The 61,210-nt window shown below is 38.3% G+C and overlaps 3 protein-coding genes across 3 annotated transcripts; all 3 read left to right on the top strand.

Annotated features, from left to right (window-relative positions):
• The first annotated feature begins 17,152 nt into the window (after positions 1 to 17,152).
• On the top strand, positions 17,153 to 19,731 carry LOC125315972 (putative disease resistance protein RGA4). The gene is made up of 2 exons (XM_048282600.1): positions 17,153 to 17,794; positions 17,839 to 19,731. The coding sequence occupies exons 1-2, from the start codon at positions 17,153 to 17,155 to the stop codon at positions 19,729 to 19,731; spliced, it is 2,535 nt and encodes an 844-aa protein (XP_048138557.1).
• A 7,686-nt stretch (positions 19,732 to 27,417) lies between these two features.
• LOC125315971 (putative disease resistance protein RGA4) lies at positions 27,418 to 29,026 on the top strand. The gene is made up of 2 exons (XM_048282599.1): positions 27,418 to 27,723; positions 28,448 to 29,026. The coding sequence occupies exons 1-2, from the start codon at positions 27,418 to 27,420 to the stop codon at positions 29,024 to 29,026; spliced, it is 885 nt and encodes a 294-aa protein (XP_048138556.1).
• Positions 29,027 to 47,549: 18,523 nt separating this feature from the next.
• Positions 47,550 to 49,187, top strand: LOC125315970 (putative disease resistance protein RGA3). The gene has a single exon (XM_048282598.1). The coding sequence runs from the start codon at positions 47,550 to 47,552 to the stop codon at positions 49,185 to 49,187; it is 1,638 nt and encodes a 545-aa protein (XP_048138555.1).
• The last annotated feature ends 12,023 nt before the right edge of the window (positions 49,188 to 61,210 follow it).

The raw sequence follows: 61,210 nt of genomic DNA, 5'->3' as shown, positions 1-61,210 counted from the left end.
AAAAAAAAAAGAGAAACACTTATAAGAACTAAAATTTCCACATCTTTATACAAAACAAAAACTTCCGTTTTCAGCGAAACAAATATTACATCCATAAGTAAATTGATTTTTGCTAGCAATGAAAAATATATCGGTAAGTAGAATATAAAAGAATGACAAATTTGTTTGACATAATACTGTGTAACAGGTAATTTGAGCTCATTTCATTCTTTTTTTGTTTTGATCACAGATGAACTCTCATGATTTATTTGCTGTGCCATGTGGATCTCCGAGAAGATTTGGACTTGCGCCCAGCTAAATCTTCATTAGTCTCTTCTTCTTTTTGCAGAAATATACACAATACGTTGCTGATTTGTCTCCACCTCGTCACCTACGGTCAAAGCATAAGCAATATCCGTATAACCATAACGTACCGGTGGTTTAATTTGCCTTCTCTGTATGTCTGCGGCTATACTACGTTGCGGCCGTGCTGGTTGTTCACTATCACCGACTTCGGGAACCGCAGCATCATCTACGATCTCAAATCTATTACCTCCGAGGTCTCCGGAGTCTCCACCTGAAGCTCCACCTCACTACCGACACCATGATCCGTCTGCTCTGTTGATTATGTCTCAGAACTCCTCTGTCGAAGCATTGCGGTTTTGTCGAAGATCGCATCTCTGCTGATTAGAAAATCGGGTGATCTAGGATCGGTGCACCACAACCGGTAGTCTTTCACCTCATGTGCATAATCCAAAAATATGCACTTCTTCGACCCGGCTCAAGCTTACCATCACTCTCATGAGCATATGCGGGACATCCGAATATTCGTAATCCAAAGTAATCAACGGGTTTCCCTGACCATACTTCCTCTGGAGTCTTCTACTCGATAGCAGATGATGGAGATCGATTAATCGGGTAATAGGCCATGTTCACTGCTTTGGCCAAAATTCCTTGCCTATTCTAGCATAAGAAAGCATGCTCCGAGCCCGCTCAAGTAAAATTCTGTTCTTCCGTTCTGCTACGCCATTCAGTTGTGGTGTCCCGGGCACCGTGCGGTGTCTCACAATCCCTTCTCTCTCGCAGAACTCGATAAAATCTTTACCACAGAACTCCATGCCATTATCGGTTCTCGGGCACTTGATCTATTTATCTGATTGCTTCTCAATCAATGCCTTAAATGTCTTGAACCGATCAAACACGTCAAATTTGTGCTTCAGAAAGTATACCCATACCTTCCTGGAATAGTTATCGATAAACGTCAGCATATAACGAGCACCACCTTTCGAAGGAACCGGAGAAGGGCCCCAAACGTCCGAATGAATATATTCTACCGGTTGCTTGGTTGAATGAATACATGTAGCAAACTTAATCCCGCGCTGCTTCCCAAAGATGCAGTGCTCACATAAGTCTAATTTACTTGTCTTCCGACCCTTTAACAACCCTCTATCACTCGGTATTGTCATACATGCCTCACTTATGTGCCCTATACACATATGCCATAAAAGAGTTAAATCAGAATCTGACTCACCCGATGAAACTACAGCAGCTCCTGTCACGGTCTCTCCTAGTAGATGATAGAGAGAACTTACTTTCTTCCCTTTCATCTCTGTCATGGCACCTCGAGAGATCTTCAGCACTCCACCTTCAGCGGTGTACTTACACCCGATATCATCAAGTGTCCCTAGAGAAATATGATTCTTCTTGAGCTCCGGTACATGCCTCACGTCCGTCAATGTGCGCACTACACCATCGGGCATCCGAATTCGAACTGTCCCTATCCCCACAACCTTGCAAGCTGCGTTATTCCCCAACAGAACTCTACCACCATCTACATTCTGGAAAGTAGTAAACCAGTTCCTATGGGGCGTCATATGATAAGAACACCCCGAATTTAGCACCTATTCGTCTCTCGATGAACCCGTAATGACACATAAGACAGCCTTTACATCACTAGTGCTCTCCTCAGCAATGTTCGCCACATTGGTTGTGGCTTTCTGCTTATCACCTCTGTTTTTCAACTTAGGACAATCTCTTATGATGTGCCTCTTCTCGTGACACTCAAAGCACTTCAAGCGTCCCTTGGACTTTCTATGGTGTGACTCAGATTTGCTTTTACCTCTACTGTTACTAGACCCTCGCTGTTGCTCTTTACCCCAAATCACTAGTCCTTGCGCTACATCGTGCGCTAAACCGTCATCTCGCAATTTTCTTTGCCACTCTTTAGAAAATAAGGCGGACTTTACTTCTTCCGAGGTAATCGTAATATGCCCCCGCAACAATGAATCGGTAAAGTGCTCCCATGACTCTGGTAAGGAAGCTAACAACATCATGCCCTGCTCTTCATCATCAAATGTCTTATCGACATTCTTCAAATCCATCATCGGTTTATTAAATTCATCTATATAGGTTCTGATAGACGTACCTTCAGTATATTTGAACTGGAACATCATCTTCAACATATACAAGCGATTGTTCAAACCCTTCGTTACATAGAGCGCCCGAAGTTTTGCCCACAATGCTGTGGTATCCTTCTTCTTGCCTACATCTATTAACACTTCATCCGATAAATTCAACATGATTAAACTTCTACCTTTCCTCATTACCACATCTTTTTTAGCATCAGTCATCGTTTCGGGCAATTCAGCCTTGCCCTCCAGTGCTTTTACTAAACCTTGAGTTGTCAATAACGCCTCCATCTTGAGGCTCCATAATCCAAAGTTGTTCCTCCCCGTTAAACTTCTCAATTTCAGCTTTCACTCCGGATATAATTGCAATCACAGAATATCCAGATAATAATCAGACAAGCAAAAACCGCAAATCACAATCTAGAATATCCAAATTTGGCTCTAATACCAATTGTTGTAATACTAACGCGCGGAAACTAACAAAGATTTTGCAAATATGTCAATGCGAAAAACCCAGAGAAATAACAATGAACGATAAAAGGACACTAGAGATTACATGGTTCTGTCCGAATATCGGTACCTACATCCACGGGAGAGCCAGCACGAATAATTCACTATAATCGGAGAATAGAAATTACAATCGCTCAATACGTTCGTGTTTCTCGTACCTAAATTATACCCAAACCCTAAGTGTTTACAAATAAAACAACTCACAAGTGGATATAATAAAACTCACGCACAAATCTACTATGCTCAAGGCTCCTCGCGCGATCAAGAGAACTCACGGTGCGTTCATCCTTTTTTTCTTTCTTCGCTAGTCGTCCTTCTATGGAGTCCTTGTACGCGGCTTCTATTTGGCCGAAAAGCAAAGGGAAAAAAATTCTCTTTTTATCTATACACTGTTCGCTAGACCTCAAGGAGTCAAAGATTTCTTTTCTTCCTTTTTTTTGTTGACCAACCAATCCAAGATAAGTCAAAAAGGTTCACATGAATCTTTTTTTTCAACAGAAACAAATCCCCACATATAAGATATATCCTTGGAATTCTAATCCCAATTGGAATTCTCAGATTTATTCCTTAGTAGATTTGGATCAGCTCCGTAAACCGGTTTAAAACTCGAGACATATTTAACAACTCTATTGTTGGCCCGGATACTGCATAGATTTCAAAAGGAGTTCGCTTCGTTTCGTTCTCTAGCACTTCATTAGAGGGAATCTAAAATTTCGATGGAGTCCCACCTTTTTTGAGAAAGCAAAATTCAAAGAGGTTGCGTGTAATTAAATTTTACTCCTTAGCTAATGATGGAGTTATTTGTAAAGAGATTGCTAGAACATACATCTCCAAATGTACCCACTTACAGTATTTGGATTTGTCTTATGGTAGTTTTGAGGAGATGCCGAGTTCCATATGCAACTTGAAGCAATTGAGATCGTTACGCCTCTATGAGAACAATCGATTGAAGAAGCTTCCGGGTACCACTTGTGAGATGCAGAGTTTGCTAGAGTTATCCCTCAATGGTTGCATAAAGCTAGGCGAGTTACCCAAAAATATGTAAAGGCTAGTCAGCCTTAGATTTCTATACGTAACGACACAACAGAAGAGCTTGCAAGAAGGTGGAGTACAATGCTTGGAAAATTTGCAATTTTTGGGACTCGAGGGATGCGAAAATCTCCAAGTTTTGTTTGAAGGTACTTGCCGTCTGACTTGCCTTCGGGGATTGGAACTTGTAAATTGTGACAGACCAATATCTCTGCCTTTTAGGGAATTAATTTCCCTGGAGTACTTGTATATTTGTACTTGCAAGCTTGTGTTGACCTCAGAAAATAAGTCCAACTTTCCATTGAACCTTCGTGATCCGGTGATTTATAACTCCGAACAAGCGATGGAGCTGCTCCGATATCTTGAAGAATTGGCTTGCACTTTGGAGTCCTTTTCTGTCATCGATTGCCCGAGCTTAACAGTTGTACTTGAGTGGCGGCCCAATCATACATGTCTCGGATCAATTAGATTCATCGGATGTCCCAATTTAACGTCCATGCCGCAAGGAATCCAGTTTCTCACGGCCGTCACAGAATTATTTATCGAACATTGTGGTGAGCCAAGCATAAGATGTGAGCCTCAAATTGGTGAGGATTGGAATCAAATCGCCCACGTTCCTCGAATCCAATTTGACTTGATTTGATAAATGTACGATGGACGGATGGTTAGGTACGTACCAATCTGCCTCTCCCTTAGAGAGAGAGAGAGAGAGAGAGAGAGATTCCCTTCTTATATTTTTTTTCCCCGACTTCCTCACTCGATGAAAATTAGAAGAAGAGAATAATGCATTATGCACATTCATAATATTGGCGACTTCAACTATATGTTTGGACAACTTCTGAGAAATTGGGTATTGGCGACTTCAACTATATGTTTGGACAACTTCTGAGAAATCCCAATTTCTCAGTTGCATGTGGTGTGTTGAATGTAAAATTTGATTCTTTTTTCTATCGAAGATTATTATTGCAGAAGATTGCTGCTCTAGCTTGAGTTGATAGTTTGAATATAATTTATCAAATGAATCTGTCGCAAGTGTCCTCAGAGGACCGGTCAAGTTCACTTATCATTACAAAATAGGACGTCATTTTCTCACAAGCTTGAATAACGATAAAGATTGATTATCACTTGATTTGGCAATAACAAAAGGTTCAGTTGTAATTTGTGTCGCTCTAAATAAAGTGTCCATCCGTGAAGATACATGAAAAATGGCCCAAATGAGGGACAGGTTCGCCAGCTAGTGACGTAGGATAGTAATATGTAGGTCCCCAACTCATAATTTTTAGGGCTTGTTTAAGGAAACTAAAATTGTTTTTCTCTTTACTTTCTCGTTAAAATAGGAAATTTGTTTCAAAATTTCATATATATATATAATCTGCTTGTGAAAGTTTCAAATGTTTTGAATGAAAAGAAATGTCAAAGTACACACACAACATATAAAGGTATGGTTTCCACGTGTTATGTGGATATATGTTCTTTTGGGTAGGGGTGAGCAAATTGGACCGGACCGGCTGGGTTGGTCTGGTCATTGAGGGGGGTAGTCCGGTCCCCATTCCCAATTAATGGAAACGGTGATCGGGCGGTCCGGTCTTTGGTTCCATGGTGGACCGGATTGCCCAAAATATATATAATTATATATGTACAATTATAAAAAAAATAGAAATTTTTGAATAACTAGTTAACCTAATTTCCCTATCTTCTGCTCGACACTCACTCCTCTTCTCTCGCTTGATGCTCACGTCTCGCCTTCGCAACGCAACCTCCAATCATGTTTGTCGATATACAGTCTCCAATCGTGTTTTGTTTTGATTCAATTTGTGTTTTGTCTTGACTATATTATGCAAACCCATTGTTTTGTTAGCACTTGGATTCAGTGAAGTACAAATATAATCTCACTTTGAGCTTGATTCTTTCCACCTCGAGGAGAATGATGCAAGAGTATAATCCTGTTTTAGCTGTCTTAAGTGTTTTTCTTCCTAATTTAGGCTTTTCTCATTATTTGAGGATTATAAGTACTCTTGTGATGGTTGTGCGATAGTCATGTGTATATTTTATTAGGTTAAATGGTTGATATTGTAAGTTATTAGTTTAGATCCAATGATTAGATTTCTACAAGGAGTTGGTGTTAGCAATCGGACCGAGACTGGACTGGACCGGCTTGGATCATGCACAACCCTACTTTTGGAGTCTTGATACTATTATTGATTAGAATGAGAAACGCTAATAGAACAAAAAATTTTCCATCTTTATACAAAGCAAAAACTTCTACAGAAGTTTCTAGTGAAAGAAATTTTACATCCATATGAAAGTTAACTTTGCTAACAATGGTAAGTCGAATATCAAAGATTGACAAATTGCATGATACCACAATAAATGTCATAATACTGTGTAAAAGATTATTTGATCTCTTTTTTTTTTTTATGTCATTTTGAATGCAGATGAACTCCCATGATCTATGTGCCACGCCACGTGGATCTCCACAAAGATTTGGACTTGCACTAAGCTAATTCTTCGTCAATCTCTTTTATTTTCAGAGACAAAGATGGCTTCGATATTGTACTTTTTTGTTTGTTTCCTTGAATGAGTGTCGTTTTTAATTATTTGCTTGTGTTCGCGTTGCGAACTTCTCCTCGGAGAATATGCCTTATTCATAATACATGAAACCAATTGTAGCATTTCCACCGCTTGAATTTACTTAGAACGATCTTTATCTTTCGTTAATGGACACTAGATAAAATCACGCCTCGCAATCGAATCTTATTTTCGTAAATTAGTGTCAGCAACTCGTTCTTTTATACATATTCCAGTAGACTATTTATAGAGTTCCCTAGAGGTAATGCATTAATTTTCGTTTTTCTAATTTTTTTTAATTCACTTTTACATAGGAAGATAATGTTTTATTTTTCTTCTTTTTTGGCTCCTAAGACTATGTCCTATGAACACGAATCCACAAAGGCAAATTGCCTCGACAAAAGTTTTTGTTACGGGCTCAAAGCCTTCGTCCGTTTTAGTCTCCCAAGTACTTTTATCGGAACTCGTGATTGTGCATGCTGTAGTTCCCTAAAAATCCAGCACCACTTGGTCAATTTCATCAACAAAGTGTTTGGTGAAAAACTAGGGAAGAACCAATGATCGGCTGGCACAATTTATTAAAACCTTAATGTTGCATCTATTACTTATAAAACATTATGATCCTCTTAATTGGAATGCTTTCTAGTCACTATGACGACATGCCAAAGACGCGACCATGGCATTCATCGTTTTACCATTCATGAAGCTCAGTCGATTACCCTTGCTGAAGTCACAATCTCTCTCTCTCTCTCTCTCTCTCTCTCTCTCTCTCTCTCTCTCTCTCTCTCTCTCTCTCTCTCTCTCTCGGCTGTCATGTTCTGGCATATTTGGATAGATTCAGATACTTTCATGTGGGCAAGTCTTTGATGAGCTTGAATCCTTTTGATGATTTCATGTGAGGAGCTGCCACCTTTGGCAGGCTTTGAATTTGGATAGATCCAGCGGGCCTTATTGATATTTTTCTATCTCGAAGTGGACTAAGGCATCAATTTGAATTCCAAACCCCTATCACCTTGCGGGAGGAAACGAAGCCTTATAAATTGTAAATTCATCCCTCAAAGCAGGTAAATGCTTCAATCGATTCATCCGTCCTCTATTCTAGGAAAAGGTTATCCCAATTTCTTCGGGCATCGGCAGCTATTGATATCTCTCAAGTCTCAAGTACTTCCTAGTTCTTTTTCAGAATGCTTTTGCAGCAAATACTCTCAACTAATAGACGAGATTTAGATATAGACATTCGAAATTTGCTGTGCGAAGTTATAATCTGGTATCTGCGTACTCTAACCAAGAATGGAAGATTGCAGAAAGAATATGTACCATTTTTACAACGAGTGCTGTCGAGTCATTTCCTTCTTTATGACTTCTCCTGGCGTCTCCGGTCTGACCTACAAATGCTTCGGCATCGCACACAGTTAGTCCTAGACTACCAACATCGCAAGTATCAAGAAAATGAAGGAGGAAAGATGTTGGTCAGGCAGCAAATCTCAGCTCAGTTAAGAGATGGTCACCAAATCGCCCGACCCACAAATACTAGTTACGAACATGTTGATTTTGATTACTATCTCATATAGGAGCGTACGAGATGAGAAGTCTGCAAAGAGTCCCATCTTGTCCAAACCTCTTGGCCACGACGACCGTTCCTCATCCACGTCGGGCCAAGTTGTAACGGCGCAGTGCATTCTACGTGGGCTAAGCCTTTAAAAGATTCATTCAAATTGACTGTTTCACAGAAATTGGATGCTTTACCCAAATAATTAATAATCTTTGACTTTTTTTCGTGTTGCATCCGGCGTGTTAAATTTAATGGCTCTCTTGTTATCCATGAGAATAACTACAGCCAAAGTGTCGATTCCAACTCTTGACCGACCTATGATGCCATGCAAGATAAAAAGGTTGTTTAAGCTATTAGCAGGTATTAGTGGCGACTCTAGTATGGTAGTTAACCTCATGAGCACTTTTGTCTCTCGTAAATTACCTGAAAATAGTACTTGGGAAGATCCTAGGAACAGAGGCGTCACTAGCTGACGACTTCAAGATGCTACAAAGTCAAACCATTCAAATCGTAGCTTTCGGATATTTACGAGTCGTTTGTAATTAATTTGATAAGTCTTTTTAAAGCATTAGGATATATTTTAGGTAATTTGCAAAATCTTACGATTTCACGATCCGATTTTGTTTACTTTTTGTGTAATTCCAGTAGTAAATATGACCTTCAAATTGCTGGTTGATTTTGATTAGGTTTATTTATCCTTTAACTTTCGTGAGAATTGTTTTGTTCCACGTCATTTTTTTTAATTTCATTAGTTTTTTTTTTGTCGAACTAATATTTCATTCATTTCCTTCACTTCCTCGGGATACAAGAGAGGAACATGACAGATAAATTGCCAATCAAAACAAATTTGAGACAACTTCAAAATCAAACAAGCTCCGAAAAAAAATAGAAATCATCGGGACAAGGTTATGGGTCACACGGTCAAAGAGCACATATACGACTTCTTCTCACTAAAATTAGCGGCCAATCACCGAATCCGTCTTCAATAATGAACACATACCAAGATTTCCATTTGTTGTTACAGCTTTGCCTTTCACCTGTGTGCGCTTAGGTTTGACGTCGCCAACATCATCACCGAGTAGAGTAAAAAGGTTAAACGAGTATAAATCTGATACCTATGAGAGCGAAGCTTTCATGAAGCTTCTTTGATCTTCTTCGAAACTGGACTTGCTTACCAACGAAATTCGAGAAGAGCGAAACTCCAAAAATATACACGTGAAAAATCTCAAATCTAAACTAGATCGGGACAAAAATCTATCCAAAATGAGAGAAAAAATCTTTTAGATCTAAACTAAATCGAAAGAGAAAAGCTCTCAAACGGGAGGAAAGCAAGAAAAATGAAATGGAGAAGCAAAATAGCTCAAGAAAGTGGGAGAGGGGAGGGAGAAATCTGGGTCAAACCTTTCCCTTCATGAATATTGAAGAAGAAAGTGTGAAGATGGGAGAGAGGAGAAAACAAAGAGAGCCGGCTGGCAAGGTCTTTAATTTCATCAGTTGAAAGACTTGGGATTCGTTTTCCTCGAGTGTGTACTTTTTATCTTATTCCAAAGTGGAGAACAATTAATCGTTCAAAATCACATTTAAATAAAGATTTTTTTTTTCCACATCACTTTTCCTTATTTCATTACAATTCAATAGTAAGTTAATCGAAGGAATTTTTTTTTTTTGGGCAAGATCACCGATGGAGCAATCGTGGGTGTCCTCCGAGACTCAAGCAGGCTTCTGCAAGACGGATTCATCGGAAAGATCAAATCTTGCAAACCTCTAGTAGCTGAAGCGTACGCACTGGTGGCCGGTCTGGAGTTCCTCAAAGCCAAAAAGGAGGTGAAGGAAAACAACCTTATGGTGTCCGTGGAGTCTGACTCCCAAAGTTTTGTTCATGCGGTCAATAGTCAGTCGTAACAGTACCGGGAAGTTGAAAATCTTATCCGCTAAGCCCAGCTAATTCTGGCCCAAAACCCAAATATCTCTCTGGTCCACTGCAAAAGAGAGGCCAATCAGGTAGCTAATTAGGTCATCAAAATGCATAGGGTTAACTGTATTTCGGCCCTTTGGGCCTCGTCCCCTCCCCAACTTCTTTGAGAGCTTCTTTGTGTTGACGCCCCTTGTCTGGGCTTTTATGTAAGAACTTTTAATAGTTAGTAATGCAATTTAGTTTTTCCGACCCAAAAAAAAAAACATAGCAACTCCCGTAAGGCTGGGTCTTTTTGCGTTGGGCTTTTGCTAATCAATTTGCAACTTTGATTTGTCTCTCGTGGGCTATGGACAAGCTCCGGGTCAAAGCCCATGACCAGGTTGTAGACTTGATACCTTATCAATTACTACGCTAATGTGCTGATCACAATACTTCCACAGATCGTGTTGTCAACGTGTACTTTTTGTATAATTTCTATCAAAAACACAGGTCTCCGTAAAGTCATAAGACCATTTATGGAGGCTGACGCATGTCTAATGCCGGAAGGTCAAGGAAGTTGGTGACATGACAGAGGAGCCAATGGCGTCCTAAGCATGGCTTGTGAAATTATACCATTAGACTTCCTTCCGGTGGTTGCTCTAACAAAGAAAAGACCTCTTATGCCATTTGATTAATTCAAGTTCCGTGCTGCTTGCCACTCCCCGAGGCCAGGGTTTTTTGAGAAATCCTCCTCAATTATGGAGCTGTAAGGATCCTTTTTGACAACATAGGCCAACGAAATATGATGTGAGCTTGCCTTCATTGTAAAGTTGTAATTGTTTTGAAATGAATCGTCCAATGAGTTTTAAGAACTTGAAAACTGTAATTTCAAACTATATAGTAAACAATAAAGGGAAAACGCCACACAAAATCATAAAATATGCCCACTATAACATATTTACTCCAAACTTTTTCTGATGACAACAAAATTCCAAATTTGTACTCCTATGAAACATTTACTCTAAGCTTTTTTTTTTTTTTTGACACGAAAAATCCTAAGCTTTTACACGTATGATATATTTACCCTAATTATTTTTTTGTGACACCAAAAATCTCAAATTTGTAAGTGTGTAACATATTTAACCCATATTTTAAGGTAAATGTGTCACATGGACACAAGTTTAGGATTTTTAGTGTCACAAAAAATGATTTTGGATAAATATATCATATTGATACAAGTTTGGATTAAATGTGACACACTGGCACAAGTTTGAAGTTTTTTTATATCACAAAAAAGAGTTTGAAGTAAATGTGTCACAATCGACATACTTTAAAGGCTTTATTGTGACTTCTATCCCATAATAAATAACGCATCCTATATATTGTTTGCAGACCCCAATTGCTAAACCATCTTAACATACATATATCGTTATTTATTGCGCACTTGCGTAATGGGCAATGCGCCATGTGCAGCTGCTATTAAAAAAATGACAGAATTAGCTGTGTTTCCATCATGACACGCGAACCAAAATGTCATCATGTTCACACTAATGAACTTTCAGGCGCAAAAACAAGGGACGACTTTGGAAATAATAATAATAATAATAATAAAAGAACTGTTTAGGCATTTCTACTTATAACGCTGTCGTGGATAATATTCAAACTTTGGGAGTACAAAAATATCGAAAATGTAAATATTCTCTTGGTGTGATCAAATCAAGAAGGGATTATTCTACTCAAATCTAAATGCACAAGGAAATAGACAAGAGAGAGACTATTGGTATCACCCATCAAGAGAGCTGTATCACGTGATCTTCTCGGATTCCGAACAGTGATACTGGCCGAACCTAATAAGATAACAATTACAATCCAAGAAGTAATAAGTACTCGATGTGAATCTATCCGATTCAGAAGAGAAGAACTTGTATCAATATCTCAATTTCAATTCGGATATGGGTTTGATTCACACACGAGTTCTCAGTCCAACATGAAACTTGTAATTGTTAGTAAAACACCAATACTTTTATTTTACCTTTTTTTAGTAGAAAACGATCGAAGGTCGTAATATAGTAATAAAGTTTTCTTAAGTTGTCATTTCTCACTCCCCTTGAAAGTTAAATATTGAGGAGTCCACCTTGAGTTTGGAGCATGACTCACGAATCTAAATCAAATCGTGTTCGCACAATTCAAGTTTCCTAAAATCCCACCCATCAAAGCACGAACAAATTTCTCCTTAATTTTCATCTCGACATCCAAAGTGATAAGCCATCGTTGATTCCCAATGTCTATAAATAAATCAAAAGCATCGCTAAATTCCTAAAAGATTAAAGATATTTAGATTGAATACAGAAATCTCAATCGCCACGATTAATTATCCGGGCACGCATCGCCCACCGGAAATCAACGAGTTGTAGAATAGTACTTGTCCAGTTCGCCTTTTTTCTCATATTTTCAGTTCAAATGCTTTACGAGTTCAGTCCAAATGCCTCAGAAGAAATTGCAATTTGGAGCGCCCATAGCAAATCTGATATTATGCAGAAAGTTGGCTCCTCCTAATTAATGCCCCATATCAATTATGGGGAAAGGAAAAAAAGAAAAAAAGAATTCAACTATTAATATCTAAAAGGACTAATCCTCTATAATTTGCTAGAGTTAAGAGCTTTTTTTTTTTTTTGTCGGAAAAGAGTTAAGAGCTTTGAAAACTAACATTTCTTAAGGGGGACTCAATTTGGGTTTTCTTATTCAATCATCCTTTACCAAGAAGTCCAATTGAAACCTAAACCTTTAAGTAGGTTCAATTTAATTGTAAACATTTTTCGTAAAATGCAATTAAGTCTTAGAATTATGTCGGAAAGTGCAACTTGCAAAACAAAACTAGTAACGTAAGAAATATTCATGTGGAATATGGTATTCATATGCCACTGAATGGCCATTATAGAGTCACAACAAGGCATCGTTAGTTGTACCGAACGGGCAAGGAATTATAATAAACTATTAGCAATATGTTTATATGAAATATGAAAAAAATTGTATGCTTTGGTCGACCACAATTAGCAACCTACCAGGTAGTCCGGTATTATATTCGGGTTGTTACAATCATTGACGTGGAATCGTTCATTTTAAATGTCATTTGAAGCCTTGCAAGTGTTCCTATTGAACAATTTCAATATTTTAATGACAGCAAAAAGAAAAATAAGTTCAAAATTCCACGGTTGTCCCGCTGTTAGAACGTGATTGTAGTAAACGATAAGGCGATGACGTGAAATCGTTTGTTTTAATGGCACATGTACAATATGATATTCATATGCCACCGATGGCCATTATAGAGTCACGACAAGGCATCTATAGTTGCACTTAACAGGCATTGATTAACAAAAAATAATTAGCGTTATATTGATGTGAAATGCAATATATATATATATATATATATATATATAGACATATACCCGGTATTATATTGGGGTTGCTACCATCATTGACGAGGAATCATCCATTATAAAAAAGACTGATGTTGATCCGAAATGTAAAAATGAATACGTTCTTGTCTAGACCACCCAATTCTCAAGTCTATATGAAGGCAAGTCTTGTAATAGTTAAGCAGTGTGTATAAGTAGTGCAATAAGAAATAGCATAGCACATTTGTCTCCTTCCTTGATGTTCTACTTGTGTTGAGAGTTACCGATACCCGAACCTTACCGACGCTTTTGAAGCCTAGCCGAAGCTTCTGAAGGCTAGCTGACACTTCCGAAGGCTAGTCGACTCTTCCTAAGTTGAACAGACACTTCTCAAGCATTTGTTAGATGCGCACATGCATTTAACATACAATATTTTTCTTATAAGAAAACCTTGACTTAGTACATCTCTCTCCCCTCTCGGCCATCGCCGGACTTGCCAAGGCCACCATCGTTCCAGCCGTCATTGACGCCATGCCACAACCACCATTGTGGAGGCTCTTCATTTGGATAGCGGTTAACCGCTACCCGACTGTACCTATATCTTTCCCAAAGATTCTCGCCAAATGATTGCTTATCATAAAGAGTGAGTCGGAGCGGAGAAACCGTGACAAGCATAATCTACTTCATTTTCATATATGTTTGACATAGAATACAGATACTTATATAACATATTGCTAAACAGAAAAAGGGGAAAGAGAAGATCTACAAAATATCTCCAGCTAATTATAAAAGATATACTAGATAATAAATAGGCTAACAAAAAATAAAAGGTAAATCCTAGAGATACACTAAACAGAATGTAATCTTTAGCAATCTTCCATAATACTCCCTCTTAAGATGGCGCATGGAGGTTACAAATGCCCAGCTTGCTAACAAGAAATTCAAATCGATTTCGACTCGGTGCCTTCGTAAAAATGTCTGCCAATCGAAGTCTAGTGGTTACGTACTCGGTTCTAATACCGCCCGACTGTATTAGGCTTTTGGCCCGCCTTTTTCCCTTAAAAAACGTCATTTTCCTTGTCAATTTTGCATTTTCTCCCTTTGGTGCCACTTCTCGATATCGAACGAACCCTCCTTTCCCTCTTTTCTCTTTCAATCTTTCCATGCTAGACTCATTAAATCACGTCTTTCGTAGTGGGAAAGGGTTCTAGGCAGTTTTTCATGTCGAAATTAATATCACGTCTTTTAATGTGTGTACAGATTAATTAAACTGCAAATAGTGTTGCCTATTGTACCTTGTACCCCGTTGGTTGTCGTTCGGGCGAAGTAATTTGGTGGTCATGGGTTCCATTCCCTGCTTGTTCCATCTCTCGTGTTTTTTTTTTTTCAAAAATCAATATACTCCAATTGATTGAAAATGGGCCTTCTTGGAGCATTTTGGTTAGGAATGGGCAAGACATAACAGTTAATAGTAAAATATTGCCATATTCTTAATAAATAATTATAGATCTTAATAAAACAAATACGAAATTAAAAAAAAAAAAAACAATATGAGCCGGGTGGCTGCCGAGCGAGGTCCAAATCCGTAAATATTTATTTTTAAAAAATATTTTTATAAATATTTTTTTGAAAAAATTATTTTGGATAAAAACCCTCGAAAGTCGATGCTCACAGAGAGGCTGCTAGGTGAGGTTCAGAGCTTGAATTTGACGAGTCTTCAACTTTCTCATACTGCGACATGTCAGGGGACGAGGCGATGAGCTGTCTAGCAGTACAATTTCTAATACGAGAAACCAAATGATAGTGACAACACTAGAAATTCAAACAAAGGAGGCTATGGGAAGTCTGAATGAAGAAGCTGTCAATTCGGCAGGCATGAAAAGCAGGCATCCATCACCCAACCAGCTGGCCCCCGCCTCGATTGTGTATTTAAAAAATAAAAAATAAAAAATAGTCAATTTGGAAGGACTGTCTATCGGCCCGGTTTCTCTAAAACAGGAAACCGGACCGTTCAGATACCGATTTCACCTTGAAGATCGGGAACCGGACCGATGACCTTCAAAATAAGATTAAATTCATCGATTCGATTCGATTGGTTCATCTTGATCACCCCTAGTTTGAACTCTTGATTATGTATGTTATAGTGCCTCATAAGTTGAGCATCTCCTCAATCGATTTGATGACTACACTAGAGCGCACAGAACTGCCCAAATTGGACAACCTTAAGAAGAGAATGAGGTCGACAGGAAGCTCCCTTGATACCCCCTTCATCTGAAATTGGGTATGCATTACTGATGATTTTCGTCTAAAGAAGAAAATTGTTGAAGAAGTGTCGAGACAAGCAACCAGTCAAGGCTTAACCAGAGCCAGTCAATCGGATACAGCTGGACCTTGGAGGTGGATATTTCCAATGTTTGGACCGCATTAATAGCTATAGGGACCGCACTAATAGCTATAGGGACCGAACTATTATTGTGAGCCATTCAATCAGCAACAGTTGCCGTGTTTCCAATGTATGGCCAATGACTATCAGTTCCACCAAAATCTCTCTTTGGAGAGGCAGCATGCACAATTTTACTTTACGCCTTTTGTTTTTAATGGCTGGTTAGTAGTTTCATCAATCAATCATCCTTGAAAACCCCAACAAAAAGACCAAAAAAAGAAGTTCATGATAATTGTTAGCGCTAAATTCTTCATCCATTTTCTAGAGTTCCCTACATTTTTCTCTAATACTACAATTACCTAGAAGCTCCTAGGTGAACTACTGTTGTAGTTGTGATTAGGCAACGAATATTGATGGAAAATGTGCTTCCTCCCTTTCCTTAAAACTCTTTTGGTCCCTCTCATTCATATATATATTTCTTTCGCGACTAACTAGTTCAAAGGTCAGGAAGCGAATCACACAGCATTTCGTAACTTTAAGTGCGATCAAGCCGAGGCCTAATTTTTCGCACCATCTTCATGGTAATGTATCACATGTCCGATAAATGAATAATTACTCCGACATTTGAGATATTCCTATCGAAGAGTTTCATGACCCTATTATTCAGGATCATCTCTACAATTAAAATGCTGAGAGAACCATACAAAATGGGTACAAAAAATATGTACCTTGAGGGTGCATTTATTTTGTGCAAAATCGATGCGCTAGAAAATATTTTCCTAATTAAAAGCGATTCGTTTATATTGCTTACAAAATTGAATTGATAAAAAAAAAAGTATTTTAATCATCGACGAAAATTTTTAAGCATAGATTGTAAGTAATTACGAAAGAATTCGTTGTCAACTAATTATCCCAAGCGACATGGATGACACTTTTAGGTAACTCGGAGCGACGCTTGAAGACACCCTGTTGGATCTTCATACTAATTTTAATGTAGTCGTTTTAATTAATTTTCACGGGAAACCGGCTCTCGTCCTCTGCCTCAGTTCCTCGAAGCTCACTCTCCACTCTCCCTCTTTTATTTTCGTGGTCCCGCCTGTGTCTTTCTCTATCCTCCTTTCCTTTTCTTTCTGACTCATCCGACCGCTCTCCCTCCTTCCTTTTCTTTTCTTTTCTTTCTCTTTCCCTTCATCTTTCTCTCTCTTTTCCCTTCATCTTTCTCTTCCTCTGTCCCCCCCCCAATTATTACAATAGAGTCACGACAAGGCATCGCTCGATGTAACAATGGAATATTCCATTATAAAAAAGGATCGGCGTTCATCTGAAATGTATACACATCGAGACATTCTTGGTTAGACCATCCAATTCTCTAGCCAAATGGCCAACAATCAATTTCCTCGACCTTTTTAGCCCATTCTCCCTCCTCGGAAAAACATGGCAGACCTCTTTGGCATTGTAGAGGGGGTGCTTGGGAAGATAGCCTCCCTCGCCCTCCAAGAAGCCGTTGCGATTTATGGTGTCGAGAACCAGATCAGCGAGCTTAGAGAGACGTTGACTGCCATCAAGGCAGTGTTGTCAGACGCGGAGGAGCAGCAGATGAAGAACCACAGTCTGCAGCTGTGGTTGGATCGGCTTCAAGATGTGTTATACGATGCGGAGGATGTGCTCGATGAACTCGAGTGCGAGGCCTTACGGAAGAAGGTGATAAGTCGCTACGGGGGCATCAAGGGGAAGGTATGCCAGTTCTTTTCCAACTCCAATCCGCTCATATTTCGTGCGAAAATCAGTCATAACATCACGGAGATTCGGGAGATATTATCTAGAATTTCTGCTGACAACGATCAATTCGGTCTTCTACGGGGTGCTGACAATAGCGAGGCACATATGCCTCCACGAGAGATCACTGACCCATTTGTAAAGAAGTCGAACGTCGTCGGAAGAGATATTGATAAAAAGAAGATAATTGATATGTTGTTGCCTTCGGTAGATGACAAAAGCATCTCGGTGATTCCCATTGTTGGAATAGGAGGGTTAGGCAAGACGACCCTAGCAAAAATAGTTTACGATGACGACAAGGTGAAAGAGCAATTTAAATTGCGAATATGGGTGTGTGTGCCGAGGACTTCGATCTCAAGAAAGTCATTGAAGAGATCATTAAACATGCAACTGGTCAAAGTTTCAGGGACGTTGATATTCGGCAGTTGCAAACTCATTTGCTAGATATCATCAAAGACAAGAAATATCTACTTGTCTTGGATGATGTATGGAGCAATGACCATAGGAAATGGAGAAAATTGAGAGATTTACTCAGTGAAGGAGCTGGTGAAAGCAAGATAATTGTGACAACACGTAACTCAGAAATTGCTTCCAATATGGGTACCCATCCAGCACATAATCTTGAAGGTCTTTCTGATGAAGACTCTATGGCCTTGTTGAAAAAATGTGCCTTCGGCGAAAAAGAAACGCAACCACGTCACGATCTCCTTGAGATTGGAAAAGCCATTGTCGCAAAATGTCAAGGAGTTCCTCTCCTTGTGGAAACTCTGGGAAGCCTACTGAATTCAAAGGATGATGCTGGGGATTGGATTCGTATAAGGGATAGTGAAACATGGGAGTTAGCGGAAGCGAAAAAGGACATTTTGCCTGTTCTTAAGCTTAGCTATGTTCATTTACCATCTCACTTAAAGCAATGTTTTCCTATCTTGTCACTTTTCCCCAGAGGAGTTCAATTCCAGGCCTCGCATTTAATTGGGCTATGGATGGCTTTAGGACTCATTAGTTCAAAAAGCGAAAAACTAGCACCGGAAGACATTGGTGTTGAGTATGTCAAAGAGTTGCGGAGGAGATCTTTGATCCAAGATGTTGAGGACCATGGAACAGTATTACTTTTTAAATTGCACGATTTGGTCCATTCTCTTGCAACGAGTGTGGGACAAAATTATTGTTTAACTGTTGACTCAGATACTCCAGAGATTTCAGAAAGAGTTCGATGCATTTCGCTCCCTAACGGTTCGTTAGAGGGAATCTCAAACTACGATGGAGTCCCATCTTTTCTGGGAAAGAAAACTTCAAAGCGGCTACGTGCAATTTTTCTTCCATACGGTGCTGATGATGGAGTTATTACTAGAAAATTTGTTAAAGCATTCATCTCCAATTGTAAACACTTACGATATCTCCGTTTGTCATTTGGTTGCTTTAAGGAGCTGCCCAATTCCATATGCAACTTGAAGCAATTGAGATCATTAGATCTCTCTGAGAACAAGCGGTTGAAAAAGCTTCCAGATACCATTTGTGAGTTGCCGAGTTTGCTAGAGTTAAACATCACAGGTTGCTTGGAGCTAGATGAGTTACCGAAAAATATGAACAAGTTGGTCAGTCTTAGATTTTTATATATAACAACAAAGCAGAAGAGTTTGCAAGAAACTGGAATACAATATCTGGAAAACTTGCATTTTTTGGGACTCTATGCATGTGAAAATCTCCAAGTATTGTTTGAAGGTACTTGCCGACTGACTCGCCTTCGGGAGTTGGAAATTAGAGATTGTGGGGGACCAATATCTCTGCCTTTTGGGGAATTAATCGCCCTAGAGTCCTTGAATATTGCTGGTTGCAAGCTCGCTTTGACTTCGGAGATTAAGCCCAACTTTCCGTTGAGTCTTCGTAATCTGGTAATTGATAATTCCGAACAAGTGATGGAGATCTTCCGATGTCTTGAAGGATCGGCCTTCACTTTGGAGTCCTTTTCTGTCTTTGACTGCCCAAGCTTGACAATTGTTCCCGAATGGCTGCCAAATCATACACGTCTCGGGTTAATTCACTTGATTAGATGTCCCAACTTATCATTCATGCCGCAAAGAATCCGATCTCTCACCGCCCTCAAAGAATTACGTATCGAACACCGTGGTGAGCTGAGCAAAAGATGTGAGCCTCAAACCGGCAAGGATTGGAACATAATCGCCCACGTTCCTCGAATCGCACTTGATTTGATAGGGGTACAATGGACGGATGATTAGGTACGCGCCAATCTTGCCTCTCCTTTCATTTCTTCTTCGTTCTTAGATGGGATATAGTCGTATATATTGAGATTCCCACCTTACCTTCTTTTTTTCCCAACTTCCTCACTTGATGAAAATTAGAATAAGAGAATAATGGATTATGCACATTCATAATATTGACGAATTTAATTGTATGTTTGGACAACTTTTGACAAATCCCAATTTCCAATATTCATGTAGCGCATTGAATGTAAAATTTGATTCTCTGCTATAGAATCTTCTTCGTGTTATCGTTTTACTTGGGAATTGGCACATGACCCTCTGTCTGAATATATCTACTTTTTCTATTGATTATGGTCATTGTATAAGATAGCTGCTCAAGCTTAACTTGAAAAGTTTGAATCTAATATATCAAATGAATCCGTTGCAAGTGTCCTAAAAGGACTAGTTAAGTTCACTAACCACATAAAAAAGCAACTGGGAAACAATTGGAAACTTAGTGAGAAACTTTACAACTCTTTTCATTTCAGAAAACATTTTCGGTTTCCATTTTTCTTATTAGTAAAAGAGAAAGAAGAAACAAGTTTGAATGTTCAAGCAAAAATAAAGGTTTCCTTCCTAAGTGCAACTTGACTACGTACTTATGTTCGGTCAAGATTGTAAAACAGGCGGTCTGCACAATATCAACGTTTCATATTGGATACAAGCACGGAGAAAAAAAGGTTATTTTGAGTCTATGCTTTAATTCAAGAACAGTTTCGCTCATGTTAATTTGAGAGTAACTATACTGCTTTTATTGTTTTTTTTCTTTTTTGTAATAATATTGCAACAACAACTGTACAATCAAAATCCCTAAAATGCAGGACGTTGTTTGGAACTTTTTCTATGTATCCATTGACCCTCTCATGTTATTCATTTAAAATATAATATCTAATGGAAAAAAGAGGAAATTTTAGGTGTTTAAGAATATATATACGAAATCGGATGTCCTTTTCTCACTAGTTTGGTAATGTTATAGCACATTAATTTGTCGTGAAATATGGGTTGACCAGCACAGGGGATTGCCAGCTAGCGATTTAGTATAGTAATTGGTCCTCAACTGAAAAAATTTTGGGGCATGTTTGTCTTGAATTAAGCAAAAGTAAAAAGAACTTTTGAGCTTTTCAAATAAAACTTAAGCTATTATTTGATTATTTAAAAAGATAATGAGAAATTATACGCAAATTACGTGCCAAAATTTATTTCTTGTGAAATTTTTTGGTATTTTGGTTTATCCAAAAACCAAAATATGTAAGTCATAAGACTTAAATTAGAGGCTTTACATGGACTCTCCAATTTTTTTTTTTTTTTTGCAAACCAGTCAATAGTAAATCAAGATTCATTACTCGAGTACCATTAGCCCAGCGTTCCAAAGTAATGTCATCCATCAGACAAGACATGTAAGCCCTGCATACACAACATACATGTTATTTTTTCGACAAAAAAAAAAACATACATGTTAATTTAGGATACATGTGCTTTGCAAGTCATGATATTATTATATCAAGAGTAATTGAGAAACACCTATAAGAACCAGAATTTCCGCACATTTTTATCCAACACAAAAACTTCTACATCAATTTCTTTTGAAAGAAATCTTACATTTATGAGAATTATTTTTGCTAATGAATTAATCATATCTTGGTGAATAGAACATCTAGGAATGACAAATTTGCATGACACCACAATTAATGCCATAATACTACGTTGTAAATATTCTATGCTCATCTCCTTGTTTTGTCGTTTGAGTGCAGCTGAACTCCCATGATCTATTTGTCAAGCCATGTGGATCTCCGCGGATATTTGAATGTGCAGTCGGCTAATGCATCGTCGATCTCTTTCATTTTCAGGGACGAAAACAATCGCTGTTGATATTGCACTTTTCGATTTCTTTCCTTGAAAGTGTGTTGTGCTGTATTACGTGCTTGAATGTGTGTTGTGCTTTATTACGTGCTTGTATTTGTATTGCGCATTTCTCTACAGAGAAAATGCCTTACTCGTATTGTTTGAGACCAATCGTGACATTATCTTTATATACATTTTCCTAAAATAATACTTGTCTGAAGTTCACGAACAATGAATAAAATCACGCTGCACCATCGACTCTTATTTTTGGCAAATTATTATTAGTTGTTCAATGTTTTATATATTTGTTTGACTATTCTATTTGAGGAGTTTCCTAGAAATAACTAAAAACCTTATTTTTTTCGGTTTTATTTTGTTTTACTGCAGTTCTACATAAGAATTTTTTTTTTGAATTTTCCTTTTGATTCTAGGACGAGATCTTATGAATATAAATGCACGCAGGTTAATTGTATGAACAATAAAGTTTTTCTTATGTGCTAAAAGCCTTTGGGAGTTTTAGTCTCCGTTTATGAAGCTCTCTTGATTCCCCAACCCCCTACTTTTTTCACAATGGCAAGAAACGAAAATGTCCTAATCGATCCTTTTCGGCATCGTAGAGAGTGTGCTGAGTCAGATCAGGTCACATGCCCTCCCGTCATTTGGCTGAGATGTTTACGCAAAACTGTGCTTGCTATGTTCATGTACAACGGCGAAAAGGTCCAAGGAAATCTGATTTCAGGATGGACATCCGTATCCGATGATTTTGATCTAAAGAGAGTTCCTGAAGAAGTCTTGAGAGAGTCAAGGCCCGAATAGAGCTCTGTTGACCCCTAAGTTTTCCCTTACAAGATCATTCATGTATTCGAAAATGTTAAGGATTAAATTCACCGTCGACAGGATTTAGAATCTACAGTCGTCGGAGGTTGTTGATGTAAATTTCCCTCCCCGTAGAATCCGATCCTTAGCCAAAATATTGATCCCGCCCAGTCTTGCATCCCTATTTCTTACATCATTTTTATCCATTTAGAAACTGGAGGTTACTTTAGTTCAGACCCCATGCCGATAATTATGGGTCACTCCTGCATTTCGCAAAGGTTAATGATCGGATTTGCCGATGACGGTGGCATTTGACCCTTAACCAAAAACGTCAACATTACATTATCAGGCACTCGTGTTCCTCACCACACTTTTTCTGCACTTTTTTTTTTGGTCCACACTTTTTCTGCACTTAAAAACCAGAGACATCATAAGTTTGGGACACTAGACCCAACAGCGAGAATTTTGGTTAACCAAAAAGCCGGAGCTCGAGGACCAGTTAAGGCCAGCAATGAAAGGAAAACCGAGCAGCGAAGGGTTGAATTTGAACTAACTTCTCTTGCTTGTTTCAAGGTTTAAAGACGAAAACTTAGAAAAAATGCATGCTAGGTACCGCGATGATCATCTTCGAGTCTATTTTTTAATGGTATATGGCTCGTGTGCTGGTTCCAACTGATATGCAAACTATTTGGGTTTAATTGACTACTAATGAAAATGCTCCATATGTATGCAATTCGATTGATATATTTGTCTAGAATTCGGGTCCGATCCTTAATTTTCTATGCAATAAATGACTAATTGAGCAGCCCCATATCTTGGTGTCAACATGTCTTGTGAACGATTGTAAGCAATTTTAATGCCCTCTGGTCAGTTAATTCCAGCCTTGGTTCATGCGTGTTTAGTTTTTAATCAAGTGTCATTTGGTCACCGACTGCTGGCACGTTAAGGTGGTCCTACTTAGTCCTCGTGAATTCCCCGTTGGTTTCTCGCCGTATCGATCCACGTAACGCGTTATTTGCTTGCTGGTCAGGGTCAAAGCTGGCTGTCCGGGCCATGGACAGCGAGCTTTGGCGTCGCTTCGAGTCTTACGATGTGTCCAAGAGCGTCCCAGAGCGGTCTCCGGGGTTCGGGGACGTGTCGTGTTGGGACCTTTACCGAGTAATTTTGAAACTGTTTGGTCCATCGTTAGCGGCAGCGAGTCCCCCATCAAGAATTCGTGCTTGCTGGGCAGGGGACGTCTAGTGTCCTTTGGCTCTTGAATCGCAGCCTTGACGTACCTCGTGTCGGCCTCTGTTGACCCCAATGGGACACGGATGCATCATGACGTTTCGGCATGTATTTGAATCCGTTTAGTGGGCGAAATAGGGTTCGGAACCGGCTGATCATGTCTTCTTGTGGCCATGGCAGCAGGTTCCTTAGTCTTGATTCGTTCCTTGGCTAAGGCCTCGAGTGGTCCGGGACATCCTGTTTCATGTTTGCATGATCTCCATGCCATGTCGTGTGTTTGCGTCGCATTTAAGGAGTGAAAGTATGCACCATCCTTACAAGTTATGACTAGTGATTGTAGTCGATTCATTATTTTCTTTACAACTTTCCCTGGTGTCTCTGGCGTGAACTACAAACGCTTCAGCATCACGCACAATTAGTCCTAGACTACTGACATGGCAAGTATCAAGAAAATGCAGTGTGGAGGAAAGATGTTGGTCAGGAATCGAATCGAATCGAATCGAATCGAATCGAATCTTGGGTCAACTAAAAGATGCTCACCGAATCACCGGGCCATAATGTAGGGTTATCCCACATCGATTGTGGAATGTGTTGGTGATCGGTTTACAAGTGTAAGGGAAAACATCATCCTTTGAGCTAGCTTTTAGGATGAGAGAGACTCTAGACTCTCTAGATGACCCCACAGGAGAGATACGGATTGATTGTTGGGTTATCCCATGTTGATTGTAAAAAGGGTTAGTGGTCAATTTACAAGTATTAAAATTATGCCTCGAATTTGAACCCGAGGCGAAAATATGAATTTTAGAAATAAAATTGAAAGCCAATCTTACATATTCGAAAGGGCTTTACTGTTGACATTGGCTGTCATATTTTGGTGTTGGATTCCAAAATTATAATTAGAAATATACGGACATCAGATTTCGTGTTGAAGTCGGCAAGCAAATAGGTTCAACATGTTTTGGTCCACTTGAAATTAGTTGACCAATATGGTGTGTGTGTGTGTATAAAAAGTTTTCGGAATCGAACAAAAGGAGAGGGTTGTTGAAGCGCCATTTCTTTTAGGAATGCTTGGCGGTGGACATTCTCGTGGAATTATATTAAGTATTCAAGTGTCGACGCTGATTAAATCTTGTCGTAATATTTGTATTTAATTCCTTCTGCAGATTGAGAGATTATTTAGTAAGGAATTGTGAAGCTAAACACTTGTGAGTTATTTGATACAATTGGGGCCGGAAAATAATGAAAATGTTCAAGTAGCTCGGGTGTGGTTTATAATCTTCATTAGATCGCTTGTTTCATAGTGAAATTCGTCAATATTCTCCCCGTGGATGTAGATCTCTAGGATCAAACCACGTACATCCGGTGTCCGATTTATTTTCTCGTTCTGTCTATTTATTATTTGATCGCTTATTCCGCGCAATTAATAATAAGTGGAAGAGAAAGCCTCATCCTTTGAGTTAATTTTTGAGATATAAGAGGCCCAAAACCACCCAACACGCGGATCCCAATTGCGAACATGTTGATTCAAATCATTGTACGGCAGTGTACCTTACGAAATGAGAAATTCCAAATAGAAGGCTCAGAGGACAGACAACCGATGGAAGGGCTTCTGATCTTTTAGATCACCCAGCAGCTCCACCGAAGTCATCCAAACATTCTAGCCCTGTGAAAGAAACCAAAGGAAAAAGACAAGCGTGCCCACCCGTAAAATTCAGTTAACAAAGCTGTATGATCTGAAGACCACTCTGGAGAAGGAAGAGCTGTGTCTTTCCTCAAGCTCTCCTCATCCAAGAGCTCCAGTAAGGACTCCACCGTGTTAAAGAGTTCGCTACAGCAGCAACAACAGAACTATTCATACAAAGGTGAGCTCTTTGCAAGGTAGAAATTAGCAAAGACTTAGATGTGCAGTGGATAAGGTGTGAAAAATGTAACCCAGGGTGCCAATGAAATCCCTAGCGAAGCTGGTAAACAAAGGTTCATTTGGTTAGAGGAATATTTTCTGAATTATTTATTTTCTGCGATACAAACAATCGTCTTAAGGAAATATTTTCCAAATCATTCGGTTTCCGCGGAATGAACGAAGCCAAAATTTTGGATGGATTATCTAATAAAAAGAGAGGCAAATAGGAATTTCATCTCGAAAGATGTAAAACGAGAGGAGAAGCACAAAAAAGAAGGTAAAATTGAAGAGCGGTACTATTTTCAATTTCATTTTGGCTAAGACACTATTTTTCCTAATTGACAGGCCGTGTGAGTCCGAAAGAAAAGAAGGTGCAACTAAATTGAAGAAAGAGAAACATTACATTGAAGAGAGAGATATTTATGAATTTCTTTGAAATTACATCAAAAAATTCTGAGAAAAAGACACTTTTGGTGCCAAAAGTTGTGTATAAAGATCACTTTGGTGTCAAAAATTTCCGTCAGAAGACATTGTGTGCTGTAGGAAAAAACCTCCCTCTCATTCATTTATAAGGAAGTTATCATCATAGCAAAGCAACTAACTCACGGGAGGAAGACATTATGTGTTCTATTTTGCCTCAAACCAAACAGCCACAACCAATTTCATCATCGCTCAGCATGGCTGAATCACTCCTTTTCAGCATTGCAGAGAGCGTGCAGGGGAAGATAGCATCATCGGTGCTCCAAAGAAGCCGTTGCGATTTACATCGTTGAAGACCAGATCGGCGAGCTTAGAGAGACGTTGACTGCCATTAAGGCAGTGTTGTCAGATACTGAGGAGTAGCAAGCCAAGAACCACTGTCTGCAAGTGTGGTTAGATCGGCTTCAACATGTATTTTACGATGCAGAGGATGTGCTAGATGAACTCGAATGTGAAGTCTTACAGAAGCAGGTTATAAGTCGCTACGGAGGCATCAAAGTGAAGGTACACCACTTCTTTACCCTCTCCAATTCACTCACGTTCCGTGTGAAAATCAGTCATAAAATCAAGGAGATTGGGGAGAGATTATCCAGAATTTCCACTAAGAAAGATCAACTCGATCTTAATGTGCGGAGTGTTGACGATTTTCTAGCACATACTCAATCACAAGAGATGACTTATTTTTTCATAAACAAGTTGGATGTTTTCGGAAGAGATATTGATAAAGAAAAGATAATTGAGATGTTGACACGGCCATATGACAAAAATCTTTCGGCCTTTCCTATTGTTAGAATAGGAGGTTTGGGCAAGACTACCCTAGCTAAATTAGTTTACAATGATGATAGAGTGAAAAGGCAATTTGAGTTGCTACTATGAGCTGTATGTACCATTAAAATGCTGAGAGAACCATACAAAATGGGTACAAAAAATATGTACCTTGAGGGTGCATTTATTTTGTGGAAAATCGACGAGTTAGGAAATATTTTCCTAATTAAAAGCAATTCGTTTATATTGCTTACAAAATTGAATTGATAAAAAAAATATTTTCATCATCGATGAAAATTTTTAAGCATAGATTGTTAGTAATTACGAAAGAATTCGTTGTCAACTAATTATCCCAAGCGATGTGAATGATACTTTTAGGTAACTAATGCACAAACGTATAGGAGAGACACTTGAAGAGACCCTGTTGAATCTTCATACTAATCTTGAATCTTTATTGCCTTTGACCTGCAGGCACCGGTCTTTTCGTCCATATTGAAAGGTAGGAAAAACCATCCCTTTTATCCATCTGCAAGGAAGTTATTGTCATAGCAACTCACTCAAGCGAGGAAGACACTGCGTGTGCTTTTTCCTCTCAAACAAAACAGCCAGAATCAATTTCCTCATCCCTCAGCATGGCTGAATCACTCCTTTTCAGCATTGCCGAGGGCGGTCTGGGGAAGATAGCATCACCGGCGCTCCAAGAAGCCGTTGCAATTTACAGTGTCGAAGGTCAGATCCATCAGCTTAGAGAGACGTTGACTGCCATTAAGGCAGTGTTGTTGGACGCTGAGGTGCAGAAGGCGAAGAACGGCCGTCTGCAAGTGTGGTTAGATCGGCTTCAACATGTATTTTACGATGCGAAGGATGTGCTCGATGAACTCGAATGTGAAGCCTTACGGAAGCAGGTTATAAGTCACTATAGGGGTATCAAAGGGAAGGTACGCCGCTTCTTTTCCCTCTCTAATCCACTCATGTTCCGTGCAAAAATCAGTCATAAAATCAAGGAAATTCGGGAGAGCTTATCCAGAATTTCTATTGACAAAGATCAATTCGATCTGAATGTGCGGAGTGCCGACAATGGTGTCGCACATACTCGATCACGAGAGATGACTTACTCGTTCATAAACAAGTCGGATGTCATCAGAAGAGATATTGATAAAGAAAAGATATTGAGATGTTGATGCGGCCATATGACAAAAACCTCTCAATTTTTCCCATTGTTGGAATAGGAGGTTTGAGCAAGACTACCCTAGCTAAATTGGTTTACAACGATGACAGTGTGAAAGAGCAATTTGAGTTGCGATTATGGGTGTGCGTACCCGAGGACTTTGATTTAAAGAAAACTATCGAAGGCATCATCAAAGATGCAACTCGTCAAAATTTGAGTAACTTTGATATTCAGCAATCGCAAACCTTTTTGCAAGACATCATCAAAGACAAGAAATTTCTACTAGTCTTGGATGACGTTTGGAGCAACGACCGTGTAGATGGAAAGAATTGAGAGATTTGTTAATCGGAGGGGCCGATGAAAGTAAGATAATTGTGACTACCCGTAGTGCGGAAGTTGCTTCTATTATGGGTACCCATCCACCTCATAATCTAAAAGGTCTTTCTCATGAAGATTCTATGGCCTTATTCAAAAAATGGGCATTTGACGAAAAGGAAAAGCAGCCACGTCCTGATCTCCTAGAGATTGGAAACGACATTGTCAAAAAATCGCAAGGAGTTCCTCTACTTGTGAAAACTTTAGGTAGTCTGTATTCAAAGGATGATGATAGGCATTGGAAACATATAAGGGATAGTGAAACATGGGAGTTAGTTGAAGCGAAAAAAGACATCATGCCAGTACTCAAGCTTAGCTACGATCATTTACCATCCCACTTAAAACGTTGTTTTGCCGCATTTTCACTTTTATCCAGAGGAATTGAAATCAAGGGTACTGTTTTAGCTAGGTTCTGGATGGCTTTAGGACTCATTGGTTCGAATAGGGAAAAACTAGCATTGGAATATTTTGGTCTTGAGTACGTCAAAGAGTTGTGGAAGAGATCTTTGATCCAAGAAGTTCAAGAATATGGGTCGATATTAGCATTTAAAGTGCACGATCTGGTCCATTCTCTTGCAACGAGTGTGGCACAAAATGATTGCTCTATTGTTGGCTTGGATACTGTAGAGATTTCAGAAGGAGTTCGGTGCATTTCGTTCTCTAACACTTCGTCAAAGGGAGTCTCAAATTTCGATTGAGTCCCACCTTTTTTGAGAAAGCCAACTTCAAAGAGGCTGCGTGTAATTAAATTTAACGTCGGAGTTGATTGTGGAGTTATTACCAGAGAGTTTGCCAAGACATGCATATCCAATTGTCACCAACTACGGTTTCTAGAATTGGCATATGGTAGTTTTGAGGAGCTGCCAAGTTCCATATGCAACTTGAAGCAATTGAGAGCGCTACATCTCCATGAGAACAAACGATTGAAGAAGATTCCAGATACTATTTGTGAGCTGCAAAGTTTGCTAGAGTTAACCTTCAATGGTTGTTTTGAACTAGGCGATTTACCCAAAAATATGGAAAGGCTCACCAGCCTTAGATATCTAGCCATAACAACAAAGCAAAAGAGTTTGCAAGAATGTGGAATACAATACCTGGAAAATCTGCGATATTTGAGAGTTTTTTTTTTTTGGGTCCAATCGATATTTGAGAGTTGAAAGATGCAAAAATGTGCAAGTTTTGTTTGAAGGTACTTGCCGACTTACTTGCCTTCGGACAATGGAAGTTGTAAAATGTGGGAGACCAATATCTTTGCCTTTTGGGGAATTAATCGCTCTAGAGTCTTTGGTTATTGACAGTTGCAAGTTCATGTTGACCTCGGAGAATCAGTCCAACTTTCCGTTGAATCTTCGTACTCTGGTAATTATCGAGTCCGAACAAGTGATGGAGCTGCTCCGATGTCTCGAAGGATCAGCCTACACTTTGAGTCATTTGCTGTCTTTGACTGCCCGAGCTTGACAGTTGTTCCTGAATGGCTGCCCAATCATACACGTCTCAAATCAATTCACTTGATTTGGTATCCCAACTTATCATCCTTGCCGCAAGGAATCCAATCCCTCATTGCTCTCAAAGACTTACGCATCGAACACTGTGGTGAGCTGAGCAAAAGATGTGAGCCTCAAACTGGCAAGGATTGGAACAAAATTGCCCATGTTCCTCGAATCCAACTTGATTTGATATACATACAATGGACGGATGATTAGGTACGCTCCAATCTGCCTCTCCCTTCATTTCTTCTTCATTCTTAGACGTGATATAGTCGTATATATTGAGATTCCCTCCTTATACTTTTTTTTTCCTTGACTTCCTCACTCGATGAAAATTAGAATAAGATAATAATGCGTCATGCACATTCATAATATTGACGACTTTAACGCGCTCTACTTTTTTCTATTGATGATTATTATTGCATGAGATAGCTGCTCTAGCTTAAGTTGGTAGTTTGAATATAATTTATCAAATGAATTTGCTGCAAGTGTCCTACAAGGACCGGTTAGGTTCACTAATAATTTCAAAAGGAAATTCAGGAGTATTTGGGGTCTTTTGTTGCTGTAGAAAATGCACTTGGTAGAAATTTACAACTTATTACAGAGATAATTTGATGTCTTCAATTTATTTGCCAAATCAATATGGTCGCACATATCTATGTTCACGGTTCTTTAAGTTAATGTGATTCAACTTATTATAACTATTTCTAATTATCTTTTGCAATTTTTTGATTTCATTAAGAATACTTTTTGCAATCATATATAATTCATAACTCGCACAATACAACACATGAAAGTAAAATAGTACCGACGACGTTCTTCTAAAATTACTATCATAGTCGCACGTGAATGAAGCCACGGCCATAACGATCGACAAAATTTAGATTGGAGGCCACATACAAGTCAATATTCATTATTCCAATACCATCAAACATGCAATCACATAACGGTAGTGTGCCCACAGCATATAAAAATGTATGGTTTCAACGAGTTATTTGGATACATGTCCTTTTGGATTCATGGTATTGTCATTTGTTAGGAAAAAAAAAAGAGAAACACTTACAAGAACTAAAATTTCCACATCTTTATACAAAACAAAAACTTCCGTTTTCAGCGAAACAAATATTACATCCATAAGTAAATTGATTTTTGTTAGCAATGAAAAATATATCGGTAAGTAGAATATAAAAGAATGACAAATTTGTTTGACATAATACTGTGTAACAGGTAATTTGAGCTCATTTCATTCTTTTTTTGTTTTGATCACGGATGAACTCTCATGATTTATTTGCTGCGCCATGTGGATCTCCGAGAAGATTTGGACTTGCGCCCAGCTAAATCTTCATTAGTCTCTTCTTCTTTTTGCAGAAATATACACAATACGTTGCTGATTTGTCTCCACCTCGTCACCTACGGTCAAAGCATAAGCAATATATGTATAACCATAACGTACCGGTGGTTTAATTTGCCTTCTCTGTATGTCCGTGGCTATACTACGTTGCGACCGTGCTGGTTGTTCACTATCACCGACTTCAGGAACCGCAACATCATCTACAGTCTCAAATCTATTACCTCCGAGGTCTCCGGAGTCTCCACCTCACTACCGACACCATGATCCGTCCGCTCTGTTAGTTGTGTCTCGGAACTCCTCTGTCGAAGCATTGCGGTCTTGTCGAAGATCACATCTCTGCTGATTAGAAAACCGGGTGATCCGGGATCGGTGCACCACAACCGGTAGCCTTTCACCCCATGTGCATAATCCAAAAATATGCACTTCTTCGTCCCGGCTCAAGCTTACCATCACTCTCATGAGCATATGCGGGACATCCGAATATTCGTAATCCAGAGTAATCAACGGTTTTCCCTGACCATACTTCCTCTAGAGTCTTCTACTCGATAGCAGATGATGGAGATCGATTAATCGTGGTAACGGCCATGTTCACTGCTTTGGCCCAAAATTCATTGCCTATTCCAACATAAGAAAGCATGCTCCAAGCCCGCTCAAGTAAAGTTATGTTCTTCCGTTCTGCTACGCCATTCTGTTATGGTGTCCTAGGCACTATGCGGTGACTCACAATCCCTTCTCTCTCGCAGAACTCGGTAAAATCTTTACCACGTAACTCCATGCCATTATCGGTTCTCGGGCACTTGATCCGTTTATCCGATCGCTTCTCAATCAATGCCTTAAATTTCTTGAACCGATCAAACACGTCAAATTTGTGCTTCGGAAAGTATACCCATACCTTCATGGAATAGTTATCGATAAATGTCAGCATATAACGAGCACCACCTTTCGAAGGAACCAGAGAAGGGCCCCAAACGTGTGAATGAATATATTCTACCGGTTGTTTGGTCGAATGAATACATGTAGCAAACTTAATCCCGCGCTGCTTCCCAAAGATACAGTGCTCACATAAGTCTAATTTACTTGTCTTCCGACCCTTTAACAACCCTCTATCACTCAGTATTGTCATACATGCCTCACTTATGTGCCATAGACGCATATGCCATAAAAGAGTTAAATCAGAATCTGACTCACCCGATAAAACTGCAGCAGCTCTTGTCACGGTCTCTCCTAGTAGATGATAGAGAGAACTCACTTTCTTCCCTTTCATCTCTGTCATGGCACCTCGAGAGATCTTTAGCACTCCACCTTCAGCGGTGTACTTACACCCGATATCATCAAGTGTCCCTAGAGAAATAAGATTCTTCTTGAGCTCCGGTACATGCCTCACCTCTGTCAATGTGCGCACTACACCATCGGGCATCCGAATTCGAACTATCCCTATCCCCACAACCTTGCAAGCTGCGTTATTCCCCAACGTAACTCTACCACCATCTAGATTCCGGAAAGTAGTAAACCAGTTCCTATGGGGCGTCATATGATAAGAACACCCCGAATTTAGCACCTATTCGTCTCCCGATGAACCCGTAGTCACACATAAGACAGCCTTTGCATCACTAGTGCTCTCCTCAGCAATGTTTGCCACACTGGTTGTGGCTTTCTGCTTATCACCTCTGTTTTTCAACTTATGACAATCTCTTCTGATGTGCCCCTTCTCGTGACACTCAAAGCACTTCAAGCGTCCCTTGTACTTTCTATGGCGTGACTCGGATCCGCTTTTACCTCTACTGTTGCTAGACCCTCGCTGTTGCTCTTTACCCCAAATCACTAGTCCTTGCGCTACATCGTGCGCTAAACTGTCATCTCGCAATTTTCTTTGCCACTCTTTAGAAAATAAGGCGGACTCTACTTCTTCCGAGGTAATCGTAGTACGCCCCTGCAACAATGAATCAGCAAAGTGCTCCCATGACTCTGGTAAGGAAGCTAACAACATCATGCCCCGCTCTTCATCATCAAGTGTCTTACCGACATTCTTCAAATCCATCATAAGTTTATTAAATTCATCTATATAGGATCCGATAGACGTACCTTCAGTATATTTGAACTGGAACATCATCTTCAACATATACAAGCGATTGTTCGAACCCTTCGTTACATAGAGCGCCCGAAGTTTTGCCCACAATGCTGTGGTATCCTTCTCCTTGCCTACATCTATTAACACTTCATCCGATAAATTCAACATGATTAAACTTCTACCTTTCCTCATTACCACATCTTTTTCAGCATCTGTCATCGTTTCGGGCAATTCAGCCTTGCCCTCCAGTGCTTCCGCTAAACCTTGAGTTGTCAATAACGCCTCCATCTTGAGGCTCCATAACCCAAAGTTGTTCCTCCCCGTTAAACTTCTCAATTTCAGCTTTCACTCCGGATATAATTGCAATCAAAGAATATCCAGATAATAATCAAATAAGCAAAAACCCCAAATCACAATCTAGAATATCCGAATTTGGCTATGATACCAATTGTTGTAATACTAACGCGCGGAAACTAACAAAGATCTTGCAAATATGTCAATGCGAAAAACCCGGAGAAATAACGATGAGCGATAAAGGACACTAGAGATTACATGGTTCCGTCCGAATATCGGTACTTACATCCATGGGAGAGCCAGCATGAATAATTCACTATAATCGGAGAAACGAAATTACAATCGCTCAATACGCTCGTGTTTCTCGTACCTAAATTATACCCAAACCCTAAGTGTTTACAAATAAAAAGTGGATATAATAAAACTCATGCACAAATCTACTATGCTCAAGGCTCCTCGCGCGATCAAGAGAACTCACAGTGCGTTCATCCTTTTTTTCTTTCTTCGCTAGTCGTCCTTCTATGGAATCCTTGTACGCGGCTTCTATTTGGCCGAAAAGCAAAGGGAAAAAAAATTCTCTTTTTATCTATACACTGTTCGCTAGGCCTCAAGGAGTCAAAGATTTCTTTTCTTCCTTTTTTTTGTTGACCAACCAATCCAAGATAAGTCAAAAAGGTTCACATGAATCTGTTTTTTCAACAGAAACAAATCCCCACATATAAGATATATCCTTGGAATTCTAATCCCAATTGGAATTCTCAGATTTATTCCTTAGTAGATTTGGATCAGCTCAGTAAACCGGTTTAAAACTCGAGACATATTTAACAGCTCTATTGTTGGCTTAGATACTGCATAGATTTCAAAAGGAGTTCGCTTTGTTTCGTTCTCTAGCACTTCATTAGAGGGAATCTAAAATTTCGATGGAGTCCCACCTTTTTGGAGAAAGCAAAATTCAAAGAGGTTGCATGTAATTAAATTTTACTCCTTAGCTAATGATGGAGTTATTTGTAAAGAGATTGCTAGAACGTACATCTCCAAATGTACCCACTTACGGTATTTGGATTTGTCTTATGGTAGTTTTGAGGAGATGCTGAGTTCCATATGCAACTTGAAGCAATTGAGATCGTTACGCCTCTATGAGAACAATCGATTGAAGAAGCTTCCAGGTACCACTTGTGAGATGCAGAGTTTGCTAGAGTTATCCCTCAATGGTTGCATAAAGCTAGGCGAATTACCCAAAAATATGGAAAGGCTAGTCAGCCTTAGATTTCTATACGTAACGACACAACAAAAGAGCTTGCAAGAAGGTGGAGTACAATGCTTGGAAAATTTGCAATTTTTGGGACTCGAGGGATGCGAAAGTCTCCAAGTTTTGTTTGAAGGTACTTGCCGTCTGACTTGCCTTCGGGGATTGGAACTTATAAATTGTGACAGACCAATATCTCTGCCTTTTAGGGAATTAATTTCCCTGGAGTACTTGTATATTTGTACTTGCAAGCTTGTGTTGACCTCAGAAAATAAGTCCAACTTTCCATTGAACCTTCGTGATCTGGTGATTTATAACTCCGAACAAGCAATGGAGCTGCTCCGATATCTTGAAGAATTGGCTTGCACTTTGGAGTCTTTTTCTGTCATCGACTGCCCGAGCTTGACAGTTGTACTTGAGTGGTGGCCCAATCATACATGTCTCGGATCAATTAGATTCATCAGATATCCCAATTTAACGTCCATGCCGCAAGGAATCCAGTTTCTCACGGCCGTCACAGAATTATTTATCGAACATTGTGGTGAGCCAAGCAAAAGATGTGAGCCTCAAATTGGTAAGGATTGGAATCAAATCGCCCACGTTCCTCGAATCCAATTTGACTTGATTTGATAAATGTACAATGGATGGATGGTTAGGAACGTACCAATCTGCCTCTCCCTTCATTTCTTCTTCGGTATATATATATATATATAGAGAGAGAGAGAGAGAGAGAGATTCCCTTCTTATATTTTTTTTCCCCGACTTCCTCACTCGATGAAAATTAGAAGAAGAGAATAATGCATTATGCACATTCATAATATTGGCGACTTCAACTATATGTTTGGACAACTTCTGAGAAATCCCAATTTCTCAGTTGCATGTGGTGTGTTGAATGTAAAATTTGATTCTTTTTTCTATCGAAGATTATTAATGCAGAAGATTGCTGCTCTAGCTTGAGTTGATAGTTTGAATATAATTTATCAAATGAATCTGTTGCAAGTGTCCTCAGAGGACCGGTCCAGTTCACTTATCATTACAAAATAGGACGTCATTTTCTCACAAGCTTGAATAACGATAAAGATTGATTATCACTTGATTTGGCAATAACAAAAGGTTCAGTTGTAATTTGTGTCGCTCTAAATAAAGTGTCCATCCGTGAAGATACATGAAAAATGGCCCGGATGAGGGACAGGTTCGCCAGCTAGTGACGTAGGATAGTAATATGTAGGTCCCCAACTCATAATTTTTAGGGCTTGTTTAAGGAAACTAAAATTGTTTTTCTCTTTACTTTCTCGTTAAAATAGGAAATTTGTTTCAAAATTTCATATATATATATATATATATATATAATCTGCTTGTGAAAGTTTCAAATGTTTTGAATGAAAAGAAAAGCCAAAGTACACACACAACATATAAAGGTATGGTTTCCACGTGTTATGTGGATATATGTCCTTTTGGGTAGGGGTGAGCAAATTGGACCGGACCGGCCGAGTTGGTCTGGTCATTGAGGGGGGTAGTCCGGTCCCCATTCCCAATAAATGGAAATGGTGATCGGGCGGTCCGGTCCTCGGTTCCATGGTGGACCGGATTGCCCAAAATATATATAATTATATATGTACAATTATAAAAAAAAATAGAAATTTTTGAATAACTAGTTAACCTAATTTCCCTATCTTCTGTTTGACACTCACTCCTCTTCACTCGCTTGACGCTCACGTCTCGCCTTCGCAACGCAACCTCCAATCATGTTTGTCAATATACAGTCTCCAATCGTGTTTTGTTTTGATTCAATTTGTGTTTTGTCTTGACTATATTATGCAAACCCATTGTTTTGTTAGCACTTGGATTCAGTGAAGTACAAATATAATCCCACTTTGATCTTGATTCTTTCCACCTCGAGGAGAACGATGCAAGAGGATAATCCTGTTTTAGCTGTCTTAAGTGTTTTTCTTCCTAATTTAGTCTTTTCTCATTATTTTAGGATTATAAGTACTCTTGTGATGGTTGTGCGATAGCCATGTGTATATTTTATTAGGTTAAATGGTTGATATTGTAAGTTATTAGTTTAGATCCAATGATTAGATTTCTACAAGGAGTTGGTGTTAGCAGTCGGACCGAAACCGGACTGGACCGGCTTGGACCATGCACAACCCTACTTTTGGAGTCTTGATACTATTATTGATTAGAATGAGAAACGCTAATAGAACAAAAAAATTTCCATCTTTATACAAAGCAAAAACTTCTACAGAAGTTTCTAGTGAAAGAAATTTTACATCCATATAAAAGTTAACTTTGCTAACAATGGTAAGTCGAATATCAAAGATTGACAAATTGCATGATACCACAATAAATGTCATAATACTGTGTAAAAGATTATTTGATCTCTTTTTTTTTTTTTTTTGTCATTTTGAATGCAGATGAACTCCCATGATCTATGTGCCACGCCACGTGGATCTCCACAAAGATTTGGACTTGCACTAAGCCAATTCTTCGTCAATCTCTTTTATTTTCAGAGACAAAGATGGCTTCGATATTGTACTTTTTTTGTTTGTTTCCTTGAATGAGTGTCGTTTTTAATTATTTGCTTGTGTTCGCGTTACGAACTTCTCCTCAGAGAATATGCCTTATTCATAATACATGAAACCAATTGTAGCAGTTCCACCGCTTGAATTTTCTTAGAACGATCTTTATCTTTCGTTAATGGACACTGGATAAAATCACGCCTCGCAATCGAATCTTATTTTCGTAAATTAGTGTCAGCAACTCGATCTTTTATACATATTCCAGTAGACTATTTATAGAGTTCCCTAGAGATAATGCATTAATTTTCGTTTTTCTAATTTTTTTTAATTCACTTTTACATAGGAAGATAATGTTTTTATTTTTCTTTTTTTTGCTCCTAAGACTATATCTTATGAACACGAATGCACAAAGGCTAATTGCATCGACAAAAGTTTTTGTTACGGGCTCAAAGACTTTGTCCGTTTTAGTCTCCCAAATACTTTTATCGGAACTCGTGATTGTGCATGCGGTAGTTCCCTATAAATCCAGCACCCCTTGGTCAATTTCATCAACAAAGTGTTTGGTGAAAAACTAGGGAAGAACCAATGATCGGCTGGCACAATATTAAAACCTTAATGTTGCATCTATTACTTATAAAACATTATGATCCTCTTAATTGGAATGCTTTCTAGTCACTATGACGACATGCCAAAGACGCGACCATGGCATTCATCGTTTTACCATTCATGAAGCTCTGTCGATTACCCTTGCTGAAGTCACAATCTCTCTCTCTCTCTCTCTCTCTCTCTCTCTCTCTCACGGCTGTCATGTTCTGGCATATTTGGATAGATTCAGATACTTTCATGTGGGCAAGTCTTTGATACTTTCATGTGGGCAAGTCTTTGATGAGCTCGAATCCTTTTGATGATTTCATGTGAGGAGCTGCCACCTTTGGCAGGCTTTGAATTTGGATAGATCCAGCGGGCCTTATTGATATTTTTCTATCTCGGAGTGGACTAAGGCATCAATTTGAATTCCAAACCCCTATCACCTTGTGGGAGGAAACGAAGCCTTATAAATTGTAAATTCATCCCTCAAAGCAGGTAAATGCTTCAATCGATTCATCTGTCCTCTATTCTAGGAAAAGGTTATCCCAATTTCTTCGAGCATCGACAGCTATTGATATCTCTCAAGTCTCAAGTACTTCCTAGTTCTTTTTCAGAATGCTTTTGCAGCAAATACTCTCAACTAATAGACGAGATTTAGATATAGACAATCGAAATTTGCTATGCGAAGTTATAATCTGGTATCTGCGTACTCTAACCAAGAATGGAAGATTGCAGAAAGAATATGTACCATTCTTACAGCGAGTGCTGTCGAGTCATTTCCTTCTTTATAACTTCTCCCGGCGTCTCCGGTCCGACCTACAAATGCTTCGGCATCGCACACAGTTAGTCCTAGACTACCAACATCGCAAGTATCAAGAAAATGAAGGAGGAGGAAAGATGTTGGTCAGGCAGCAAATCTCAGCTCAGTTAAGAGATGGTCACCAAATCGCCCGACCCACAAATACTAGTTACGAACATGTTGATTTTGATTGCTATCTCATATAGGAGCGTACGAGATGGGAAGTCTGCAAAGAGTCCCATCTTGTCCAAACCTCTTGGCCACGACGACCGTTCCTCATCCACGTCGGGCCAAGTTGTAACGGTGCAGTGCATTCTACGTGGGCTAAGCCTTTAAAAGATTCATTCAAATTGACTGTTTAACAGAAATTGGATGCTTTACCCAAATAATTAATAATCTTTGCCTTTTTTTCGTGTTGCATCCGACGTGTTAAATTTAATGGCCCTTTTGTTATCCATGAGAATAACTACAGCCAAAGTGTCGATTCCAACTCTTGACCGACCTATGATGCCATGCAAGATAAAAGGTTGTTTAAGCCATTAGCAGGTATTAGTGGCTACTCTAGTATGGTAGTTCATTAACCTCATGAGCACTTTTGTCTCTCGTAAATTACCTGAACATAGTACTTGGGAAGATCCTAGGAACAGAAGCGTCACTAGCTGACGACTTCAAGATGCTACAAAGTCAAACCATTCAAATCGTAGCTTTCGGATATTTACGAGTCGTTTGTAATTAATTTGACAAGTCTTTTTAAAGCATTAGGATATATTTTAGGTAATTTGCAAAATCTTACGATTTCACGATCCGATTTTGTTTACTTTTTTGTGTAATTCCAATAGTAAATATGATCTTCAAATTGCTGGTTGATTTTGATTAGGTTTATTTATCCTTTAACTTTCGTAAGAATTGTTTTGTTCCATGTCTTTTGTTTTTAATTTCATTAGTTTTTTTTTTGTCGAACTAATATTTTATTCATTTCCTTCACTTCCTCGGGATACAAGAGAGGAACATGCCGGATCAACTGCCAATTAAAATAAATTCCAGACAACTTCAAAATCAAACAAGCTCCGGACAACAAGACAAATCATCGGGACAAGGTTATGGGTCACACGCTCAAAGAGCACATATACGACTTCTTCACACCAAAATTAGCGGCCGATCACCGAATCTGTCTTCAGTAATAAGTACACACCGAAATTTTCATTTGTTGTTACGGCTTTGCCTTTTAGCAGTGTGCTCTTAGGTTTAGCGTCACCAACATCATCACCGAGCGGAGTAAAAACTTTGAACAAGTATAGATCTGATACATGTGAGAGCGAAACCTTCATGAAGCTTCTCGATCTCCTTTGAAACCTGGACTTGCTTACCAACGAAATCTAAGAAGAGAGAAACCCCGAAAATATACACGTAAAAAATATCAAATCTAAACTAGATCGGGATAAAAATCTACTCAAAAATAGGAGAAAAAATCTTTCAGATCTAGATTAAATCAAAAGAGAAAAGCTCTCAAACGGGAGGAAAGCAAGAAAAATGAAATAGAGAAGCAAAATAGCTCAAGAAAATGGGAGAGGGGAGGGAGAAATCTGGGGCAAACCTTTCCCTTCATAAATATTGAAGAAGAAAGTGTGAAGATGGGAGAGAGGAGAAAAAAAATAGAGCCGGCTGGCAAGGTCTTTAATTTCATCAGTTGAAAGACTTGGGATTCGTTTTCCTCGAGTGTGTACTTTTTATCTTATTCCAAAGTGGAGAACAATTAATCGTTCAAAATCACATTTAAATAAAGATTATTTTTTCCACATCACTTTTCCTTATTTCATTACAATTCAATAGTAAGTTAATCGAAGGATTTTTTTTTTTTTTTTGGGCAAGATCACCGATGGAGCAATCGTGGGTGTCCTCCGAGACTCAAGCAGGCTTCTGCAAGACGGATTCATCGGAAAGATCAAATCTTGCAAACCTCTAGTAGCTGAAGCGTACGCACTGGTGGCCGGTCTGGAGTTCCTCAAAGCCAAAAAGGAGGTGAAGGAAAACAACCTTATGGTGTCCGTGGAGTCTGACTCCCAAAGTCTTGTTCATGCGGTCAATAGTCAGTCATAATAGTATCGGGAAGTTGAAAATCGTATCCGCTAAGCCTAGCTAATTCTGGCCCAAAACCCAAATATCTCTCTGGTCCACTACAAAAGAGAGGCCAATCAGGTAGCTAATTTGGTCGTCAAAATGCATAGGGTTAACTGTATTTCGGCCCTTTGGGCCTCGTCCCCTCCCCAACTTCTTTGAGAGCTTCTTTGTGTTGATGCCCCTTGTCGGGGCTTTTATGTAAGAACTTTCAATAGTTAGTAATGCAATTTAGTTTTTCCGACCCAAAAAAAAAAAACATAGCAACTCCCGTAAGGCTGGGTCTTTTTGCGTTGGGCTTTTGCTAATCAATTTGCAACTTTGATTTGTCTCTCGTGGGCTATGGACAAGCTCCGGGTCAAAGCCCATGACCAGGTTGTAGACTTGGTACCTTATCAATTACTACGCTAATGTGCTGATCACAATACTTCCACAAATCGTGTTGTCAACGTGTACTTTTTGTATAATTTCTATCAAAAACACAGGTCTCTGCAAAGTCATAAGACCATTTATGGAGGCTGACGCATGTCTAATGCCGGAAGGTCAAGGAAGTTGGTGACCTGATGACATCGGAGCCAATGGCGTCCTAAGCATGGCTTGTGAAATTATACCATTAGGCTTCCTTCCGGTGGTTGCTCTAACAAAGAAAAGACCTTTTATGCCATTTGATTAATTCAAGTTCCGTGCTGCTTGCCACTCCCCAAGGCTAGGGTTTTTTGAGAAATCCTCCTCAATTATGGAGCTATAAGGATCCTTTTTGACAACATAGGCCAACGAAATATGATGTGAGCTTGCCTTCATTGTAAAGTTGTAATTGTTTTGAAATGAATCGTCCAATGAGTTTTAAGAACTTGAAAACTGTAATTTCAAACTATATAGTAAACAATAAAGGGAAAACGCCACACAAAATCATAAAATATGCCCACTATAACACATTTGCTCCAAACTTTTTCTGATGACAGCAAAATTCCAAATTTGTACTCCTATGAAACATTTACTCTAAGTTTTTTTTTTTTGTGACACGAAAAATCCTAAGCTTTTACACGTACGATATATTTACCCTAATTATTTTTTTGTGACACAAAAAATCTCAAATTTGTAAGTGTGTAACATATTTAACCCATATTTTAAGGTAAATGTGTCACATGGACACAAGTTTAGGATTTTTAGTGTCACAAAAACTGGTTTTGGATAAATATATCGTATTGATACAAGTTTGGATTAAATGTGACACACCAGCACAAGTTTGAAGTTTTTTTATATCACAAAAAAGAGTTTGAAGTAAATGTGTCACAATCGACATACTTTAAAGGCTTTATTGTGACTTCTATCCCATAATAAATAACGCATCCTATATATTGTTTGCAGACCCCAATTGCTAAACCATCTTAAAATACATATATCGTTATTTATTGCGCACTTGCGTAATGGGCAATGCGCCATGTGCAGCTGCTATTAAAAAAATGACAGAATTAGCTGTGTTTCCATCATGACACGCGAACCAAAATCTCATCATGTTCACACTAATGAACTTTCACGTGATCACACTCATCAAGGCGCAAAAACAAGGGACAACTTTGGAAATAATAATAATAATAAAAGAACTGTTTAGGCATTTCTACTTATAAATGTGAAGGCTGCAACCCAATAACGCTGTCGTGGATAATATTCAAACTTTGGGAGTACAAAAATATCGAAAATGTAAATATTCTCTTGGTGTGATCAAATCAAGAAGGGATTATTCTACTCAAATCTAAATGCACAAGAAAATAGACAAGAGAGAGACTATTGGTATCCCCCATCAAGAGAGCTGTATCACGTGATCTTCTCCGATTCCGAACAGCAATACTGGCCGAACCTAATAAGATAGCAATTACAACCCAAGAAGTAATAAATACTCGATGTGAATCTATCTGATTCAGAAGAGAAGAACTTGTATCAGTATCTCAATTTCAATTCGGATATGGGTTTGATCCACACACGAATATTGCATCCAACATGAAACTTGTGATTGTTAGTAAAACACCAATACTTTTATTTTACCTTTTTTTAGTAGAATACGATCGAAGGTCGTAATATAGTAATAAAGTTTTCTTAAGTTGTCATTTCTCACTCCCCTTGAAAGTTAAATATTGAGGAGTCCCCCTTGTGTTTGGAGCATGACTCACGAATCTAAATCAAATCGTGTTCACACAATTCAGCTTTCCTAAAATCCCACCCATCAAAGCACGAACAAATTTCTCCTTAATTTTCATCTCGACATCCATAGTGATAAGTCATCGTTGATTCCCAATGTCTATAAATAAATCAAAAGCATCGCTAAATTCCTAAAAGATTAAAGATATTTAGACTGAATACAGAAATCTCAATCGCCACGATTAATTATCCGGGCACGCATCGCCCACCGGAAATCAACTAGTTGTAGAATAGTACTTGTCCAGTTCGCCTTCTTTCTCATATTTTCAGTTCAAATGCTTTACGAGTTCAGTCCAAATGCCTCAGAAGAAATTGCAATTTGGAGCGCCCATAGCAAATCTGATATTATGCAGAAAGTTGGCTCCTCCTAATTAATGCCCCATATCAATTATGGGGAAAGGAAAAAAAAAAGAATTCAACTATTAATATCTAAAAGGACTAATTCTCTATAATTTGCTAGAGTTAAGGGCTTTTTTTTTTTTGTCGGAAAAGAGTTAAGAGCTTTGAAAACTAACATTTCTTAAGGGGGACTCAATTTGGGTTTTCTTATTCAATCATCCTTTACCAAGAAGTCCAATCGAAACCTAAACCTTTAAGTAGGTTCAATTTAATCTTAAACATTTTTCGAAAAATGCAATTAAGTCTTAGAATTATGTCGGAAAGTGCAACTTGCAAAACAAAACTAGTAACGTAAGAAATATTCATGTGGAATATGATATTCATATGCCACTGAATGGCCATTATAGAGTCACAACAAGGCATCGTTAGTTGTACCGAACGGGCAAGGAATTATAATAAACTATTAGCAATATGTTTATATGAAATATGAAAAAAATTGTATGCTTTGGTCGACCACAATTAGCAACCTACCAGGTATTCCGGTATTATATTCGGGTTGTTACAATCATTGACGTGGAATCGTTCCTTTTAAATGTCATTTGAAGCCTTGCAAGTGTTCCTACTGAACAATTTCAATATTTTAATGACAGCAAAAAGAAAAATAAGTTCAAAATTCCACGGTTGTCCCGCTGTTAGAACATGATTGTAGTAAACGATAAGGCGATGACGTGAAATCGTTTGTTTTAATGGCACATGTACAATATGATATTCATATGCCACCGATGGCCATTATAGAGTCACGACAAGGCATCTATAGTTGTACCTAACAGGCATTGATTAACAAAAATAATTAGCGTTATATTGATGTGAAATGCAATATATATATATATATATATATATATATATATATATAACAGGCATTGATTAACAAAAATAATTAGCGTTATATTGATGTGAAATGCAATATATATATATATATATATATATATATATATCGGGTATTATATTGGGGTTGCTACCATCATTGATGTGGAATCATCCATTATAAAAAAGACTGATGTTGATCTGAAATGTAAAAATGAATACGTTCTTGTCTAGACCACCCAATTCTCAAGTCTATATGAAGGCAAGTCTTGTAATAGTTAAGCAGTGTTATGAGTAGTGCAATAAGAAATAGCATAGCACATTCGTCTCCTTCCTTGATGTTCTCCTTGTGTTGAGAGTTACTGATACCTGAACCTTACCGACGCTTCTGAAGCCTAGCCGACGCTTCTGAAGCCTAGACGGCTCTTCCTAAGTTGAACAGACACTTCTCAAGCATTTGTTGAGTCTTTAATCATATATATATATATATATATGTGTGTGTGTGTGTGTGTGTGTGTGTGTGTGTGTGTGTGTGTGTGTGTGTGTGTGTGGGCGCGCGCGCGCAATATTTTTCTTATAAGAAAACCTTGACTTAGTACATCTCTCTTCCCTCTCAGCCGTCGCCAGACTTGCTAAGGCCACCGTCGTTCTGGCCGTCATTGACGCCATGCCACAACCACCATTGTGGAGGCTCTTCATTTGGATAGCGGTTAACTGCTACCCGATTGTACCTATATCTTTCCCAAAGATTCTCGCCAATACCTATATCTTTCCCAAAGATTCTCGCCAAAAGATTGCTTATCGTAAAGAGTGAGTCGGAGCGGAGAAACCAAAAGCAACTTAATATGCAAGACAAAAAGCAATGAGCAAAGAAAATGATTGAGAACCAACAATGTTAGACTACTCAGGTTGAGAGAGATCAAACATATACCTAATCGTATAGTTTGGTGGTAAGACTCATACTAGTATACGATTCCAATAGTAATTCATCATAAACTTGTCGTATCCACCCAGATAACGAATTCAAATGTTGCTTTGGATTGTTATAAACAATGGGGTAGAATGGTAGCAAACCTCCTATTACGCAAACTGTCTCCGTCACTTCTCCATAATGAGAGTCCGGTTTACAAAACTCGAGTTGGAGCCCGGCTAGTGACCCAAATGTATTTTCATTTGCTGATGTGAGTTTGTAATGTGCCCCTAATTCACCACATAAGTCCGTTCCTAAACTGCTGAGCTAATCCTGTGGAGTTACATAGCCAATCATTGTGTAAGACATATCTAAACATTACAGAAAAGGGAATAATAACATAATGACTTCAATTGCCTATTCCATTTGTTGTCTTAAGTCGAGAATAGGGTTTTTTTTCCAATTTAATTATTTTAAAAAAATATTTACAAAATTATTTTAAAAAAAATATTTACAATTTTAGGCCTCGCTCGGCGGTTAGGTTGTTGAGCGAGGCCCGCTCAGCAGCCCAACTACCGAGCAGGTGTCTGGGCCCGGCCCCAGTTGCTCGGCGGCTGCCCTTCCGAGCGGGGCTCTTTTTTTTTTTTAATATCATTTTTTTAAGTGTTTTAATTATTTATACTTATAATATTTAGTTTATTTCGTATTTTTTAACATGTTTATATTTATTTTATTTATAGTTTTTTTCTAGTGAAGCTTATCTTTATAACATAATTAGTAATAATTAATATAAAATTATTAAGATTTATAATTAATAAATAATGTTGTAATTATGTAATTAATTAAAAATATTCATAAAATAAAATTGGTAAGATATATGAAATTAAGGAACCCCCTTCTTAATTCAATATCTTTATAACATAATCAATCGAAAACCCATCTAGACGATCCCGAATCGCAAAAATTGCCATTAATAAATCCCAAAAAAACTAAAAAAAAAATAGGAAAACCCATCTAGATGATCTCAAATCGCAAAAATCCATCGTTCATCACCGCCAACGGCGATGTATATTGATTAGGACACCGTTTTGCTTCAGCCGACCAAATTTGAGCCCAATCCGACGTTGTCGACCTGATTCGCCGGTTCTTAATACATCACTGTTTTGCCTTTCGATTGGATTTACGTCCGTCCGATCGATCTAGAAACGCACTACTAATACATTCCACATTACTTTGGCAAAACTACAGAAGCTGATAAAATTTGTCATTTATGAAATGTAGGGAAAATGGCAAAAGAAGGGTTTTTTCCAATTTAATTTTAAAAAAATATTTACGAAATGACATCTAGATCCTCGTCCTTCTTAATTTCATATATCTTACCAATTTTATTTTATGAATATTTTTAATTAATTACATAATTACAACATTATTTATATTAATAATTTTTATTTCATATATCTTACCAACATTATATTAATATATTATTTCATATATCTTACCAACATTATATATCTTTATAATTTTTTATATTAATTATTACTAATTATATTATAAAGATAAGCTTCGCAAGAAAAATTTTATAAATAAAACAAATATAAACATGTTAAAAAAATATGAAATAAAATAAATATTATAAGTATAAATAATTAAAACACTTAAAAAAAATGAAATAAAAAAAAGAGCCCGGTCCCGCTCGGCGGTTGGGCTACCGAGCAACCGAGGCCGGGCCCGGCACACCCGCTCGGTAGTTGGGCTGCCGAACGGGCCTCGCTCGGCAACCCAACTGTCGAGCGAGGCCCAAACTCTTAAATACTTTTTTTTTAAAATAATTTTGTAAATATTTTAAAAAAAATAAATTGGAAAAAAACCCTCGAGAATAGAACACTTTTCGATTGCAAATTCTTTTAATCGTATGGAAGGGAGAAATCATTCAAATTTCAAACACTTCTAAGCTAATTATACGGATGTCAATTCAATTTTAAAATTTTTAATTTTGTCAAAATTCAATCATCAATTTTAATATAGTTATTTTAATTAATTTTCATGGGAAACCGGCTCTCGTCCTCTGCCTCAGTTCCTCGAAGCTCCCTCTCCACTCTCCCTCTTTTATTTTCGTGGGCCCGCCTGTCTCTTTCTCTATCCTCCTTTCCTTTTCTTTCTGACTCAACCCACCTCCCTCCCTCCTTTCTTTTCTTTTCTCCCTTTTCTACTTTTGTTTTCTTCATCCTCCCTTTCTGTCTCTTTTCTTTTTCTTTTTCTTTTTCTTTTGTTGTTGGTCAAACCCTCTCTCTCTCTCTCTCTTATTACAATAGAGTCACGACAAGGCATCGCTAAATGTATAGACATTGAGACATTCTTGGTTAGACCATCCAATTCTCCAGCCAAATGGCCAACAATCAATTTCCTCCACCTTTTTAGCCCATTCTCCCTCCTCGGAAAAACATGGGAGACCCCTTTGGCATCACACAGGAGGTGCTTGGGAAGCTAAGATCCCTCGCCATCCAAGAAGCAGTTGCGATTTATGGTGTCGAGGGCCAAATCAGCGAGCTTAGAGAGACGTTGACTGCCATCAAGGCAGTGTTGTCGGATGCGGAGGAGCAACAGACGAAGAAGCACGGCCTGCAAGTGTGGCTAGATCAGCTTCAAGATGTATTGTACGATGCGGAGGATGTGCTTGATGAACTCGAGTGCGAAGCCTTACGAAAGAAGGTGATAAGTCGCTATGGGGGCATCAAAGAGAAGGTATATCGCTTCCTTTCCCTCTCTAATCCACTCATATTTCGTGTGAAAATCAGTCATAAAATCAAGGCGATTCAGGAGAGATTATCCAGAATTTCTGCCGATAAAGATCAATTCGATCTTTTCCGGAGTGATGACAATAGTGAGGCACATATGCCACTACGAGAGATCACTGACCCGTTTGTAAGGAAGTCGAATATCGTCGGAAGAGATAGTGATAAAGAAATGATAATTGAGATGTTGTTGCCTTCGGTAGATGACAAAAACATCTCGGTGATTCCCATTGTTGGAATAGGAGGTTTGGGCAAGACGACCCTAGCAAAAGTAGTTTACAATGACGACAGGGTGAAAGAGCAATTTGAATTGCGAATATGGGTGTGTGTGCCCGAGGACTTTGACCTCAAGAAAATCATTGAAGAGATCATTAAACATGCAACTGGTCAAAGTATGAGTGACGTTGATATTCGGCAGTTGCAAACTCATTTGCTAGACATCATCAAAGACAAGAAATATCTACTTGTCTTGGATGATGTATGGAGCAATGACCACAGGAAATGGAAAAAATTGAGAGATTTGCTCAGTGAAGGAGCTAGTGAAAGCAAGATAATTGTGACAACACGCAATTCAGAAGTTGCTTCCATAATGGGTACCCATCCAGCACATAATCTAAAAGGTCTTTCTCATGAAGACTCTATGGCCCTGTTGAAAAAATGTGCCTTTGACGAAAAAGAAACGCAACCACGTCTCGATCTCCTTGAGATTGGAAAAGACATTGTCGCAAAATGTCAAGGAGTTCCTCTCCTTGTGGAAACTCTGGGGAGCCTACTGAATTCAAAGGATGATGTTGGGGACTGGATTCGTATAAGGGATAGTGAAACATGGGAGTCAGCGGAAGCGAAAGAGGATATTTTGCCGGTTCTTAAGCTTAGCTATGTTCATTTACCCTCTCACTTAAAGCAATGTTTTCCTATCTTGTCACTTTTCCCCAGAGGAGTTCAATTCCAGGCCTGGCATTTAATTGGGCTATGGATGGCTTTAGGACTCATTAGTTCAAAAAGCGAAAAACTAGCACCGGAAGACATTGGTGTTGAGTATGTCAAAGAGTTGCGGAGGAGATCTTTGATCCAAGATGTTGAGGAGCAAGGAACAGTATTATTTTTTAAATTGCACGATTTGGTCCATTCTCTTGCAACGAATGTGGGACAACAATATTGTTTGACTGTTGACTTAGATACTCCAGAGATTTCAGAAAAAATTCAATGCATTTCGCTCCCTAACGGTTCGTTAGAGGGAATCTCAAACTACGATGGAGTCCCATCTTTTCTGGGAAAGAAAACTTAAGCGGCTACGTGCAATTTTTCTTCCATACGATGTTGATGATGGAGTTATTACTAGACAATTTGTTAAAGCATTCATCTCCAATTGTCAACACTTACGATATCTCCATTTGTCATTTGGTTGCTTTAAGGAGCTGCCCAGTTCCATATGCAACTTGAAACAATTGAGATCATTAAATCTCTCTGAGAACAAGCAATTGAAAAAGCTTCCAGATGCCATTTGTGAGTTGCAGAGTTTGCTAGAGTTAAACATCGGTGGTTGCTTGGAGCTAGGCGAGTTACCGAAAAATATGAACAAGCTTGTCGGTCTTAGATTTTTATATATAACAACAAAGCAGACGAGTTTGCAAGAAACTGGAATACAATATCTGGAAAACTTGCATTTTTTGGGACTCCAGGCATGTGAAAATCTCCAAGTATTGTTTGAAGGTACTTGCCGACTGACTCACCTTCGTGAGTTGGAGGTTATGAATTGTGGGGGACCAATATCTTTGCCATTTGGGGAATTAATTGCCCTAGAGTCCTTTCAAATCGTTGGTTGCAAGCTTGCTTTGGCCTCGGAGAGTAAGTCCAACTTTCCGATGAGTCTTCGTACTCTGGTAATTGATAACTCCGAACAAGTGATGGAGCTGCTTCAATGTCTTGAAGGATCGGCTTGCACTTTGGAGTCCTTTTCTATCTTGGATTGCCCGAGCTTCACAGTTATTCCCGAATGGCTGCCAAATCATACACGTCTCGGGTTAATTCACTTGATCGGATGTCCCAACTTATCATCCATGCCGCAAGGAATCCGGTCCCTCACTGCCCTCAAAGAATTACGCATCGAAGACTGTGGTGAGCTAAGCAAAAGATGTGAGCCTCAAACTGGCAAGGATTGGAACATAATCGCCCATGTTCCTCGAATCGCACTTGATACGATAAGGGTACAATGGACGGATGATTAGGTATGCGCCAACCTGCCTCTCCTTTCATTTCTTCTTCGTTCTTAGATGGGATATAGTCGTACATATTGAGATTCCCACCTTACCCTCTTTTTTTCCCAACTTCCTTACTTGATGAAAATTAGAATAAGAGAATAATGGATCATGCACATTCATAATATTGACGAATTAAATTATATGTTTGGACAACTTTTGACAAATCCCAATTTCCAATATTCATATAGTGCATTGAATGTAAAATTTGATTCTCTGCTATAGAATCTTCTTCGTGTTATCGTTTTACTTGGGAATTGGCACATGACCCTCTGTCTGAATATATCTACTTTTTCTATTGATTATGGTCATTGTATAAGATAGCTGCTCTAGCTTAACTTGAAAAGTTTGAATCTAATATATCAAATGAATCCGTTGCAAGTGTCCTAACAGGACTAGTTAAGTTCACTAACCACATAAAAAAGCAACTGTGAAACAATTGGAAACTTAGTGAGAAACTTTACAACTCTTTTCATTTCAGAAAACATTTTCGGTTTCCATTTTTCTTATTAGTAAAAGAGAAAGAAGAAACAAGTTTGAATGTTCAAGCAAAAATAAAGGTTTCCTTCCTATGTGCAACTTGACTCCGTACTTATGTTCCATCAAGATTGTAAAACAGGCGGTCTTCACAATATCAACGTGTCATATTGGATACAAGCACGGAGAAAAAAAGGTTATTTTGAGTCTATACTTTAATTCAAGAACAGTTTCGCTCATGTTAATTTGAGAGTAACTATACTGCTTTTATTGTTTTTTTTCTTTTTTGTAATAATATTGCAACAACAACTGTACAATCAAAATCCCTAAAATGCAGGGCGTTGTTTGGAACTTTTTCTATGTATCCATTGACCCTCTCATGTTATTCATTTAGCATATAATATCTAATGGAAAAAAGAGGAAATTTTAAGTGTTTAAGAATATATATATATACAAAATCGGATGTCCTTTTCTCACTAGTTTGGTAATATTATAGCACATTTTTTTTTTTTGGTCATAATATTATAGCACATTAATATTTCACGACAAATTAATGTGACATATTATAGCACATTAATTTGTCGTGAAATATGGCTTGACCAGCACAGGGGATTGCCAGCTAGCGATTTAGTATAGTAATTGGTCCTCAACTGAAAAATTTTTGGGGCATGTTTGTTTTGAATTAAGCAAAAGTAAAAAGAACTTTTAAGCTTTTCAAATAAAACTTAAGCTGTTATTTGATTATTTAAAAAGATAATGAGAAATTATACGCAAATCACGTGCCAAAATTTATTTCTTGTGAAATTTTTTGGTATTTTTGTTTATCCAAAAACCAAAATATGTAAGTCATAAGACTTAAATTAGAGGCTTTATATGGACTCTCCTTTTTCTTTTTCTTTTTTTGCAGCCAGTCAATAGTAAATCAAGATTCATTACTCGAGTACCATTAGCCCATCGTTCCAAAGTAATGTCATCCATCAGACAAGACACATGTAAGCCCTGCAAACACAACATACACGTTATTTTTTCGACAAAAAAAAAAGAAGCATACATGTTATTTTAGGATACATGTCCTTTGCAAGTCATGATATTATTATATCGAGAGTAATTGAGAAACACCTATAAGAACCAGAATTTCCACACATTTTTATCCAACACAAAACTTCTACATCAATTTCTTTTGAAAGAAATCTTACATTTATAAGAATTATTTTTGCTAATGAATTAATCATATCTTGGTGAATAGAACATCTAGTAATGACAAATTTGCATGACACCATAATTAATGCCATAATACTATGTTGTAAATATTCTATGCTCATCTCCTGCTTTTGTCGTTTGAGTGCAGCTGAACTCCCATGATCTATTTGTCGAGCCATGTGGATCTCCGCGGATATTTGAATGGGCACTCGGCTAATCCATCGTCAATCTCTTTCATTTTCAGGGATGAAAACAATCGCCGTTGATATTGCACTTTTCGATTTCTTTCCTTGAATGTGTGTTGTGCTTTATTACGTGCTTGTATTTGTATTGCGCATTTCTCTACAGAGAAAATGCCTTACTTGTATTGTTTGAGACCAATCGTGACATTATCTTTATATACATTTTCCTAAAATAATACTTGTCTGAAGTTCACGAACAATGAATAAAATCACGCTGCACCATCGATTCTTATTTTTGGCAAATTATTGTTAGTTATTCAATGTTTTATATATATGTTTGACTATTCTATTTGAGGAGTTTCCTAGAAATAACTAAAAACCTTATTTTTTTTTGTTTTATTTTGTTTTACTGCAGTCCTACATAAGAAAATTATTTTTACTTTTCCTTTTGATTCTAGGACGAGATCTTATGAATATAAATGCACGCAGGCTAATTGCATGAACAATAAAGTTTTTCTTATGTGCTAAAAGCCTTTGGGAGTTTTAGTCTCCGTTTATGAAGCTCTCTTGATTCCCCAACCCCCTACTTTTTCCACAATGGCAAGAAACGAAAATGTCCTAATCGATCCTTTTCGGCATCATAGAGAATGTGTTGAGTCGGATCAGATCACATCCCTCCTGTAATTTGGCTGAGATGTTTGCGCAAAACTGTGCTTGCTAAGTTCATGTACAACGGCGAAAAGGTCCAAGGAAATCTGATTTCAGGATGGACATCCGTTTCCAATGATTTTGATCTAAAGAGAGTTCCTCAAGAACTCTTGAGAGAGTCAAGGCCTGAATAGAGTTCTGTTCACCCCTAAGTTTTCCCTTACAAGATCATTCATGTACTTGAAAATGTTAAGGATTAAATTCACCGTCGACAGGATTTAGAATCTACAGTCGTTGGAGGTTGTTGATGTAAATTTCCCTCCCCGTAGAATCCGATCCTTAGCCAAAATATTGATCCCACCCCGTCTTGCATCCCTATTTCTTACATCATTTTTCTCCATTTAGAAACTGTAGGTTACTTTAGTTCAGACCCCATGCCGATAATTATGGGTCACTCATGCATTTCGCAAAGGTTAATGATCGGATTTGCCGATGACGGCGGCATTTGACCCTTAACTGAAAACGTCAACATTGCGTTATCTGGCACTCATGTTCCTCACCACACTTTTTCTGCACTTTACAACTAGAGACATCATAAGTTTGGGACACTAGACCCAGCGAGAATTTTGGTTAACCAAAAAGCCGGAGATCAAGGACCAATTAAGGCCAGCAATGAAAGAAAAACCAAGCAGCGAAGGGTTGAATTGGGCCTAACTTCTCTTGCTTGTTTCAAGGTTTAAAGTAAAAAACTTGAAAAAGTGCGTGCTAGGTGCCGCGATGATCGTCTTCGAGTCTATTTTTCAATGGGATATGGCAAGTGTGCTGGTTCCAACTGATATGCAAACTATATGGGTTTAATTAACTACTAATAAAAATGCTCCATATGTGTGCAATTCGATTGATATATTTGTCTAGAAGTCGGGCTCGATCCTTAATTTTCTATGCAATAAATGACTAATTGAGTAGCCACATATCTAGGTGTCAACAATATCTCGTGAACAATTTGAAGCAATTTTAGCACCCTCTGGTCAGTTAATTCCAGGCTTGGTTCATGCGTGTTTAGTTTTTAATCAAATGTTATTTGGTCATCGACTGCTGGCAAGTTAATGTGGTCCTAATTAGTCCTCGTTAATTCCCCCTTGGTTTCTTGCCGTATCGATCCACGGAGCGCGTTCTTTGCTTGCTGGTCAGGGTCAAAGTTGGCTGTCTGGGCCATGGACAGCCAGCTTTGGCCTCGCTTCGAGTCTTACAATGTGTCCAAGAGCGTCCTAGAGCGGTCTCCGTGGTTCGGGGACCTGTCGTGTTGGGACCTTTACTGAGTAATTTTGAAACTGTTTGGTGCGTCGTTGGCGGCAGCCAGTCCCCTTACCAAGAATTCGTGCTTGCTGGGCGGGGGGCGCCTAGTGTCCTTTGGCTCTTGAATCGCAGCCTCGACGTGCCTCGTGTCGGCCTCCATCGACCCCAATGGGACATCGATGCATCATGACGTTTTGGCATGTATTTGAATCCGTTTACTGGGCAAAATAGGGTTCGGAACCGGCTGATCATGTCTTCTTGTGGCCTTGGCAGCAGGTTCCTTAGTCTTAGTTCGTTCCTTGGCTAAGGCCTCCAGTGGTCCGGGACATTCTATTTCATGTTTGCATGATCCCCTTGCCCTATCGCGTGTTCGCGTCGCATTTAGGGAGTGAAAGTATGCACCATCCTTACAAGTTACAACTAGTGAGTGTTGTCGATTCATTAGTTTCCTCATAACTTTCCCTGGTGCCTCCGGTGTGAACTACAAACGCTTCAGCATCTCGCACAATTCGTCCTAGAATACTGACATGGCAAGTACCAAGAAAATGCAGTGTGGAGGAAAGATGTTGGTTAGGAATTGAATCGAATCTGAGGTCAATTAAAAGGTGGTCACCAAATCGCCGGTCCACAATGAGAGCTATCGCACATCGGTTGTGGAAGGATTAATAATTAGTTTATAAGTGTGAGGAAAAACCTCATCCTTTGAGCTAATTTTAGGATGAGAAAAGCTCTAAACTCTCTAGATCATCCAACACTGGGTATCGAGTTAGGTTACCACTAAGTCTAGACCCAACAGTCATACGGGAAAGATACAGATTGTTGCGGCTCTGACCTAAGGCCCGATGTATGAGGGAGAGATTGTTGAATTATCACATATCGGTTATGAAAAGGGTTGATGATCGGTTTACAAGTGTTGAAATTATATCTCGGAGCGAAAATATGAGTTTTAGAAATAAAATGGAAAGCCAATCTTACATATCCGAAAGGGCTTGACTGTTGACATTGGCTTTGATATTTTGGTGTTCGATTCCAAAATTATAATTAGAAATATACGGACATCAGATTTCGTGTTGAAGTCAGCAAGCAAACAGGTTCAACATGTTTTGGTCAACCTGAATTTAGTTGACCAATATGGCATTATCTTGTTTGTATCCTCGCGGTGGTCATATATATAAAAGCCACGTTTCTTTTACGAGAGTTTGGCGGTGAACATTCTTGTGGAATTACATCAAGTATTCAAGTATCGACGCAGATTAATCTTGTCATAAAATTTGCATTTAATTCCTTTGTGAGATTTAAAGATTATTTCGTAAGGAATTGTGAAGCGAAACACTTGTGGGTTATTTGATGCAATGGAAACTAGGAAATACTAAGAGTGTTCTAGTAACTCGAGTATGGTTTGTAATCTTCGTTGAATCACTTATTCTATAGTGGAATTCGTTGCTGCTTTCCCTATGGATGTAGGTTTCTACTATCGAACCACGTATATCCGGTATCGGTCGCGACCTAAAAATCAGATTTTTAGGCTAATGGATTATCGGGTTAATTTTGATGACTAACCTAATACGGACTCTCCCAAGCCCTACCAAATCGCAACTTTGGTTAATTAGAATGATTCAGGATTCGGAGTCGCCACTAATCATTTTGGGTAGGTTGATTAGAAACCTAAATAAAAATAGCGGGAGAACTATTTTTATTCCTACGAACCAGAAACCGAGGATTCGGGGACTTGGTTACATTACCTAATTAAAGCTAATGCCCTTTCGGTACCTTAAATCCATGAAAATCCTAGATTTGACAACTTGATTGAGTTTGCTTTAAAGTTCGAAGGGTGAAGTTACTTTTGGAGTTTTCATTTTTTAGAATGGATGCAAGCACGAATGAAATAACATGAAACTATATAAATGACAGGATGACATGCAAAACATGCAATTTTAGGAGTCCAGTTACCCTATGTGCAAATATATTAACTAATTAATTATGGTATGCAAAATGACATGCATAAAATGTGATATGAAACATAAGGCAATCCACTTTAACTACTTCGTGACATGGATGTGCATGAATAGCAATCAATTACGCAATTAAAGTAAACTAAATATGCGAAGACCATGTGACATGCAAAAACTATATGCTTGATGTAAATGGTATGCAAATTCTAAAATATATGACTTCAGCATGCGGATTAAAGTGGCTAGCCTAAATGAATGAATCTCGACGAGGTTCTACATGACATGCGAATGACATGGTAAATATAATAAAAAAATGTGAGCATGCAACACATGATATGTGACATTATATGATATGTAGATATGGAAAATGTTATTTTCAGAATATGGAAGACAACCAATGGGATAAAAAAAATGAATGCATGGATGATATATGCTAATTTAAAAGAAAAAGAAAAAAGAAAAAAAAGAAAGAAAAAAAATGGATGATGAGCTTAGATGACATTCGAAGATGTGATGTAAGATATGACGTGAGCAGATTTTTTATTTTTGGCAGTATAATATGCATGAAACTAAAGATTATTCAAAGATATGCAATTGATTTTGAAAATGTGGAATGCAAGATGGGATACTCGAAAATATATGAAGTGAATTTGGCAAGATAAATGAAATAATGCAAGCATAGATATGCATGGAACGTGAGATATATGAAAAAATAACATGAAGATATGCATGAGATTTTTTGTAATTTCTTTTCGTAAATAAGATGAGATATGCATGAAATCACACAAGATGACAATGAACTGATTTTCGTTCCTTTTCTTTGAATTTTCGACCAGATTAAAATTATTCCGATTTGATTCTTTTTACCTAAATTTTCAAGATAAACTTAATGAGATAAAGTTTTTAGGAAACCTTATCTTCCTAAAGATTTAATCAGACATGATTTATAAGAAACCATATCTCACTAATTTTTAGGATTCTTTTTTTTAAGTTTATCAGGAAATTTAAATCAAACAAGATCTCAATCAATTGCAGAATATCAATCCAATCAAATAATTCAAGATAGCAATCCGGATAAGTCGAAACGAATCAAATCCCATCCTCTTGCATTTTTTCAAAAAAAGGATATTCATAAATCTAAATTCGGCTTTTTGAAGATAGCAAATCGGATCTAAACGGCGATAGATCAGATTAACTAAATTCCCATCTTTACTAAGTTGGAGGGTCGTATCCGAATGGCGACGGACAAGTTTATCCAACTTAACATAAATGTTGCCTACTAGGAAACAAAATTTCCTAATTTAGATTTAGAACTTTTTATTCTGAAAACATGCCTAGTGAGTCCAATTAATGTCAATTTTTTCGAAATTTGTGTCAAAATCAAGGTTTTGATATGTAAAACTTGCTCCTTGAATTTCCCGTAAAAATTTTCAGTGTTCATGCCGAAGAACAGAAAACAAACAGCAACTAATTCATGCAAAACAGCGACAAGAATAGTCCAAAGTCTCACCTTTAAGCTCGCGAAAAATTCTGCATGTGTTAGTAGCACGAATAACACGAAAACAGCTTGATTTGGATTAAAAAAAAAACATGTGAACAGTGCAGAAACAGCAGAGACACAGCAGTAAAATAGCATGTTTATCAACGTTGATTCAACCCAAAAAAAGTGTAGCAAAGTTACCTTGTTTTGCTCTCAAAATTTTGCACGTGTCTAAGCTGGAATTTCACCTTAAAACAGTCCCTTTTTGCTTTTGGCCTTGTTTCGCAGCAAAAATAGACCTCGAACCTACTAGCAGTGCAGCAACTCAATCGATTCCGTAGAACAATTTGATCACTATTGCAGTGATTTGTCCTTTAGTGCAGCGGCTGCTTGGATTTTGGTGCATCAATGGCTGGCGCAAGGATTGATCAAGAGCAAAAGTATGTTGAAGCCACCCAAAGAAGCACATGTACTGGAGTAGACAAAAATCTACCGAAAGGAACCAATTGAAATCCCTTCCGTAGACACCCTCTAGTTGCTCAGACTTCTCTCGCGTATCTCTCTCTCTAATTCCTGAATTGTAGAACCCCCCTTTAACCCTAGGCATAGAGATGTATTTATAGAGAAAACTAGGGCTTTGAGTTGTAGGGTTTATTTAAACCGTTAGATCAAAAGCTCCAATTAGATATCGATCGTTAGATCGAAAATTCTGATATTTGGACTTAGGCTCTTACAATTTTCGGCCAAATGAATGAGGCGGGTGAAATGGGCTGCTTTTCAATGTTTTGTGGGCTCGTTTTGTGATTCCGGACTCGCTTGGACCTTAACTAATAAAATGGGTAATTAATTAAGGCCTTTTTGCGATTTTAAGAGCTCAAACGGGCTGTTTTGAGTCCAAAATTATAGTAAAAATTCTGCACCCTCTCCAGTGACTTTCGAGTCGATTTTAATTCGGTCGTTCGTTGGAATCATGCTCAATTGCCTCATCTCTGGCCCTACCCGACATGATGTACACTTGACCGACGAAAATTAAATATGCAACGCACGAAAATTTATTTTTTGTGAGAATTATGAATAACTCTCATTTTATGCTTATATGAATGATTTTCTAAAAATCAAAATTTAGGTGTCAACGGTATCTATTTTTTTTTTCTTGTTCCGTCTATTTATAGTTCGATCGTTTGTTCTGCGTAACAATTGTATCAGAGCTAGGCTTGCTTGAGTTGAAGTGAATCGATGGCTAGAGAAGAAGTTAAAGTGAAAATCGACAGATTTGATGGGAATGATTTTGATTTACGGAAGATGCAGATTGAGGATTATCTATATCAAATGAAATTGAATTTACCCTTGTCTAGAGAGAAGCCAGAGACAATGAAACAAGCTGATTGGGAATTACTGGATAGATGAGCGATGGGTGTTATTTGGTTGATGTTGGCTTGTAACATCACCTTTAATATCGTCAAAGAGAAGATCACCGTGAGTTTGATGAAAGCCCTATCGAATATATACGAAAAGCCCTCTGCGATTAATAAGATCTATTTGATGCGACGTCTGTTTAACTTAAAGATGGGCAAAGGTGTGTCGGTTGCTTATCATATTAATGAATTCAATGTGATCATTAGTCAATTGAATTCAGTTAATATTGACTTTAAAAATGAGGTATGTGCTTTGATTCTATTATCCTCATTGCTTGATAGATGGAATACTATCACTATCGATGTTACTAATTCCTCTGGATCAATAAGTTTGGCGTGCGATGGGATTCAAGATTTAATTCTGAGTGAGAACATCCATATAAGAGAATATGGTGAGTCTGTATATACTTCTTTAGTAGGTGAAAATAGAGAAATAACTAGTACTCGTGTTAGCGAAATTAATATGAACCCGAATAGACGCGATCAATCTAGAACTGGTGGTGCTGTCTGTTAGAACTATGGCAAGAGGGGGAATCTCAGAAAGAATTGCTTTAAGCTGAAAGATGAGAAGGGTAAGGGAACTAGAATTGAATCTGTGGATAATGTTGCAGCTATAGCTAGCGATAATTCAGATAATATTGATTTTGTTTTATCCGTCATTGATGATTCGTCATTTGAAGGATGGATTATGAATTCTGGTTGTTCATCTCATGCTACACCAATAGAAATTGGTTTATTATTTATCAATGCATGGATAATAATAAAGTACAGTTGGGGAAAATGTCGAATGCAATATTATAGGTGTTGATGATATTAGAATCAAAATACATGATCGTGTTGTGAGAACATTAACTGGAGAGAGGCATGTTCTAGAGTTGATGAAAAATCTGATTTCCTTGAGTGCCCTGGATTCGGTTGGTTGTCGATATTTTTCAGAATGTGGTATTCTGAAAATTGTTCGAGATGCCTTGGTGATAATTAATGGAATTGAGTATAATGACCTGTATGAGCCTCAAGGCAAGAGACCCGTATGAACTTCAAGGCAAGACAGTGACAGATTTCGCCGCGGAGACGTCAAATCAATCTATTTGAGAGTCAGAATTGTAGCATATACGTTTGGGGCACATTATCAAAGAAACCTGAAGGTTATAAGTGAAAGAAATTTATTATATAATTATATTGCTAACAAACTACATGTATGCAGGTGTTGTGATTTAGATTAATGATGGAAAGTGCAATTTAATACAATTATAATAATAATAAAAAACCCCCACGAAAATTGCAGAATTACTTCACTTGGGTGTTTTCAAGTTATCGCGATTTCCTTCGTGGAAGAGTGCTAGATTTATGCTTACAATTGTTGCTGACTACTTGAGGAAGACTTGAGTGTTTGTGTTTAGGCACAAGTTTAATGCTATTGTCATAATCAGGCATATCAAAACTTTGATCGAAAAGGAGATTGGTAAAATGATCGAGCATATGCAGATTGACAAAAGTAGGGAGTTTTGCTCGAAGTTGGTAAATGAATTATGCATGAAGGAAGGCATGGTGAGACACCGCATTAGTGCCAATGAACCACAACATGTTGTTGAGATGATGAGCAAAATTATTAGAGATGACCCATAAAATGATCTCTATTACTAATATGGCTAGGAGATTCCCGATGGATGCGCTTAGTACGGCTAATTACTTAATGAATTGATCTCATCGACTGTGATTGGATGTCGGACTCCCGAAAAACTGCGGTCGGGTAACGTTGCTAATAACAGGTGAATTTAATTCCGGACACTATAACCAATAACCCCGTTAACCTTGTGTATAGCCTATGAACATGCACTTTCTTGCCCTTCTATTGAGATATCCACACTAAATTATAATTTTTTTCAAAAAAATAAACAAATTTGAAAGTATTATTTTAATTAAGAATAATTAGCTTATATCGCTTACCAAATTAAATTAAAAAAAAATATTTTTCATTGCCAACTGAAATACTTAGGAAATGGTATTAATTATGAAAGAATATTTTGTCGACTAATTATTCTGATCGATACGCGCAGAAAACTCTTTTTAGGTAACTTATGTGCAGAAGTAAAGAACAAACACTCGAAGAAACCCAGTTGCATCTTTGCACAAATCTTGATTCATTATTGGTCGTCCCAGGAAACGTAGATGAAGAAAAGGTAGAAAGCATTGCAGGCGCCGGTCCTTTTCTTCCATATTGAAAGGTAGGAAAAAACCTCCCTTTCATCCATTTATAAGGAAGCTATCATCATAGCAAGGCAACTGACTCACGGGAGGAAGACATTGTGTGTTCTATTTTGCCTCAAACCAAACAGCCGGAATCAATTTCGTCATCGCTCAGCATGGCTGAATAACTCCTTTTCAGCATTTTAGAGAGCGCGC

Source organism: Rhodamnia argentea, chromosome 7 (assembly GCF_020921035.1).
Source record: "Rhodamnia argentea isolate NSW1041297 chromosome 7, ASM2092103v1, whole genome shotgun sequence".
Lineage (NCBI taxonomy): Eukaryota > Viridiplantae > Streptophyta > Magnoliopsida > Myrtales > Myrtaceae > Rhodamnia > Rhodamnia argentea.
Note: the sequence above shows the minus strand (reverse complement) of the source record. Positions and strands in the feature narration are given on the sequence as shown.

Coding starts and splice junctions, on each gene's coding strand:
- LOC125315972 (XM_048282600.1), top strand. CDS start 17,153: ATGGCAGACCTCTTTGGCATTGTAGAGGGGGTGCTTGGGAAGATAGCC. Junction 17,795..17,838: donor TAGTTTACGATGACGACAAG/GTGAAAGAGCAA, acceptor GTGTGTGCCGAG/GACTTCGATCTCAAGAAAGT.
- LOC125315971 (XM_048282599.1), top strand. CDS start 27,418: ATGGCTGAATCACTCCTTTTCAGCATTGCCGAGGGCGGTCTGGGGAAG. Junction 27,724..28,447: donor ATAGGGGTATCAAAGGGAAG/GTACGCCGCTTC, acceptor TTTGACGAAAAG/GAAAAGCAGCCACGTCCTGA.
- LOC125315970 (XM_048282598.1), top strand. CDS start 47,550: ATGGGAGACCCCTTTGGCATCACACAGGAGGTGCTTGGGAAGCTAAGA.